Source organism: Anthonomus grandis, chromosome 1 (genome assembly GCF_022605725.1).
Source record: "Anthonomus grandis grandis chromosome 1, icAntGran1.3, whole genome shotgun sequence".
Taxonomy (NCBI): domain Eukaryota; kingdom Metazoa; phylum Arthropoda; class Insecta; order Coleoptera; family Curculionidae; genus Anthonomus; species Anthonomus grandis.
Genome location: NC_065546.1, coordinates 6733378 through 6799323, shown reverse-complemented (window position 1 = coordinate 6799323; position 65946 = coordinate 6733378). Strand labels below are relative to the sequence as shown.

The window sequence follows — 65946 nt, the reverse complement described above, 5'->3', positions numbered from 1 at the left end:
AAAAATGCAAGTAGCATGAAGCAAGCACATATACACATATTTAATTGTGATTGATTGAACATATTTAACCATCCTATATCCTTAAGCTTATGAGATATATGATTTCGGTGACGAATTCCAAAAATAAGACGAAGGCATGCATTTTGCACTTTTTGAATTCTACGAGAGTCGACTTGTTTTGGAATTTGGATTAAGTTTGGTCCATACACGATATCACAATGGTTGGAATTGGATAAGAATCACAAAGATGCTTTTTTAAGTCTTGACCTAAGACTTTTCTTTGGTTATAGATAAGTTTAAGTGCACTATATGCTTTCTTTAATTTATCAGTTATATGCTTATGAAATCGAAGATCAGAATCAATAATAAAACCTAAGGATTTCGAAGTATTAGTTATTATAATAAAGGTGTCATTTATTTTTATTTTGAGTTCCTCGCTTATTCTAAATCTGTGGCTTTTATGTCCTTCAAATAATGTAACTGACGATTTTATAGGGTTTATTTTTAAATGATGTTGTTTGAAAACTGTAATTAGATGTTGGAGGTCGGTATTAATATTTTGATTTGCAGATGTTATATTATTAGCGTTAAAGTGGAAATAAAGCTAAATATCGTCGGCGTACAAATGGTAATTACAAAATTTTAAAAAGTCTTTAAATCGGCAAGTATAAATTGTATAAAGACGTGGTCCTAATATACTTCCTTGAGGGACACCCACAAATAGAGGTATAGTATTAGATTTGGAACTTTTCAAAACTGTTTGCTGTCGACGATTACTCAATATCGATATAATGCAAGATAGACAAAAGAATTTCATGATTTGAAAAGCCCTTGTATAGTCTAGCAAAATAAGAGCACTAAATTTATCCTCATCCCACGCTTGAAAGATATCATCAGTTACGTCAGCCATAGCTGTAGCACAGCTGTATCCTTTTCGAAAGCCCGGCTGTTTTAATGGAAAAATCTTATTTTCATTTAAAAAAACACGAACCTGTATATCTACAATTTTTTCTAATACTTTAGAAAGTGTTGGAAGAATGCTTATTGAGCGCTGATCTTTCAATTCCTTATTGCGATATTTTAGGCAAAGGTGTGACATAAGCATGCTTCCACATATCTGGAAAATATAATAGTTATACATTCATTTGTTATATGAAGTAAAAAAGGAATTTTTGGATAAAATAATTCTCATTAACTCTTCCTCTGTCACAACCTTCAAACTAAAAATGTTTTGGGCATTATTTTTTAGATTATTTATATAAAAGTCAAGTAGACTTTGGTCTGGTTGTTGAGGATTAGTGCACGTCGATGAAAAAAAGTTATTTATTTCGTTAACATTAGATAGATGCGTTAGAATGCATCTTTGCTTATTTTTTGTAACATTAAGTTTATTTAGCTCAGCCCATGTTTCCTTACAAGATAAATTACCGTTAAATTTAGTTCTTAAAAAAGCCTTTTTTTCATTGCGAAGAGCTGCTGTTGTAAAATTTCGTAATTGTTTGTAATATGCGTGGTAATCTGGGTTTTTTGAAGTTTTAAATTTTTTTAAAGCTTTGTCTTAATTTTTGAAGATTTCTGATATTTTCCGTAATCCAGGGAGCATATTTATAGTTTCTATTTCGTTTAAATACCTTTAAGGGAGCGTGCCTATCAAAAAGTTGTTTTAGTCTAGTGTAAACAAATTTTACTTTGTCGTCTATATCATTCATAGTGTAAATATTATGCCGAGGTAATGATTCAAGATCGTTTTGAAAGTTGGTAAGATTTATGTTATTAAAATAACGAAAAGAGAAACATACTGGTCGTTGTTGTTCCACTTGAAATTTAATTTTTAAATATACCGGAAGATGGTCAGACAGGGACACGTTTTGGATCCCAGCGTCTTCAATATGCTCAAAATTTGTGAAAATAAGGTCAATAAGAGTTATCGAAGTAGAGGTTATATGAGTAGGTTCGTTAATTATTTGAGTAAGATTAAAAGTATCCATAAGTGATTATAAACGTTTAGTGGAATCGGTGGAATTTAGAAAATCTATATTAAAGTCGCCAGTGCATATTATATTTTTAAATACCGTGTATAGGTTGGCCAAAACATCTTCTACGTGTGAAAAAAAAATATCTAAATTACTATTTGCCGGCCTCGGCAGCGCGGTGGGTATATACCTGCCTAGCAGTCGTGTGGCCCTGGGTTCGAGTCCCAGACTTGGCATGGTCATTTGTGATGTCCGATTTCCTGATTTAGTTTAAGTACTAAAAAATTATATAGAGGTTTTTCGTGACTAAATGTGCTCAGCATAAGGTCAATAAATTAAAAAAAAAAATTACTATTTGGTGGTCTGTAGATATATTGCCTAAAGTAACCTTTATCCAAATATATTCAACAAAATCAAGCAATATTGTACATAAAACTTGAAATTTAATATTTGATTTTACGTAAAAAGCGACACCATCCCCTCGGCTGGTTTGCCTATCACACCTCGCAATATTATAATTAGTAATATTAATATAAGTACTATTAATACCTGAGTGTAACCAGGTTTCAGTTACTCCTAAAATATCTAGATTAAAATCAAGAACATAGTCTTTAAAATTTAAGAAATTTGCCACTAAAGATCGTATAATTGATATGGGAGATAATAAGCGACATTTAAGGGAAGGAAAAAGAATCTAAAGGAGTTGTGAAATTGAGGTAAATACAGAGATATGCTCGCCTCACGACCACTGTACTACAAATCTACGCCCTAGTAACTGCTCATATGGATAAATAATATATATTATAACTTTTAATTTACTGCAAAAACAAAAAACCCAAAATTAAACAATTGCCACCAAGCAGTAATATTTACAACAAATAAATAATGTATTAAACAATTAATCACAGTCCTAGCGCACCCAAAATTATGTTATACTGGCATGTTAGAATGATTATTGTTAAAGAAAAAAATGAAAATTGCAATAAATAAATAATAAGATAGGTACTAAAAAAAAAGATAGAAATCGTAAAATTGGAAATATTTAGCAGTATTAAATACACTATGTTTAGCCAGTATACCTAAATTCTTTAAAATTAACCTGATATAACTACACAGGGTTTATTCTTATTAATTTTAATTTTAATTACGAATGCTCGGCTGCAATTTATCTAAATCCTCTAGGCACTTTACTTTATGTACCATGTCGCCAGTTTTTACACAAATAACCCCGTTGTAAGACCATACGGACTTATAGGAAAACTTTTTTACTGCAGCGGATCATAAATTCACGCGGTACCGTGTTAAATCTTCTTTAATTACAGTATTTGCCGATTTAAGAAGATTTCTATTTTTAAATACCGATTTACAGACAGGGTCACTTGCAAACGGGATAAGTACTGACGGGGGTGCCGGTGGGATGCCTGGGAGAGATTCTAGTGCATTTTCCCATATCAGCATCGATGATATTTTTGACGTTGGTATGATCGAACATTTTGGTACGATCGTTCGTTTTGTGAGTAAGATACTCCAAATACCCTAATGTTAAGGTTCCTGGAACCCTGCTCTTGATTATCAAGGACGCGCCTTTGATTGGCGTCCTCAAGAGCTCCTTACCTAGGTCACTAATAATTTGATTCTGTTGTTGAAGACGCTCCTCAAATTTCTCTTGGACAAGAGTAAACACTCTATCGACTATAGATTTGAGGAATTGATCCGTAAATATTGACTTCATATTGTCAAGGTCGCCTCTTGATAACACCATTGTAAACAAATGTGCACCTTTATAGCCTCACTTAGGAACTTAGGCTTTTATCCACTACTAGGTAAAAAACTTCGTATTACTTCTACAGATTCTTGTAGATTAGGATAGCAACTTTTTTCGGGATTACTTATTTGTTTAATTTCCCCTGAACAGTAAATAAAATTACACAAATTTGTTATAGCTACGTAGAAGCGCGTGTTTGTTCAACGAGCGCCATCTTCGAATCCTATACATTTCGAATTTTATAAAAATCTAGATGATCTCCAAAAAGAGACTCCGTATATTATTTGTGAGCCTCTAATGATGCGATCTCTATAAGTGTTCTGATCACGCAACAAGCACTACTAATCTTGAACTGGAGCTGCTTGGTGTATGGCTCCCAATTTAAAATAGAGTCAGTGTGCACCTCCAGAAATTTGATGCTATTAACATTTGGAATAACGGATTTATTTACAAACAGGACATAAAAGAGACTCAGTGGAATTTTTACTTTTATTAAGTAATATTAGACCTGTCTTATCAATTTTGAAACATTATCAGAGCACAACTTGGTTATATTCTCTATTGTACGCGAGCACTCCAACGACAAGCCAGAAAGCATCAACCGAGGCAGCACAACTGAAATGTTTAAATAAAGGGAAACTGGCTGGTTTTGAGGATTAGGCTAAACAGATGACATAAGGGGTCACATAGAATAAATGCCCAATCTTTAGCTATGAAATTGAGACTTCCATCTGGGCCAGCTGTCATTTTGTTTTTTTTTATTATTTTACCTGCAACTGCAATTTTATCAGCAGAAATTGACGGAGAAACTTCGACATAATCCGAAGTACAAGAATATCTTTATTTGCAGCCTGAATAAAAATATGCAAATGCTCAGACAATATTCCATCTATCTTAATTTCTTCAAAAAGAATTGTAAACTGTTGCTCGCACCAAATACTGGCCTCTCATTGCCCTGATAGAGAACCAAAAGAGGAAGGATCGTCAGAGATTGCTTCCTCTAACAACATAGCTTTTAAAGGCTTCCTGACCTTCAGATTTTATTGTCTGAAGTAGAGTTACATCTGAGGCGATACCTATCAGTAGGATAACATTTAAAATCTCGTTTTTAGAAATGTTGTTCATTGTTTTTGGTAGACCCGCTGGAATGAAAAATGGTATAAGAATAAATAATTTATTATAATAATATAAGGTATTACCAAATTCGGTGCAAATATTTTAGAGACGTATTGTTGGAGTCAAAATAAGATTTTTTTCCAGGGCCGTCTCTAGCGCCGTCTCTAGCGCCCAGCCTGCTTCTTAGGGGCGGAAAAATGCTTGACAAGAATTTCGAGATGTTTGCAGTTGCTAAATAATAAATGAAAAAAATCGTTCTCAATCAATCAAAATTCCTTTTTCCCTATTATTTCTGTAGTAATTATAATTTGATATTTTTTCTTTGCGGCCGAATTGCCACATAGTAATGCCTCCTGATATTGCCGCTCCATGACCGTGCGCTTCGCATCCCGGCCGGCCATAGAGAAATGAATATTAAATGGCAATTTTCTTCAGGGTATTGAGATGATTTCCAAATTTGACAACGTTATGGCAGAGCACCTTAGACGCATCCAGAGCAATAAAAACTTGAAACGGTTTTCCCACTATTTGGGCCCAATTATTCAAAATGATATAATTTTGCTAATTTCGGCAGAAATCAATAAAATTATTTTATCTGACATACGAAAAAATACGTATTTTTCAATCATACTGGATGGTACCCTGATGTTGCGCATAAAGAACAATTATCAATCATAATTAGATTTGTGGATGTAATGAATAACTTAAAGAAGATAAGAATAAGAGAAAATTTTTTAGGATTCTGCCAGATTACTGACGTAACAGGCGAAGGGGTATCAAATTTTGTGACCGAAAAATTAAAGGAATTAAATTTGGATATTGATAAATTGCGAGGATAAAGCTATGATAACGCAGCCAATATGAAAGGCAAAAATAAAGGAGTGCAGCGCCAAATTTTAAATATAAATCCTCGAGCTTTTTATGTGCCCTGCACTGCACATTCTTTAAACCTTTTGGTAAACGATGCTGCTCGATCGACTTTTGAAACAACAAACTTTTTTGATTTAGTCCAAGATCTATATGTATTTTTCTCTTCTTCCACCAACCGTTGGAATATTTCTAAAAAACATTGTAAAGGACTGACACTAAAAGATTTGTCAGATACTAGGTGGTCAAGTAGAATAGATGCCTTAAAACCACTCAGGCACTGTTTTGAAGATGTGTGTAACGCTTTGGAAGATTTGAGAGATGATGCAAGTAAGGATATGTCTGCAAGGAATCAAGCAAAAAATATTTTAGAAAAAATAATAAGTTACAAATTTATATGGTCGCTGGTAATGTGGTATAAAATACTTGAAAGGGTCAACGTTGTCAGTAAGATTTTGCAAGATCCAGAACAAAATTTTTCCCAGAACTTTTGGAATTTTTACAAAGTAACAGATGAAAAATTCAACGATCTATTAGATGAAGCAAAGAAAATTGCCCAAGATGTTGAAGCGGAAACAGAATTTCCTGTAACCCGAATTCGAAGGAAACGTCAACCATTTAGTTACGAAGTTACGTACGCAGACGAAAATGTCGTCGATCCAACAGACAATTTCAAAATTAATTTATATTTTTATATGCTAGACGTTTCCATTAATTTAATCAAAGACAGATTCGATTTGATGAACAAAGATAAATGTTTGGTAGTTGACGGCTTGGCTTCAAAATTTCCAAACCTGACCATAGCTCTCAGAATATATTTAACGTTACCAGTGTCAGTGGCAGGAGGAGAGAGATCCTTCAGCAAACTTAAGTTGATAAAGAACTATCTGAGATCCACGATGTCAAGTGAGAGACTAAATAATTTATCAAGAATTAATTTGTCGTCAAAAGTCTTAATTAAGTCGTTAATTAAGACTTTTTCCGAAGCGAAAGCCAGAAAATATATTTAGTTGCAATAATTTTACAGTTCCCCTTGTTATGTAAAGGTGTAATTTATTAATATTTATTATAACTTGTTACTTGCTACTTTTGTGTTTTTCTTTTTACTGGCCATAGACTTTATGTTTTGCGTATATTTCTAATGACGTTGTTAAGTAACTTTTTATTATATTATATAAAAAAAAAATGTTTTTTTAAGCAGGGGTGGGGAGGAGGTAGTAAAGCGCGGGGGGGGGGAGGCCCAATCCACCTTTGTCAGGGGCGGTATGGACACTACTTGCCCCAGGGCGCCTCATACCTTATAGACGGCACTGTATACTATACAAATAGATTCAGCAATGTGGTAAAAATTCAAATGCGACTTCATCCACACCGGCAAAGTGCAACCTAGTAGGCAGTGCCTTAGAACACTGAAAGGCTTTTAATATTCTAATGGCAGTGCTATAATAATTCGGAAAATTTTAGGAAAAGTATGAAGATTTATTATAATTATATTGATTTTTCGAGAAGTAGTGTTTTGTCTTAGTCTTTAAAAATATCCACAGTGATAGTCATGACACAATGACCTTCACCATAATGTTGTTAAAGATAGGGTTAGACTCATTCATCACATCTTCGCAGTTTTCCAGGCATACGTTTGGAATTTTACTAAATTTCTTTTCAGTAAACACTGGTTTATACATTTTTACTTTGCATATTGAAAGACTACCCTTAGCCTATAATAAGTGATTTGAGGTATCAGACCAAACCATCTAATTTTATTTAAAGGGTTATTGCCAGTAATATTAAGTATTAGTTGAGAAACATGATGATTACTCACTCGAGTAGGTCTCATTTCAAAAGCAGGAACGAAAAACTCTCAAAATCTACAGCATCTATATAATTTAAATAACGGTTACATATGTTTCACCCGGTTAGGGCATCATCAGACCTTAAAAAATTATTAATTTAAAATAAAATTACAATAAAAAATAAGGTTTTCCCTTACCAAAAATAGGACGATACACATACATACACGTAAACGAACTCTAATTGTTCTATAGTTGGTATTGAATTGTATGATGTTTGATGTTGTCTGTCGTACTGGTTTTTCTGAAAATTTCAACTCAAGAATTGTTGTTCCTTTTCAATATCTCTTTTTTACTTTAAATAGTTTTCTTCATATTATTGAGTTCTCATCTTTAGATAGGAATTTTCGCGATGGTGTGGAGACTTTCGGTAATAAGAGTTTTAGTAGACTTTGTAATAAATTACGTAACCTAAAATTTAAACAAAGAACAGGAAGTTGGAGTTAGTTTAACGAATTATAACCTGCCTAGCTACACCAATCACGATTTTAATAATAGATTTCTTAACTTTACTAATGTACTATTTTCCCCTTAAGAATTGAATTTACTAAACAAAAATTTGAAATTTAATTTCCATAAACAGATAAGCACAGAGGATAAAGAAACCCTTGCAATAGAAGCTGAAAACATCTTACAATCAACAGACATATCTGATAAAAATATTCAAAGGGCAAAGATTATAACACTATTGCACACTAATTTTTCCAATAATCCCAATAACTCTTCGTGAAAAACTTTAAGTTCTATTAAAAGAAAAATTAAGACTAACGATTTAATTTTTACAAAAGCAGACAAGGGTTCGTGTTTGGTTGCTATGAACAGGGCACATTATGTTGATAAAGTCAATGATTTTTTTGAATTCGGGTGACTTCGAACCTTTAAACAGGAATCCAACATCCCTATTTTTTGAAAAAATTAAAAAAACCTTAGACCATTGTCTCACTACAATAGAATTCTTTAAATGTTCAAAATCAAGGTTATATCCAATGAACCCAAGGACTCCTTTGCTTTATGGATTTCCAAAGGTCCATAAACCTAACATACCAATATTATTGAATGGCATATTTGCCGCACACATTCCTCTTAAGCAGCAACGTAAAAGAAGATTTCCAAATTATTATTCTCGAGAATTGATTAGGAACATTTATAGGAAAGAAAAGGCTTTCAAGGACTTTGAAATGTACAATTCTCCATTCTTTCAAAATAAATTCCATTCTCTTAGACGCCTTATCAAACTACAAATACGCAATGAATATAAGTTGTATATATCAAACACCGAAAGGAATATTTCTTTGGACCCATCTAGCTTTTGGAATTTTATTGGTTCTAAGAAGGCTGGCACCAGGATTCCTGGTATGATCAGGCTACCCGATGACGTGGTAATTAAAGACCCACAAGACATAGTTGATGCTTTTGCACTGTTCTTTGGTGAGGCATTTATACAATCAAATTTCATTAACCATTCGTCGACGTCTGATAATGTGCCCCACTTTGACATTGCCAACGTTGATGCTTCCCAGATTATTTTGGCCAGTAAAAAACTCAAAAATAAGTTAACATCTGATGTAGACGGTGTGCCTAGCTTCTTGGTTAAAGATTGCATTGGTGTAATGGCAGATCCGCTGACCTACATTTTCAACTTAATACTGTCAACAGAACAAATCCCTGAAATTTGGAAGACTGCCAAAATAATACCTATTTTAAAAGCTGGGGACTCTGATTTAATCGTGAACTACAGGCCAATCTCATTACTCTGTAACTTCTCAAAACTTTTCGAAATTATCCTGAATCGGTCGCTATTTAGTCACGCAAAAGAACTCATCTCTGTAGACCAGCATGGATTTTTTAGCGGGCGATCTTGTGTTACTAACTTATCCTGTCTGTCTAGTCACATCTGTGAATCACTTGATGTTAATACTCAAGTCGATGTTATTTATACCGACTTCCAAAAAGCCTTTGATCAATTAGATCACTATATTTTGCTGCAAAAAGCTATATTTAAATGTATATGGTTTGGAGGATTGTGTTTTTCTTCAGAACTGTCTAAATACATTGGAGGTATGGTGCGCTGTTAACAGGTTAGGCTTGAATGCGGCTAAGTGTAGTGTGGTCAGTTACTCTAGATCAAAAACACCCTTAAATTTTAATTACTTTATTAATGATACTATTTTGAGTAGATTAGAGCAAATTACTGATCTTGGTATAACCTTTGACTCTGAATTTACATTCGTTCCACACTTCAATAACATAGTCAAGTCAGCCCTGAGAAGGCTTGGGTTCATAATTAGAAGTTCTCAGAGTTTTACTTTGGAGTCTACATTAAAACTGCTTTTCTGTTGCTTTGCGAGATCAAAACTGGAGTTTGGCTGCATTATATGGAACCCGCTCTATCAGAATGATGTTGGTCTCCTTGAATCTGTTCAGCGTAGATTTGCTAAGTTTTTGGCCTTCAGGCAGGATGGCATATATCCGGTAAGAGGGTTTGATCATCGGCAACTATTGGAACGCTTCAATCTACATCCATTACAACTCAGAAGAATGATCTTCTCTGTAAAATTCCTGCATGGGTTACTGAATGGATTTATTGATAGTCCTGTACTTCTTTCCGGTGTACGTTTCATGGTGCCTAGGCTTAATGCTAGACATCCCCTAACATTCTTTCTGCCAAGGCCTCATACTAACATCCTGTTGAAATCGCCACTATATACAATATGCGCTATATTTAATCGGATCTGTCATATGTGCGATATAAATTTCTCTCCGGTTCATGTGATTGTCGATATCTTGGTGGATCATTACTCTTGGGATTAAGACCCATGTGTTTAAGTTATAGTTAGTAGGTATATTGCAGTTAATTTAATTTAATTTAATTTTGTTGAATATGTGATTATCTTGTTAAACTTTTATAATTGGGTTTTTATATCATATTAATAGTTATTTGTTCTAATTCTTTGGATAACTTTTGAGAATGTGACTTTACTTTACTCTTTTTCTTTTCTTTTCATTCTTTTAGGTTTGTTTGTGTGTGTTTTTTTTTTAACTATATTTTTCATTGTTTTGCAACTGTTTCCTGTTATTGGGCAAGTTGCCTGTTGGAAATAAAGGCTTATTATTATTATTATTATTATTATTATTATTATTATTATTATTATTATTATTATTATTATTATTATTATTATTATTATTATTATTATTATTATTATTATTATTATTATTATTATTATTATTATTAAGACCGGTCGTGTCGTTTGTAGGATCACCATGCTACAAGTAATCAGCATGGCTAAATAATATTTTGAGGGAGGTTACTCGGTTCAGGGCTCCTTGTTCTTGTGTTAAACTCAGTGGAATTTTGTAAATCAATTAAAAATATACAAGTTCCTCCTTCGGCGCAATTAATTTCACTAGATGTCAAAAACTTATTCCCGAGTATACCACCGAATGATTGTCTGTTGCTGGTGGTTAAACTATTATGGGGTAAATTTCCAACACTGGTCATTGAACACTGAATGGCCTCCACCCTAAAATAGAATTCACAGTTGAACATGAAAACAATCAGTGCTTGCCTTTCTTGGATCTCCTCTTGAAAAGGAACAACAATTCTATTGAGTTTGAAATTTTCAGAAAAACCTGTACGACAGACAACATCATACAATTCCATTCAAATTCACCTACAACCCACAAATTTGCTAGCTTTAATTCTATGTTTTATAGATTATTCAACATCCCACTTTCCAGGGATGCCTTTAATAAAGAACTTAATATTATCAAACAAATTGCCTTAAACAATTCTTTTCCGTTAAAATCTATTCATAATTTATACAATAAATTTGTTAATAAATGTAAGCTTTCATTCAATTTTATTCAAACAAATATTAAAGCTAATGTTACCTACAGATCTTTGACATATTTTGGTACAATCTCTGATATCTTGGGCCGTTTTTTCCAAAAATATAATGTTTACCTCATTTAAAACTAGTAACACACTTAAAAGTCATATTGTCAAGGTTAAGGATAAGGTGGACCCGCTCACTTCATCGGGGATATATGAAATTAAATGCGTTGAATGCCCCGCAGTGTACATTGGACAATCTGGCAGGAAAGTAGCAACGCGTATTAAAGAACATAAATCCCAGTTTGATAAACATATTAACACCGATATTGTATAAAGCAAGTCAGCTTTTGCCAACCACTTATTAGAAAATAGACACACTTTCCCGCCCGAAGAAAATATCAGAATTCTACATAAATGTGATAAAGGTAGAAAGCTCGATCTCTTAGAGACGATGGAGATTAATAAAGCCATAAAAAGTCCCGATTTTGTATGTGTGAACGACAAAATTACGGGACAGAATCATTTTATTTTTAACAATATTAACTGTACATCTCCATCGCCTACAACGAGTACCATTGCTACAGACGCGGCGCCATCCAATAACCAACTATAGAACTCGTCAGAATATAAAAATTTGCAACTAACTTAACTTCACTCTAGTAAATTAATGTGTTTTATTGTAGATGTCACAATGTGTATTAATTATAAAATTTTTAATTTGTACCTATTTGGAATGTTTTGTTTGTATACAATTAGAGTTCGTTTACGTGTATGTATGTGTATCGTCCTATTTTTGGTAAGGGAAAACCTTATTTTTTATTGTAATTTTATTTTAAATTAATAATTTTTTAAAGTTTGAAGATGCCCTAACCGGGTGAAACATATGTAACCGTTATTTAAATTATATAGATGCTGTAGATTTTGAGAGTTTTTCGTTCCTACCTGAACAGAGAAAATGGATGACTTTTTTAATTTAAGTCTCATTTCATGAGAAATCAAACCATAATATGAAAGAAATTCTTGGGAGATATGAAATGACTGTCAAATGTGAAACGTCTCTGCATACATCGCTTTGACCTCAAATATATATAATCACTCTAAGACATTTTTTTCTGCCTGTGGTGACCAAATTGTCAAAAAAAGCGACATTATTGAATGTCACGATGACCTTAGCGTACAAATGTTACGGATCAATTGACGTCGGCAAAATACGTCAATTATATCTTTCAGACGATCTTATTTTAGGTCTTAAGACGTCCTTCGTCCAAAAAGCAAGTAAACTGTTATTTCCTGATTATTTAAATTAAATAAACTAAAAAAATAATTGTTATAAAGTTTGTTTATTCGAATATAATTACATTTATTTATGAAATGCATAATATTTATTTTTTAGTATGGTACAGTGCGTCCAACCTGGATAGAAATGAGCTGCTTCAATGGAAATTTTCAATTTTCACAATTGTGTTATTAATCACTAATTTCCTGCAGATAAATAAATTAAAAATGCCCATATAATGTTCATTTTTTACACACTGTAGATGAATAATAATCTATCCTATATAATACTTTTTGGATTCGAATACAAAATTTACAGGGGGTCCCAAAAATAAAGATAAAGTTTTACACCTTCAATTTAAAAAACGGACTATTTAGTAAATTTATAGAAATCTAATCCTAATATTTGAAACTCATCTAGGCCTTCCAGCCTAAAATATTATTTTCTATTGTATTTTGATAAAAATAATTCAAAAAGAGATTTTACTGGGAAGTCTATTTTATATCCTAGGTGTTCACATATTCTTACTTTTGTGACTAAATATTGTTTATTCCATAGGGGTTCGCCACTAACTTACCAAAACGATTTTTGGCCTTTGATAATACATTTTAATTAAATTTCATTTCTTATGAACAATCAATTATCAGTTATTAAAAACAATAATCTTAATATACCCTTGAACCCTTGTGGAAAAAACAGTCCATATATAATTTGCCTTAATACAGATATGCACAGATCTTAGCTAAAGCTATAAGAAAATATAAAAATATTATTTATTTTATATAGCTATAGTAATTAGGATTTCTAGCTGAAATTGTGAAAAAGCATAAAATTCCAAAAAATGTTAACACTAGTTTTTCATTTGACAGCTATAACGAGAAATCAATTTCTATTTAGGGTATAACGAATACGTACGTCAATCCGTTAACCTTGTGTTCTTTTATTAAATTATTATTATCTATGTGATATGTGATATTTTCTTTTTAATGTACAGGGACTCAAAATCAAATCTATTTCGATTTTTCTTTGTTTTCCTAATTAGTTAGCAAGAAATCATAACAAGAGTAACAAATCAAGTCTAGAAACAACAGAAAATGTTTAATATAAATAATTAATTAAATGATTCTGTTTTTAAACCAGAAAGGTCAATATTTTAAGAAATTTATAGTTTTTCTAATTGAAACTCGTGCCAGACAAGTAGAGCAATAAGTTCAGAATTTTGCGGTGAATTGCCGTCAGTCAGTCACGCGGACTGGGGGAGAGGCAAAATTTCGAATACACAGAAAAAAACGATTACTCTTAACAAGTAAATAAATTTTCTCATTTTTTCAAGAACAATACATTCTTAATTGAAATAAATAGGCTTAAATTGCGGAAATAGAGTTCTTTAGAAATAGGAAACAAAATATTTAAAATACAGATTTAAAAAGAGAATACTTTTTTAATCAAAATATTTCATAGATTTAGTTGTATTAAATGTATTCTCAAATAAAAACAAGTGAAATGTCCTATTTGAATAATAAAGGTATCAATTCAAGTCATTATAATCTTGAATTTAGTAAATGTTATGTTCAATTTAAGCTTTTCAAGTTAATTAATTTAAATAAATCAGTTTATTGTTTAGAAAGATATAATTATTGCTTTAAAGCCCGCATATATAGTTTAAAATATTCTATTAATCAAGTGAAAACTATACCCGGTTTGTTTGAAGAAAATAAATTGTTGCTTTGAATATTTATTTTCTTACAATAAAATCAATGTATTCAATTGAATTTATATATTCTCAAATGAAATTTTTGTTCATCTCAAAAATGGCAACGCCGGCGTACCACGCCACGCGTACCCTACTTGCCTCTTGTACTCTTGTTAGTCATCACAGAAAACAAAAGGAGGACCTTTTCTTTTTCTTTTTTTTCTCCCTTTGTTTTCTGTGTTAGTCATAGACGCGTTGAGTGGTGTGTGGCGTGCAACCTGTGTTGTTCCTCTGAAAAATGGAAAATCAGCGCGTGGAAAGTGTTTTGCGAGAATGGAATCTACCAGAGGAAGTTATCGAAGTGTTTAAAAGTAAGTTTAGTTTAATGTTAGTACGTATAATTAAGTAAATTTATGATTTTATGTGATTCGCACGTTTGACCTAACCTACCGGCGACGTATAGTAAACGTTTTCGTTTACTATACGTCGCCTTCCTTCCTCTTTCCTAGATTTTTTTTTTGGCTACAAAGTCACAAGGTAGAAAAAATACTGTATGATACTCGTTTATAAGTCATTTTGTGACACTCACTCCCTTTAAGGCACTCCTCGCTGGTTTAGTTTCCGTTTTTCTTTTTAGTTACGTTTAGTCTTTATTGAAACCCGCCATTTTAAAGACAATAAAAAGCTTCCGCCATTGTTACGAGTAACTTTTTATATTTATTTTTTAATCTGTATATACGTTTGATAAAGTTTTAAACAGATTATATGACTTTTTTGCTTGATACTATCGAAAGAACATTCAAACAAAGACTTCTAAAATTTTTATTTAAAAATCATTTTTATTACAATTTCGTTATTTTTAAGATTTGGAAAGGGGCTTGCTTTTTTCATAACTTTTTATATCAATTTTACCAAAAAACTTGCCTTTGTTGATACATTTTAACAACTGTGTCACAGATGCTTCTTAATATTCTTCTTGATATACTCTCGACTCTTTATATAAATCCCTTTAGAATATAACACCATTATTTTCCAGTATTATGCTTGAATTTAAATCCCCCTTCAGCATTTTCTTTATTTTTATCGCATAATTGCATTTAACTTTGCAATGCAGACATCACAAAACAAACAATCTAATAAACACATTTGCACATTATTATCACATTATTTTTCTCAATGTCAACCATTCAATTTACACAATTAAATAAATAAACTTTTAGTTTTCTTTTCTGTTTAACATTTTCTGTTTTTTAGTTTTCTTCCTCACTGTTAGTGTCACAAAATGTCTTTTAAACAGCTTATATTTTTTCTAGCAAATCAAATTAATGAGGATCAATTAATAAATCTTAATGAAGAGGTTTTGAAGGAATTAGTGCCTCTTGTGGGGCCCAGACTTAAAATTCTTGATAAAATTAAAGAAATGGTAATTATTTTATTTTAAATAAAAATCAACTGTTTAAAACGATATACATTTTTAGAAAGAAACATCAGCAACCACTGTATCAGTCAGTGAGATTGAACAATCATTACCATCTGAGGCGAACTCCTCAAATTTTTCTGACGTAGTGAATGTTATAACAGAAGATTGTGCAGTTTCTTGTTGTAGTATGTAGTGGTTTTTTTTATCATAATTTAAAAGAAGATTCTTTTAAAGTTTTATTTTTTGAAATATGTACTACATAATAATATTATTACCATTTTTTTTGTAAGTATTTAGTAGGATTGTTTAAAATTTTTTTGGAAATAAACTTGTTCACATTTTTATTTTCTATGAGTACCTACTTTGTACTTTGTGATGAATATGTACCTATATGTAAAAAACATACACAAAATGTGTGTTTCTTTTGGTTTACTGTTGTTGTTGCAATGTAAAATGATATTTTTGTTCCTATATAATGTATGTATAAGTTTTTGTTTTTGGATAATATTTGTTCACATTTTCATTTTGTATGAGTACTTTATGACAAAATTGTACCTATATTTAAAAAACATACACAGAATGTGTTTTTTTTGTTTACTGTTTTTGTTACAATTATTTAAAGTAATATTTGTTCCTATATAATGTATGTAGGTTTTTGTTTTTGGATAATAAACTTATGTTTGCGTAGAACCTGTTATAGTAATTTATTGCAATACCTAAATCATAAAATAATAAAACGGTTGAATGTTTTATACGTTATAGCAATTCTTACACTTAGTTGAAATAATAATTGACAGTTTTATGTTATTTAGTGTTGTGGTAATTTATAGGGTTCTTTTGCTATCAAAATAAAACTACCAGAAAGTGTGTGCCTTTTGGTATTTTTATTTTAATTCAAAAAGAACCCAATAAATACCACAGCACTAAATACTATACAAATTATTAATTTATTTCAACTGAGTGTAAATATTACTCATTTCAAATATTTAACCTATTTAAATCGAATAAAAAAATATTAATACAAGCCATAAACATTTTAATTTAATACTATTTAATATTCAATTTAATTTGCCAGGCGGTTTAAAGCAATTCTTCACATCTTTAAGTTGAATTTATAACTCATTGTAGCTAGTCTTAAATATTTTTGGTTTAATGAAGCAATTCGTCAAAACGATATGTTCATATATTTATTGTTAACAGTAGAATTACTTAAATTAAGAATATGACCATTTCAATACAAATTACCAAAATGGTTCAATGTAAGAAAAAATAAATTTGAATTAAATAATTAAATTTCATTGCTTTAAAGAAAAAAATATTCCTTGCAAGAATATGATATTCTCAAATGAAATTTCAATATATTCTCACAATAAGTTATTTGTCGACTTAAACCAATTCTATAAACATCTTGAAATTGAAAATATAATATTCTTAAATTAAACTTTTATCTTCTTGCGGATATATAATCCTTAGATTTTCTCAAATAAAGTGTCTAATTCTCATTTTAAGTATCCTTTTTTTCTGTGTAGGAAAATCAGAAAACAGCAACAACAAAATATGAAACTCTGGATTGCGTTTTATACGATTAGAATTATAAGACCTGAAGAGCAATTAGATAGAGTAATCGAGGCACTCGTAAATATAAAATGAGAGGTCCGGGGCTTAAGGGCACTTATTATATGGTAACAACACAGTAATAAACGATCACGAAGGCGGATTTAAAACACCAAGTAGGGGAGAATGTTCCACAATCAGACAAAGCATGTAATTTTGAAATTCCCGCCGCAAGTTTGACGTTTTTCGTTCGGATAGTGCGGTTATAGACGCCGATGTGGTAAACAAATTTTGAACGCTGTTATCTTGGTTTTGTGCATTTTTTAATAAAATATCGTTTTTCAAGGTAAGTTTTTTCTATCGTTGATAGGATATTATAATATGCTCTAATTTTTCTTCTGAAACTAGTATTACAAAAACAACCTTTGTCGACCCTATTTTGTCGTCATTTTATAAGCAAGTTTACTTTTGTAGGTTATGTATGAAGGTCACAGTTAAATTTAATTTTGTATTGTAGGTTGTGTTCCACCTTCAGACAGCATGTTTGTTCCACAATCAGACACTGTCTGATTGTCGAACACAACGCTTGTTTGGAGTGTTGTTGAAAAAGTAATCGGTTTTGTAAAAATTTAATCTATATTTCAGGAAAAATGGCTCGAGGGCGTCAGCGAAAAAGCGATAAAGAGCAATTTGATGAACAATCCATGAGAGCTGCTGTTAGAGCAGTCACCGAAGAGAAGATATCTTTAAGACAAGCAGCTGAAAGATACAATTTAAAATTTCAAACGGTTTATGAATATGTAAAAAGGCAAAAACAGAATCCCACCAAAGAGATTAAAATGGCTCCAAATTATGCTTGTAGAAAAGTTTTTTCTGAAAATCATGAAAAAGCCCTAGCCGATTACGTATTAACTTGCGCAAAAATGTGTTACGGACAAACGGTCATTAATATCAGAAAACTGGCTTATGAAATGGCAACTATTAATAATTGTAAAATTTCGGAAAATTGGCAAACAAAGAAGGAAGCTGGACGCGAATGGTTTCTTGGATTTATGTCCAGACATGCAGAATTAAGTCTTCGCCAGCCGGAAGGATGAAGCCTCTGCAGAGCGACATCATTCAACAAACAAACAAACACAATGTTGGACTTTTTTTCAAAAATGTGGAAAAAGTGTTTCAGAACCATGGAAATTTTTACAGCGGTACAAGAATTTATAACTTAGATGAAACTGCCACCACAACCGTCCAAAAACCGAAAAAGATTGTTGCTCAGAGAGGGATCAAGCAGATCTCTTCCTGCACGAGCGCCGAACGAGGTTTACTGGTCACCCCAGAAGAGATGGTGCGAGGATATCCAGAGGGCCTTGGAAGAGGACTATATTCGGGAGTGGATGAATAAAGTCTTAAAACTGAAATCCAAAGTATTAAAATCGGGCGGACGAGATGGCCAGTGAAACTGAAATTTTATCCCCCCCGCGAATCCATTGATAACTATTACCTTTAAAAATATATTTAAAGTCTTTTTGTTGGGCATATTTTTCGTACAGGTTGATAATTTTTATGTACTTTTTTTGTTGACTTTACTACAAATTCATTATCTCACAAGGAAGCCTCAGATCAATATTATACAAGATAGTCTAACATAACATTTACATAAATTTATACAGAACGTAAAAAAAGTTAAATAAATTTCAAATTTCAATAAGATAAGGAAGGAAAGTATATTTTGATACAAAAATTATATGGTTAACGGATGTGATGACCTATTAGTTTATAACACCCTGTATAATAATCAAGGCGATTTGTTTACTTTATATGAACCTTGCTAAAGGAAACTCTTTTCGAAACTACGAAGGTCTTAAAGGGAAAATAAATATTTTATAAAACTATTATAATGTTTCTAGGTAGAATTTTAAATATACGATATTCAAATGTTAACATAATAAATAATATAATATATTTTACTTAAATCCTAACAAATGATTGCATCTTATTTAGTTTACTTGGGTCCTGTAAATAAAGAGAGGTAGCTTAATTTCCCTGAAATAAAGGAAGAGTACGTAATAACAACCGAGTTGAATTGTTATTTTAGAAATGTAAACCCTAGCACTTTAAAAACTGAATTAAAATAAATTTATATAAAAATAGATATTCAAGCTGATCAATAAAAATATGTAGAAAGAAAGTCCAATAGATATTAATAAGTGATTATCTTGGTCAACTATAGCTATCTACAATTTTTAAATAGTAATTTACATTTAGCTATGCTTAACCATAACAAAAAATCTATCTCCCGAAAATCCCATCCCCGTTCCTTCCCAAATACTGCGGCCACGTCTGTAATCGTTTCGGTAAAAATTTTGCACACTTTTCCTTTATTTTCTTGTCGAAAGTGCTGTCACAATCGCACTGGATTCTTATTCTATAAACTGTCATTTGCCCAAATCGCAGAGAAGCCAGTTGATTAAAATATATAAAATCTCCTCTTAAATTATCTTGCTCTTCTTGACATTGTTTTTCATATAATACTTTCTGGTCATGTGTAAGGACTGTTGAGGGTTTTGCTGCAAAACAAGAAAATACAGTGGATATAGGCATTATTTTTTTAAATCTTACCAAATTGTTGTATCTTTTCCTGAACACATTCTTCGATATCTCTCGCCATTATGGTCTCTAGTGATATTTCAGATGGGTGCCAATATTTTACAAATAATACATCTATCGTGTCTGAAGTATTGCTGACATTAAATGATTCCAATACTGCACCTAAAATATAAAACATACATTTGATGTTGTATACAGAATAGTGAAATAGGTAAACAGAAAAAAGGGAGATAGGTACACAGTGTATATACAAAATAGGTTGCACAGTATATACAAAATATTTCAAATTGTGATAATAAAATATTTTTTATAATAATAAATTTAATTTTAGCGATTATTCTTTCCAGTTATACACAGTTGATAATGTAAGTAAAGCACTTCAAAGCATTAAAATGAATGCCTGTGGGACTGATGGTGTAATAGCCAATATGATTAAACAGTGTAGCCCTTTCAGATCCTTTTATTACAAATATTGTAAATTGTTGCATTGAACAGAGTTATTTTCCGACTTTTTGGAATAATAGTGTAGGTTTGCCTTTACTTTAATTTAAATGCGATTATCCCAGACCTCCAAAATGGTTTTCGAAAAGCACACTCGACGGTTGGAGCTTTGGCAGTTGTTACACATGATATTATTCAAGCTTATAATGAAGGTTTAGAGAGCGTTCTAATACTTTTGGACTACCGTGAAATGGGGTGAATTTGATTTCGCGGGGCGACTTTGATCACCATATCAAAATATTTTACATTTAAATTTCCCGCGCATGTGCCGATTTTTTCCGTTCGGTAAAAAATCGTATTCAGTAATGGTGTAGCTAGTGATTCATGTGCATGTTTTTTGTCAGTTAAACGTTTTTTTTGGAGTTTGCGGCTCTCAAACATGTAAGTAATATTTAGACAAAAATATAACCTTTCAAAATTTGGCTGTTTTTTAAAAATACATGCAAATTGTGGATATGTGCGTGATATATTTAGTATCCTGAATAACTTGTATTTTTATAACCTCAAAATGAAGTTTGCGGCGTTGCCGGATTTTGTCAACTTTTAAGATTTATTGGATGGGGTGAAATTGATCAGCACATTGTAAAGCTTATATAATTTTAAGGGTATAGTACTACTAGTAATAATAATATTTTTGGTTTTAGAATATTGACATAATGCCGAGAGTTTATAAGAGAAAAGTTGGGGCCCGAAGGTACAAAGACTACGGTCAAGAGTCCATAGAAAAAGCGTTAGAAAAAAGGTCATAAATGAAGGGTGGAGTTTACGCGAAGCTTCAAAATGGTTCAAGATTTTTTACGGGACCTTAAATAATACGTACCATGGGCGTCATGTTAAAAGTAACGGCGGGCAAACCGTTTTTAGCTCCAATGAAGAGCAATCAATTCTTAAATGTGTTGCTATTTGTGGCGAATAGGGTTTTCTTCTTAATTTAACAGATTTAAGGCATATGGCAAAAAACCTGCTAGATACCCAAGGTCGTTCAGTGGCAAAATTTAAGGACAATTTACCCGGTACCGATTGGGTATTTTCGCTGTTAAAAAGACATAACAATGTAATAACTCAAAGGCTTGCAGCTAATATTAAAAGGGCTCGTGCTAATATTTCCAGGCAAACATTAACTGAATATTTTGAAAACCTTAAAACAACTTTAAATGGTATTCCGTCGTGCAACGTATACAATTATGATGAAACTAATTTGCTTGACGACCCTGGGCGCAAAAAACTAATATATTCCCGTGGAGTAAAATACCCTGAACGAGTGTGCAATTTTACTAAATCTGCAACCTCAGTGATGATGTGTGGTTCTGCAGCAGGAGTTCTTTTGCCACCATATGTAATTAGTCGAGCAGAAAAAATGTGGGCGCAGTGGACTGAACAACGACCAAAATTAGAACCCTGTTGCATATATAGATGCTGCGCAGTTGGATCACGATACAACCGAACGTCACATGGGTGGATGAACGCCGAAACTTTTAATGGCTGGTTTAAGTCTGCGTTTCTTCCACATGCCAAAAGACAGCAAGGGCGAAAAATTCTAATATGCGATAACTTAGCCTCACATTTCACAGAAGAAGTTATTAGACTGTGTGAAGAACATAACATTGGATTTGTATGCCTGCCAAAGAACGCGACACATTTATGTCAGCCGTTAGACGTAGGGTTTTTCAGGCCATTTAAAATGGCCTGGAGAGAAGTCTTGCTAGAATGGAAAAATACGTATCCGACCAAACCGAGTTAAATCCAAACCGAGTATTAGACAAGCTGCCTAGAGAAGATTTAATCAAGACCAAGCGCGGAACGTGTTGGTAAATTACTTACAGCAACAGAGATTTTTAAATGCTCCAACAAGACGAAATAAGAAGAGAACAAAACTTGATGTTCAGCCAGGGAAAAGTGTGACAGCCCAAAATGATTCCAACAGTTCAGACAGCGACATTGAAGAGCCTATAACAAATGATAATTCCGACGATGACATGACCGCCGACGATCTATTTATCCAGTTGTAGGAAAACGCAGAAATTGAATATTTGGAAGTGAGTCAAAGTGAGATCAAAATTGGGACATTTTTATTGGTTAAAGTGTTGGGGGGCATGCGAAAAAGTGTTAGCTATCGTTACATAGCTACAGTACAAAATTTCAATGAAAACGAATTCGAAGTTCTGGAACTAAAATCTGTCGATGGAAGAAAAACTGTTTTTAAACCACAAGAAGGCGACGAGTTTTCCATAGAGTTGGCAGATATAATTGCTATTTTGCCAGAACTTGTCGCTGAATGCGTCAAAGGTCAAATCATTTATCGATTCAAAAAAGCAGTAGATATTAAGGAGATGTAAATCCTTACTATACGTATTACTGCTTCTATCTATTAATTGAAAATTTGTTTCTTTACTCTTTAAATGTCTTTTATAAGTTATGTATTTTTAAACAAGCGTTTTTAATAAAGTATTAAAAACCTGCAATGTTTTTTTTTTAATTTACCTAAAAAATAACCAATTAGTGGAATTTTATGACTGATCAATTTCACCCCAAAACCTAGAATTATCTGTAACTTTTAAACGGATTGAACTTAAGCGGGGGTTAAATTGTTCATAATGCATTTTAAGGCATTGCAAGAAGAATACAATTATATGGCACTGATCAAAGTCAACCCCCTTTTGGTATGAAATTGATCACACCTTATTTTGGCATTTTTTTAAACAACTTTAAATTTAGAGCAGATACGATTGCAAAATCCTTTTACGGCATCCATACTTAACGTGCTTCACAGAAAAAATCAAAACCAATGACAGTGTACACTCTAAAAATACTAGGAATAAAACAAAGTTCGTGAATCCTAAATACAAAACAGCATTTTTTCAAAAAAGTTCTTTGTATACCTCTGTTCATCTTTATAATTCTTTGTCCGATTATATGAAAGTATTTACACCAAAAAAAATTAAATCTATGTTAAAGTCTATAATAATGAGTAAGCAAGTACAGGAGTATAATTTGACCCACCGCTAGTCTGTCGCCTGCTGCCCGGAGCGTGAAATTCTCTCATTAAAGTGACTATTTCTTCTTAATCTTATTGTTTATTTATTTATTTTTTGTTGGGTATATTACGGAAAAAAAAATTCAGGTTCCTTTGTATTTCCTTTTTTGTAAATTTTTTTTCTTTAATTACTGTTAACTATAAGTTAAGATTACATTATTTAAAGTGCGTTTCAAGTGCATAATTATTTGGCACATGTGTGTTATTTAGCTTTTAATTAAATCTGTTGGGGGGTTGAGTTTGAATAGCCCTAGGCTAGACTTCGCCAAATGATAGGTTAATAAACATATTATAATAAAAATATTATGTAATGAATTTTTGCAAATAAAAGTCGATTATTATTATTATTAGGTACAGAAATAAGGCAGATATTTAAGAAATTTAAAAATGACAGCAAAGTATACTAGTTGCGGTCGTACTAATTTTGAAGCAATATTAAAAGAAAATTCACAGATATAGCAATTCCTTTAGTATCAACTAGAAGAAAATCAAGCCAAGCAAAAAATAAAATAAATACAGGACCTAAAATGAATAAAACCGGATAAAAATATTCAATTTTTAGTATTAATCTATGTGAACTAAGACCACTATCGTATTACATGAAACATAAAGCTCTTTACTTAGAATCTATTATAAGATATTTTATATATTATTTAAAAAAAGCAAAATGACCTGGATGCGAGAAATGATCGTAAATTACTCATAAAAGTTCTTCATATAAATTTAAACTAAATTATGTTTATTATAACAATAATTATAATTTACATTGAATACTGTATATGGTAATTACATATACAGTGCAATACACATTTATGTTAGTGTTAATTATTGTCATTTTTTTTTATTAAATTATTAAACAGCTTATTATCAAAAAAAGCTTCATAATATTATTATTTTTCCGTCATATCAGAAACATTCACTACTAGTAAAAGATGTGTTGAGTTTATACTGGCTGTAGTTCATATAGACTCTTCAGAGAATTACCAATATATGTACTTTAATCAGGTCTTTCACTCATTATTTTGTTAATAAATAATGAGTGAATAAATATTTTTGATTGATTTCTTATTTATTCCATGGCTACTTTGTTATGCATGCCTGGCAAATTTCTTTCTTGTGTTTCGAAATGCCCATGAGTTAACATGCAACAGATATTCATAGGTAAACCGCTAACAGAGCCCCAAGAAGATTCACAATTTGCGCTTGCCTCTGAAAGTGGAAATACAATCCGCTGCTCGTGCCTGCGTTTAATTTGAGCCGGATGACTACCGTAGAGGGAAGTAAGAAACACGCTATCGGTCCTCTGTTTAACTTTTAATTTAAACTTAAAGTTTAAATTAAAAGTCTTCATAATTAAATTTCTTCATTTTCATGACCTGAATTGGCCGGGCGTGTATATATTATATGCCTACTAAAAATTGCTAGGTAAAATATCTTATTATTAGAGATACATTAAGAAAAGGACTATCTTTTTACTCCAAATATATAATTGGATATATTATATATTCTTTACGCTTTACCCTTGGAAAAAATGAGACCTAAAGCAATTTTTTGGGAAATAATTACCTAAAAATATCCTTAAATTATCTAAAGATGAGAAAACGGGATATCTGGTCCTAATTTCTATATGAACTACTGTTTACTCTTACTCAATTACTACTCTTAATAAGTGTTGTCACTACCGTAAAACGGGGTTACTTTGCACCATTTTTTTTAGTTTTATTTTATTAGTTGGGATGTAACGTCACTCGAAAGAAGATCTGAACTTTTTATTATAAATATCAATTGAGCAGGTTGTAATATAACTCTGATTATAGCTATTTGTTACGCATATTGCCTAATCAAGAGAACAAATTAGTTTTATTAGTGGTGCAAAGTATACTCCAAAAAAGTCATACTTTGCAACAATTAAATGCGAAAAAATGTTCGTGGGCCAAGTTTTGTGAATTTAAATCTACCTACCTACATATATTTATGAAACAAGCATAAAAGTAAAGAAAATTGCTACAATTTAAATGAACAAACTTTATTTTTAACATTATAATAGTAAAAATACAACGTTTGAAACTAATCCCACCGCAATTTGTCACATTCTGGGACAATGTACAATCCTCGTTTGGACATTTTCTTGGGAGGGCTAATGACGCCAATTACGTTGTCCCACGAATACCATATTTCGTCACGTCTTTCTGGCCATTCCCAAAACTTTATCGATCTGGCCATAGCATTGATCATCGCTCCATCGTTTTCTATTGCTGTTATCACTCCAGGATAAACATGATCTTCATAGGAAAATAAAACGTACTCACCAACAACTTTTTTAACATCATCTAATCCAGAGTTTTTGACTTTTTCGACAATATTTGTTCCAAGAGAACCTGAGACGAGTTTTTCATTAAATTCTTTTTCTTCTTCCATCTCTTGCATCTCATTTATTTCATCATCTGATGAATCCCTGCCCAGTGGAAAGTGGTCGTCCAAAACAATGTTCTCCTCTGAATCATCTACGATTTCTGGTTCAACAGCTTGAAGAGGTGTGGATGTAGATGCTCCAGTTAGATCTGTTAAACTAATTTCAGAATGGGCAAAACTGTATCCTGCTGAAACCGTTATTTTCTTCTTCCTACGTGGCTTCCTGTCTTTTATCTTCTAAATACTTAATGAAAGTGTTTTCGATATCCGACGAACTTGATTTATTTGTGTCACTAGCAGTTGTCATATTAGATTGCTTTTGAAGTTGTTGTTAACCGCTCCAAGAGCGGTGTTACATCGCAAGGGACTATACCGCATTTCCTAAATCCCGACTTTAATATCTCAGCGCTATTCTTTTGAATTTTTTCCATTAATGATCGTAAAGGCATTGGAAAATGCTGTTTCTCAAGTACATTTGATCTACTCCCTACATGAGTTTCCTTATATTGAGATAAAATGTCTCTCCAGGCTCTTTTCATGGGGGCAAATAATGCGACATCTAGCGGTTGTGTAACGTGGGTGCTGTTCGGAGGCAAACATACAAAATCAACGTCGTGTCTTCGACATAAATCGAGGCCTTCATCATTAACATGAGAAGACAAATTGTCTCCTAAAACGACCTTCTTTCCCTGAATTTTTTTAAGCCTGGGCAATAGGAGAGTGCTGAACCAATTTGCAAATGTCTGTGATTCGAACCAACTAGATGCAGTATTTGCCTAACGCGTACCAGGGGGACTATTCTCAGTCCAGGTATCCCACAAATGCTTGGATTTGTACACCACATAAGAAGGTAGAAGCTCACCAGCTGCATTTCCACAAATCATAAGAGAAATGCTACTCTTTGAGGAATTACAAATTCGTTCGGGATACTTAACACCACGTTTAGTTAATATCTTCTTTTGACCGGGGTCATCGGTTAAGTTTGTCTCGTCATAATTAAAAATAGCATGCGGCTCTACACCAGTTAATGTTTGTTTTAGATTTTCTATGTATTCATTTCATTCATTCATTGGTTTGCATTGAGTGCTGCTCTACTTCTTTTTATGTTCAAGGCTATCCTTGCAGTAAGGTCCTTATGACGAGTTAAAAATTATTTGACCCAATCGATACCTAGAGTATTATCCCTAAAACGAGTTATTTTTTTTCCTTTGCGATTTAAATAGCTCTTGATTATTTGTCGCAATTCCATTCCAGTAACAGGAAAACCAGAATCACTAAGGCTATGAATGCATTGTATGAAACATCTTTCCTCTTCATAAGAGAATATTGATATGTATCCAGGTTTTCTAGCGTGTGTTCCTTTTAATTTGTAAAAAATAGTTCTCCTTGGAATGTTAAAGGATTCAGCGGCAACTCTTGTGCTCATGCCATCTTGTATTGCTGACAAACATGCCTTCAAATCTTCTTCTGAGTAGTCTGCATATCTGCGAGATCCCAGTTTCCTTTTATAACGCCTGGGCATTTTCTGAAAACCATTTACCTATTTAACTTTTACTCTTGCGAATGAAAATAGTTTGGACGTGACAAGTAGGGGATACTTTGGACCAGTTGAGCAGTGCAAAGTATACCCAATTCCACGTGATAAGTGCACATGTAAACAATACTTTTTTTTATTGCTATCCTTGTTTAAACCCGTTATTTTAACAACTACAAATCGCAATCGGTTATAGTATAAGCCTTTAGACGTGTACTCACCAATTTTTGTACTCTGGGACTTTTGTACTCTACACAGTATGATTTTGCAAAGCCAGAAAATCATAGAATTTCTAAGTTAATATTCGGACGGTTGCTGATAAACAACTGGCGACCAGGAGGATATTCGCGCGCGTGTTGGTGACGTATTGCGATGTTGCCTATGTGTTCTAGAGGTAGTAGAAATATCTGAACAAAATTATGAGGAGGATTACAGAAAATATAATTTTACATGTTCGGTGCAAAGTTTCCCTGCTCAGTGCAAAGTAACCCCGTTTTACGGTACTGAATTCAGCAACTCAAATAGGAAAAAATTATCTGAAATCTGAGACCTTTCTTTTTTTAATTTTTTAGGAATTTAGGAATAAAACATACAACCGACAAATGACACATAATTAAAATGATTACTAAGAACATATCTAAGCCTCTATACCCACAATATACAAAAGACCTTTCCAAGAATCTTATGATCAAAGATATCCGCAGCTCGTTATTTTGGCCTTTAAGTTAAAAAATCAAATAATTGCTTACCAACAGATGTGACTTTATTAACACTCTCCCACACTTCTGTAGATAAATCTCGTTTCCTTCTTATGTAACCTCTATCCTCTCTTTCTACTAGTTCACTTTCAGTCTCTATGTCCCACAGAGTAGTCGAGTGATTTTGTAGCGCGTCCCTTTTCTGCTCATCTAAAATCATTTTTATATCTGAATCGTCCATTTCTCCTACCACATGCGAATTAACATCTCTCTGCTCAAGTTTGGTTTTCCTCAGTCTGTTTTCTTCATTTTTAAAGTAAGTTTCTTTTAAAATATCCGTTGGTAAACTTTCTTCGTCTCGCAACAGCCGGTTTTTCGCTAATCGGATATTGTGATATCCGTAAATCTTATCAGAGAGATTTTTCTTTTGAGATTTCGGATTTGGTGCGGGATCTTTTAAATTTAAAGTTCCCTTTTCTTTACTTCTGGGATCGCGATTTCCAGGATTGATTTTCGGAGCCACCTCATCGTAAAGCATTTGTTTTTGGTTGTAAGGGATGTTGTCGTCGCCTAAATTGTAATTCGAAAACTCCGGATCAATGTAATCTTGGCCGCCCATCCAGCTTTTGTAATCTGAGGGTGATTGCTCCGACATACGAACCTCCTAGAACAACATTAATAAATACATACATACAAAGATACTTTTACTTAAAAGGCAAATTTGTCACGGTAGAAAGTCATGGTTTTTCGATAGGGAGATCAGAGAAGTTGATTTGATAGTTAAGTACATATTAGTTATAAGATTTCTGTAACCTCTAATAATAATTTGTTCATTTATCTGAACAAATTACGGAAGTTACTGCAGACCCTCGGCTATTAATACTTAAATTCAATTTTCGCTTCTTGATTTTATTATAACAGACATTCAGATTTTTTTTAAGTTTTGCACATTTTAAACAATTATTCCAAGTATTTCGAGTCTTTTTATGTCTTAATATTTGTTCTGATCATATAACATCTAGTATACTGATCATCACACTAGCATATGTACATTTAGAGGGTACAATGCGCTCTTAAGAATTTGTGCCTTGTAGTAAGTGCAATGAAACGATTGCAATATGGAGTGATTAGGGGAGACCGGGGCACGTTGGACACTTTTTGATAAAAACTATTACAAGAAGAACAAAATTTGACTTGGAGCTTTCATTTTCAAGTACCAATAAAACTACATATTTGGACAATAAAGTTTTCGTAAAAACAAAACTGTTGAAAAAAGTGCCCCATACCGGGGCACTTTGAACACATCAAAGGGGTACCATGAACATGACACTAAATATGTAAGGCTTAACTTAAAAACACCTATAAATGTAACATTATATGCTTTATCCGATATTATAAGACTGCAAAACAATATTAAATCAATGTAAGCTATTTGCCCTTGCAGTTCCACCAATCTGAGCTGGAGAAGGAAGATGCAAAACAATATTATCAAAATCTATAGTAGACTGATCTTCTATAATAGGAAAAATAAAATTGTTACCATGCTTGAGTAAAAAATTACAGTTAACTCACATTGACCCGAATGAATCTCTGTAACTTATAATACATTAACGTTTTTTTTGTAACAAATTTAACCAACACAAAACTATTTGCTGAAATATCGGCAATGTCTAAAATAACTGGATCTGGTTCTGGTTCTAGGTACGAAGCATCCTCGTCACTATCTGCCAGAATAACATTTGTATCGCTGTCACTGTCACTAATTTCATTTAAGTCCTTTTTCTTGGTTTTACAATATTTTCCCGCTAGTTCTTTAGAGGTATCTTTTTTTACTGCTTTTACTTTAGGTTTCTGCTTAATTTTTTTCGAAGTCTCCTCTTCGTCTAATCTATTTATTTCTGGCGAATCCGTCAAAATTGTTGTTGTTTTCCGTTTACGCTTATTAAATGCCTTTAAGGGCTCCTTTTTTGCTTTCGGGTATGGGCGAATCATGTCGGGGGTTACGATCTGTTTTTCCGGAGTAGAGTTTCCATAAAAACTTGAGGTATGAATTAGGGTGTCTAAATTGAGTGTTGTGTCATTGTTAGAGGCGCTGATATGACCACAATTCATCAGAGAGTGACTAAGCTCAGTGATTCTTGAAGTCGATGGTAATTGCAAGCTTTCATCATCTTCACCTGTAACGTGCTGATCCATTGGAAGATCGGTTACTTCGGCTGAGAAAAAATCACTATCTTGAAATATATTTTTGTCAAACGGGAATATTCCTGTAGCGCGGAACCCGGATATTTCTCATGCTAAATGCGAGGCCTTTCCTAACAGTTCCGCTATGTCATATGGAGTTATCCTTTTCCCGGGATTTTCCATTAACCAAGATCTAGAGCAATGAAAAAAATATACCTAAATTAATAAAAAATATAAATAATAATATAAATTAATTTTAAAATTCTATAGCTGTTAAGTTAGGTATATAATCGTAACACCTTATCCAATAATTGCTTTACTAGAAATGACTTACCATAATATTTGCTAGCTAAATCATTGCAACATGCAACAAAAGTTTTTAACACCTACCTGCAAGCATCATTGTAGTAATGTTTGAACGGCCCATAAACAGTCTTATCAAGTGGCTGCAAACGGTGGCTAGTATGTGGAGGTAATGTTAATAGTTCAACGCCATTACTTTTCGCTAATTTTACTGCCCGGATGCTAATGTGAGCTTCATGATTGTCCATAATAAGTAATACTGGAGAAGCTATTGAGGCTTTTGAATATATGTTAACGTAATAAAATGTTCGAGCCACTTTATAAAAATATCTATATTTATCCATCTGGATTGACAAATCCAACAGTTGGTGCCCCTTTGATCATGTGCTGCTTGAAATGTACAAATGGAAATATCATAAATGGGGGTATTGAATTGCCATATGCATTACAACAAACTGTAATAGTTTTGCCGCTTTCAGCCGAAGTAACTTGACCAACCTGTTTACATCCCTTTTAAGCTAGAACTTTTACAGCATTTTGTGCAGTCGTTAACCTAGTTTCATCCTTGTTATATATACTGAGAGGTCCAAGGTTATATTTCTGATAAATCTGTTTAAGGTTACTAAAAAACTTAGCAACTATAGGTTTATTGAAGCCCATTGACCTTGCAAGAGAAGTGGCCTCAGGAGTTCTTATAGCGATATCTAGATTTCGCTTTAAAAAAAGATGTCAACCAGTCTTCTCCGGCTGACTTATTTTTATCCCAACTTTGAGGAATTTTTTCTTGTTTAGTTTTGCAAATTCAAATGCAAGTTGACATGTTGTCTTTGGAACATGTCAACTTGCATTTGAAGCATGCAATGGTGAAGCTGGACACATTTTATTAAATAATCTGCTTATAAAGCCTCTTCTCTTTTATCAAACACTTGCCACATAGCATAATTTGGAATCATAGGCGGTAAATTAGCAAGGGTTGCATTGTCTCAATTAATATCTATGTCCTTACATGGATGTATGTACCTTTTTGGTGTAATTCTAGGAATGCCATATGTAATTGATGCTCGTTTTATGGATAAACCTCCAATTTGTGTACTTTTAACAGCTTCAAGCATTAAATTTGGGTCCGTTTTTCCAATCTCGGTCTTTCTTTTTTTTATTGCGAACCATTTTACAGCTCTTAAACAAAACAAGCATGTATTACTATGGTTTATAAACAAACAATTTGATATGGGGTTCATTGGTCACTCCTTTTAAAAAACTTGGACGCACATGAACCGAATACATCGAATTATGGCAAGACGTCCATTCGAGTCGCTATTAATCAAGCCACCGCGCTCCGTAAGTTCGTTGGACGTCTAACCTATAGATGGCGTCACTAGAGTAAAGTAAATAAAATAGTTATAAGGAAGTGACCACTGTTCCCCGGTATCCAACGAGCCCCGGTCTCCCCTATTATAAAATTTGTTTTATAGAAACCAAAGAATTTCAATAAGTGCAGTTCCAAATTATCCATATATTAAAGGTAATTTTTGTTCCAATTTTCTAATTTTAAGTTATTTTTGATTTTATTCATGACGTTTGCAGGCATTTTTTATGTCTTTCAGAAACAAATATCATGTTGTACCTTATTCTAGGCATTTTATGACTATTTTTCTTTTTCTTTAAAAATCTTTAATTGTTGTTCATGTTTTACAAGGTTTTAGAGTATTTTTCTATATTTTCCAAGCACCTCTTCATTCGAAAAACATGATGCAGTAATAAATGTAGCCTCTTGTAAATTAACTTCTCGTTTATAAAAAAAAACTATTAAATATATTTTAAATAATATATTTAAAGGTATATTTTTGTTTTGATATTTAAGATTTAATTTTTCTTTTTTTTTCTTAAAGAAAACAAATTTTTTGGAATTTAGTGATGAGGTTGAGGAGGGTAGGAGGTTGGATGTAGTGTTGCGGATGACATGGGGCGGGCTGGCGAAGTTTTTGGTGATAGTGGTGGGCTTAATATTATACATTTTAATATCAGAAGCTTACAAAAGAATTTTGATGAATTGATAATTTATTTGAATGAATTGGATATCACAAAAATCGATATTGTAGTGTTGTCAGAAACATTTACAATTAGCAATGTTGACACATTCAGGCTTGCTAATTTTGATGTTTTTTTATAATTCTTTCTTTAATAAAAATGACGGTATTGTAATGTATATAAAAAATAATTTGCATGCAATATCTCAATTAGAGAACTAACTGAAACTAATCTCTTGCATTGTACTATGAAAATAAACGATATTTCTTTGGGTATTACCGGTGTATACAGACCACCTTCTACAAATTTAAACTTATTTTTAAACGATCTGGAAACACAAGGATTTATAGGAAAGCAAAATATGTGCAATATATTTATTGGGGATATTAACATTAATATTTTGGAGGAAACTGATATGAATGTAACTAATTATTTAAGTGTTATGTCGCAAAATGGATATATGTCGTGCATAAATCAAGCAACAAGAGAAACCCACAATTCTAAAACAGCACTCGATCATATATTTTTAAAAATAGATCAGTTTGATTTAAGAAAAAACTCTATCTTACCATTAATTTTTAAAACTAATCTAACTGACCATTATCCTATTGGACTATCTATTGAAAATGTAACAAAAAATATTGCCAAGTTTAATAGCATGCAACGGAAAGCAAATATAAATTACACAAATTTTGAAAATGATCTGGCTAAAGAAATATGGGAAGAAGTGTTTACAAACAACAATATAGAAGAGTCATATACTTGTTTTAAAAATAAAATTTTATATTCTCTAAGGAAACACACGTATATTATAACACTAAATAGCAAAACAAGAAAACGTAAGCCTTGGGTAACCCAGGGTATTATTAATTCTATAAAACAGAAAGATAGCATGAAAAAATCTTTAAACATAAACCATAATTTTGCCGATAAATTAAAATATAAAAAATTTAGGAATAATTTAACTAAGGTAATGAAATTGGCAAAAAATTATTATTATAAGCTAAAAATAGATGAATCCAAAAATTACTACAAAAAAACATGGAAATTTATTAATGAGATTACCAACCATCAAAAAAAAGCGCCTCAAAATAATTTTAAAATATAAGTAAATTATGACATAATAACAGATGAAGTAACAATTAGTAATACCTTTAATGAAATTTTTACAAATGTAGGTTCAAAAATTCAAAAAAATATCAATAAGAATTCATCGAGTTTTAAAGAAAAAATTAAAATTAATCCTAACTCCATGTTTCTTTTTCCAGTTAATACAAATGAACTTATAATGCACATTAAAACATAAAATAACTCAGCACCAGGGGAAGATAAAATTTCAACAAATTTAATTAAAAAAATACATGTTCATATTTTAAAACCTTTAGTTTACTTAATAAATTTGTCATTTTCAACGTTTAACTTACACTCTGATTGGAAAGGCTCTCTGGTATCTCCTATATATAAATCAGATAATCGTGATGAAACTACTAATTATAGACCCATTTCTCTCATAAATAACTTTGCTAAGATATTTGAAAAATGTTTAAAGGCTAGAATAATGAATTTCCTGGAAAAGAATAATCTTTTATATCAAAAGCAATATGGTTTACGAGATAAAAAAAATACGGAGAAAGCCGTATTTGATTTAGTTAATAATATTAACATTAATCTACAAAACAGAAAAAAAAGTTTAGCAGCTTTTATGGATCTTTCGAAAGCCTTCGATACTGTTTCACATGAAATTCTCTTTAACCGTCTAGAAAAAATTGGTATTCAAAACGGGCCTCTTAACTTATTAAAAAATTATTTATCAGATAGAAAACAATTTGTTAAGATTAATAACACAATGAGCTCTCCTGAATACATTAAAACCGGAGTTCTTGAAAAGAGAAATTGGCCTTAGTAAAATGTATGAGTGGCTCAACAATAGTCTTTTAAGTTTAAACTTTAATAAAACTTATTATATGAGTTTTTCCGCAACGTCAGTAGATCAACCACCGCCCACAGAAATTGTTATTCATAATAATGACTGCTTATCGCATAATCATGCATGTAATTGTATCAAAATAAAAAAAGTTGAAAAAATCAAATATCTGGGGGTTATACTGGATCAGTATCTTAAATGGTAGGAACATATTGCATTCGTTAATAAAAAAATTAGGAATATTTTCTATAAATTGTATCAGGTATGTGAAATCCTAAATGTAAAAATGTTAAAAACCTTATATAACGCACTAATAGAATCCAATTTAAGGTACTCTATTATTATATGGGGTTGCGCGTATAACAATACTATAAAGAAGTTGTTAATCACTCAGAATTCTGCACTAAAAATAATATTTAAAAGACCATACAGATTTTCAACTGGTGAACTATATAATAATCTAAATTTACTAAGTGTCAGAAATATTTATATCCATTCCACTTTAAACTATGTCCATACTACATTATCACCAATTAATAGTGATTCTATCAACTATCTCACAAGAGCAACAAAAGAGATAAATATGTTTATACCATTTAAACGTACAAATGTGACCCAAAGATTTGTAACCTATTATGGACCAGTTCTTTTTAACACACTGCCTGCTGAATTGAAAAAATAATATAATTATCCAAAAATTTTTAAAGCCAAAACCAAACAATTTTTATTAAAAAATCAAACGTTTTTTGAAACGTTGTTCTGAGTGTGTGGATATTGGGTTATTTTAGTGCATATTAGTCGTAATTTTTACTACCTTTTTGTTCTCTCGCCTGTTTTCCGCGAGATTCCTGCGATTTTGAGAAAATGATATATGTCCATAAGTCCAGGTCATGTTTATTTGCGTTCTTTATTGTATAATTTTCTGTTCACTTTAACCATAAGCTTTTTACTTATTGTCACAAAACGTATTTGAAGATGATCTTTATGAGAAAAAAATAGTACCTTGACGAAGCGTTGTTTTATTTATACTGTAGAAAACTATTTGTTTAAACCCCCTCCCACCACCTGATCAAATGGCTTTAATTATCTTTTTCAGAGATATTCTTTAATTTTTCTATTAAAAATGATAGACAAAAAAGTTAGCATGGAACGTTAAATGATAGGTTCGGAGACGCCAATAACCAAAATCAGGTGTCGGCATGTATAACCTTTTTTTTTTCTACTTACTCACTCACGAAGTATTCTAATTAGAAAAAAAGAAAAAATTATTTCAAATATCTGAAAGACACGAGACATGATAAGACTTTTTCTTACTTCACGCAAATGACGTATTTATTGTCGTTCATAGAATTTTCAACAAACAAAAGAAAATTTCCTATTTTCCAGATGTTTGAAGTATTTGCCTTTTCTTTCAGACATTTGAAGTAATGTTTTGCTTTTTACCAAGCATTAAAATTACTACTTTAAATGATAAATTTTTCTGCCGTATTATTACTGGAGGTACTACTTTTTGCAAAGACCAAAATATGATCCATATGAAAGTTGTTCATCAAACCTTGTTTATTTTTCGGGACATTCCTTAAAACATTACTAAATTTTTAATTTTTTCGATCAAATATAACAACCAACTTTTTAAAATTATTCTTCATATAGCCCCGTGATAGACTCTACTTTATATTTTAAATTTAAAGAGCCTTATTAGCATTTCTAATTGTAATTTCTTCTTTCCATTCCTTATTATTAGTGTAATACTAGAAAAACTTTTCAACACATTTAAAACTTTTTTTCAGACTAATACTAGTATGACCATAACTTAAACCAAACAATGTTCTTACCTCTGGAATTGGCGCTCGGTCGACGCCCATACCATTACTAGAAGCTTCGGGAACATCAAATTCCTTCAGAATTCCATTAGGTTTGTCTTTATGCCTAAAACTAGATTTCCCGTATTTCCTACTGATGTGACCATGAGGCGCATTGTAATTTTCATAAACTTCTGATTCGCCTTCCAGTTCTTTATAATTCAGGTTTGGATTGGGATGTGTCTGTAAATATTCCTTTAGGATTTTGGTAACGGATTTTATGTTCGAGTGTTCGAAGTCTGATTTGAACGCTAAAAATATATTTCATTGTATTGTTATGCCTAATAATATACAGGCTGTTTCAGAACTACGGGATCAAACTACTGGGAGTTGTTCAGTGCAACAGAAGAATCCATTTGAGTATAGGAACCCATGTCTGGAAATGCGTCACTACGCCACTACGGCCCTAAGACGCGTTAAAATTTATAAAAAACATTAATTACCTAAATAGGATCTGCTGCATTTATTTTTACCTTTTGTACATGATACCATAACAACAATTGTTTAAAATCAACGCTTATCAATGTCAATTCTCAATGTCATGTTTAAAAATTTTATAGCTTACAATTTTTAAACATTTATTGCTAATGGAAAACTTTACCAATCAAGAATTGGCAGATATGCATTTGGCATACGGAGCAACAAACTGCAATGCACGAGCAGCATCGCGGTTGTATCATGAACGTTATCCCGAACGACAGCATCCTGGATACAAAAAGTTTATTGCGGTTCATCGGCGGCTCGCTGAGACAGGCATGTTTAAGACCAAGATGCATGATACTGGTGTTGCTCGAACCGTAAAAACGGTCGAATTTGAAGAAGAGGTGCTTCAGCGAGTTGCCGATGAACCATCAAATAGCACACGTGACGTCGCTAAGAATATGAATACGAGTAACGCTTCTGTCTGGCGGGTACTACACGAGCAACAACTCCATCCTTACCACTTCCAGAAAGTGCAAGGTATGACTGCAGCCGATTATCATCCTAGAGTTCAATTTTGTCGATGGTTTCTGGATCACATCATTGCACAACCAAATTTTTTTCGATATGTTTTGTGGACCGATGAAGCCTCTTTCACAAGAGACGGTATTTTTAATAGTAGGAATAACCATGTTTGGGACGAAGAAAATCCTTATGCAATTTTTCCAAGAAAACATCAGAATCGTTGGTCTGTCAACGTATGGGCAGGCATTGTTGATGATTATTTAATTGGGCCATACCTTCTAGCGGAACGGTTAATAGGACCTATTTATCTGCGTTTCTTGGAAGAAGTTCTCCCAGAACTGCTTGAAAATGTTCCACTAAACGTTAGACAGCAAATGTGGTTTCAGCATGATGGAGCGCCGGCTCACTTTGCTGTACAAGTACGCGAGTATTTGGCTCAGCGGTTTGGTCACCGTTGGATTGCCAGAGGTGGAGCAGTTTCTTGGCCTCCTAGGTCACCCGATTTAACGTCGCTCGATTTTTTCTTGTGGGGACATGTAAAGTCTTTAGTCTACGAAACTCCAGTAGAATCAGAGCTAGACTTAATTGGACAAATAACAGCAGCATTTGAAATCATTCAAAACGAGGATCAAATTTTTAGTGTAGTCCGCCGAAATCATGTGCGGCAGATCATAAATGCATCAGATCCTATTTAGGTAATTAATATTTTTTCTAAATTTAAACGCGTCTTAGGGCCGTAGTGGCGTAGTGACACATTTCCGGACATGGGTTCCTATACTCAAATGGAGTCTACTGTTACACTAACAACCCCTAAAAGTTTGATCCCATAATTCGGAAACACCCTGTACAACGACAAACACCCACATTATGTATTTTTATGAACACACATTACTTAAAGAAAGATTCCAAAGTAAATTTATTCACTCAGCAATAATTAATATACCAATATAAAATCACACGTTTGTCTAATTTAACTAGATTCGAAATGTCAACTCTTGTCTGGATAAAGATTCCTTTGTTTCGATGTTTTTTAAAAGTGCGGACAGAACTGTAGCCTTTAAGAGTATTCGGTAACAGTTTGTAAATGTAAGGTCCTAAAAACCAACCCGATCTTTGACTATATGTTGTTGCAACCTTTAAACTCCTTGTTTTAATAGTATTTATCCTAAATGTATTTTTGTTTAAATTATTATTATGTATATTATTGTCTTTGATGGTTTTTTTCTTAAAAAGATCAACTCTTACTAACTTAACAACGTTTTGCCAATTTGTACATGAAGCTATTAATAATAAGTCACAAGTTGATGTAATATACACGGATATGGAAAAAGCCGTTGACAAAGTAAGACATTGTGTAATTCTAGAATCTCTAAAAAATCTAGATGTTCCGCCACATCTCATACTACTGATTCAATCATATTTGAGGTTTCAATATGTAGAGGTTAGAGGGTGTAGATCTGTTGTATACAGAGAAGTACTTTGGGAGTTCCACAGGGATCTAATCTTGGCCATCTTCTCTTCTTGGCTGCCATAAATGGGATAGTTTCTAATCTTAGGCACGCCAAGGGTGTAGTTTTTGCAGATGATTTCAAATGTTATTATTTGATTAATTTGACTGAAGACCCTTCAGAATGATTTTTTTAACGTAGCGACCTGGTGTGAGGCAAATTCTTTTAATTTAAATCTATGCAAATGTACCTGTATGCCTTTCTCTCTGAATAAGAACCTATTTCAATATGACTACACTTATAACAACAACAAAATAAAGAGGGTTGAGGAACAAAGGAATTTGGGTGTGACTTTTGATAAAAATCTATCCTTTGACAGTCACACTCTCGCTAAAATTGAGAGTGCTCAAAGGATTGCAGGTTTTGTGACAAGAAATAGAAAAAACTTTGACATTGAATTGTCTCTGCATCTTTTTGACAGTTTGGTGTTGCCAATATTGAAATATGCATCAGTCATCTGGTCTCCTCAGCACGACATTTGGATTTCTGTGATCGAAAGAGTGCAAAAGAAAATTCTTGAAGTGTCTTTATTTCAGAAAATATGGTGTTTACCCACAACGTGGATGCAATCATAACTATTTGTTAGGTGTTTTTCATAGACCATCAGTTGAAAAGAGAAGGGAAAAAGTACTTCTCTGCACTATGTTTAAGTTGCTCAAGGGGTATGTAAACTGTGCTGATATTCTCTGCCAATTTCCTTTGGGATAACTGTCAGGTATACAACGAACCAGAAATTGTGTAGCACCAACTAAATATTTTGTAAAACTACCTATAGACTATAGACCTAAGTTTATATTTTTAATGTATTATTGTATATAGCTCGTTCGTATATGTTTCCTATTATTTAGACAGATGTCTGTAATTGGCATTAGATGTTGATATCTTTATGAATAAATCAATAAATAAATGTATATAATTGTTGAATATCAATAACCTGAAAGTCATTATATTTCTAATCGCTCGACAAGCAGCATTCTTATCATATATTGTTTTTTCAAAATATTTTCTGAATTTTTTCTAGTCGTTTTAAATGTTGGTAGTATGTGCCTTCCCAGCAATTTATTCCTTATGGAATATGCGAACAAGCTAGAGCGTAATAGATACACATAAGATGAAGAACCTCTTTTTAGTTTTACATCTTAACTTTTTAACGAGTACTTTTATGTAAATACCCCAGCTTTAATATTTGTCAATTGAAATACATCGATACCTTATCTGATCAACCCTTTAATTGAAACAACTTGAGTTTAATATTATTGTATGTAGGTATATTTCCGCTGCTGTGACTAAAAGCTTTAAATTTGGTTTTGTAAAAATTTATTGTTAGCGATTGCATCAGACCAGTTTTACCTTTTTTGCAATTTTTCTAGCGTCTTTCCATGATCCACCTTCCAATCAGATCACAATAGTATCATCCGCAAAAGCAGACACTTCACCTCCATATTCTACTCCGATAACCCGTTATCTCTCGTATATAAAGAGTAAATACAACGCGCTCTGGGTATACATATACAAATTTATCCACGACGCAACGGGAGATCATTTTTCTGAGCACTGAGTAAACCTAACTGACCAGAATGCGTTGTGGGTAAATTAAGTTACGTTAAGTTATATTAAGTTTACTTAGAGGTTACTGAAGCTACCTATCACATAAAAAAATAGGTCAAACATAACTAAAAAAATATTTATTTTAACAAGGAGTGCTCTTATGGGATTAAGTATTAAATAATATATTTAATTTTACATATGCACATGACTTATTTCCGCATCCCTTAAAACAGTTACATTTAACAAATCCTTGTTTATAGCCAGCAGAAAAGATCGCTTCTTGCCGTACATTAATAGTGGAATAATTGGTTCCCAGAATGTATAAACCTTGATTAGGTTTTTCCACAACTAGGGCTAAAACATTTCTAGGAGTTAAGTGTTTCATAAGACAATCGTTTTGTGACTGGTCTTTTTATCAGCTTGTTGTTCAAGCCCCCTTTTGCAACCTTTTTTCGAGAGAAGGTCAACTAATTCCGAGGTATTAGTTGCTCTTTTATTACCACAAAGCAAGTACAATGGTAAATCTAAATCAGTTGCATACTACATTCGAATTGATTCATTGCATTCAATGCAACTATTACGTGGGAGATACACACAATCACAAACACAACAATTGGTCAAAATATGTTCATTTTCGATTTCCAGTCATCGTTTTGATCGAAATGCTTTACTCTCCACTAAAAGATCCACTTCAAAAATGGACTTGTACTTACAAATTAAGGACACCTGTTAATTTGTAAATTATATAAATTCGATCTGTTTTTTTCTCTAACATTAAGTTAAAATTCAGCTTTCATTTTAGAATATTCGCAAAAAAAACACAATAAATAACAAGGCATAAATGAAGTAGGCGGTGCACACACTTGCCGCAGACTGATACCTTTAAGCGCGTTCTGGGTAAAGGCTAATAGTCACAACGCGATGTGGGTAAAATAAATGATTTACAAAAAAAATAAAATAAAAAGCGAGCCAACGCTTCCTTTGCGATGTGAGCACAGCAATTTACCCACAACGCGTTCTAACCATTTAGGTTTACGCGACGTTCAAAAAAAGTCTCTTATCGCATCGTGGGTAATTTTTAATACTCACAACGCGTTGTAGTTACAAATTTCAGGCAGTGGCCGATTTCGGCGATTGCGGATAATATATATAAAGAGTGCGATCCTAGTACTATGCCTGGTGGAAAACCATATCTGACAGGTCTTGTAGTACTTCTACAGTTATTTATCTCTACGGATTGTTTACTATAAAAAAAGTTTTAAAAAGATTTAAAGCAGAACGCTTAATCCCATGGTTATTCAAAAGATTAATTAAGATTGAATGGTTGACCGTATCGGCACAACCGTATCTAGAAACAAACAAATAGTTCTACAATTTTTGCAATGGAAGATAGTCCGTACCGATAAGAAACTAAAAATAATCTGAGAAAAAACCTTATACAAGTCATAAACAACTTAAAAGTACATAAAATCATGAACTTCGCAAAAAAGTCGCAAGAAACCAGCGTGAGCGAGTTAAGCTTTCTACATACTGTCCATCGCTGTTAAAGCCCTTGTAAAGAAACTTACAAACATATTTGGTACTTCGGTACTATTGGCGGATTTGAGCAATAACCCTGGCAGTAAAGATTGAGAGGTTGAAGGTTACGCAAGTAAAAGGACGTTGTGTAAAATTTAAAGAATAATAGTAGAAGGTATTCGAAGCCTTGTTGGCAAATAAAGTGTCCGATTCAAATAGTTTACTTTTATGTTTGTATAACAAGACAAGCTTGCATTTGTTAAAGTTCCGAGGAGTCAAGTTATTAAGTACATATCTCAAAATATCGATCTTGTTAAAAAATGATTTTAGTTGCGTAACTCAGGTATATCTAGAGTCCGTTGATGACTCAGAAAACCGGAGCAATAGTACAAAATAAATTTTGGATATTATCCATGGAGAGGAATCTATAAAGAAAATTAAGCGAAGCTTAAAAATTGTAAGCGCAATATGTGTAGTACCTGCTTTAAGCCTTAGGAGTGCACTTAAGGTGGTCCGTGGTAAAAGCAAAAGGCTTATTGATTGGATTTTTTTTAGAATTTCGGTATATCTGAGGCCACTCGCCGGTAGCCAGGATGATGTATTTAAAACTATTGAAATAAATAAGGGATCTTTGAAGACGACGAAATGCTTTTACTATTGGTTAGAAGCGACATTATAGAATTTAAGGCCTATTGTCATTTTATCACAGCTTGCTCTGCCATACCTCGGAAAAGTGCAGAAAATAAAAAACTTAAGCCAGGATATGAATAGGTGGACACAACCTCAATTTTTTCGACACCATTGTATTTAATTGTCGTTGCAAGTCGATTTCGGAGTCACTCAAAATAACTAAGTCATCATCAGGGTGCAGCAAAAGTGATACAGACTGTATTCCATCGACCTTAATACCACGTGCACCTGCAGCTTTGAAAAATTCTTTAATGTTCAATAAAAAAAAGGGAGAAGAGTTCGGGACTGAGTGATTCGCCCTCAAGCACTTCTAGTGAGATTGCACAGTTCGTTGTCATTCCGTCCTAAGCTCTAACCCTGTGGCGTTAACTTTACAGTGTTACTATTTTGCCAAGAGTTTGCAGACGGTAGCTCAGAATTATTGGAGGCTTGGGATTGTTCGAAGGTTTACTTATGACTGGCTATTAAAGAACCTAAACTCGATTATAACTATTAAATAAGAGGGCGCCACTTAGTTTTTTTTTATAAATGAAAGAAAACTAAGAAAAAGACTTGGTATATAGGTTTCAATTAACAATTAAATGACCCTGGATAAAGTAGATTCAAAAAAGCAAAAAAAAAATATCTTAACAATACAACCAAATTATATTTACATCAAAGATATGTACACACCTTATGTTCTAATCTGATAAATGTTGATAATTTGCTATGAATTAAAATATGAATAATGTTGATATGATTAAAATAAGTTTGACAAAAGTAACATTTAAATTATGATTTCGCTACTAGGTAGATTTCAGCACTTGAAAAATAAATTACAATTATTAAAGTTTTTAGTATATATTTGTATTACGCAGGGGAAAGTTCATGAACCTTTTTACCTAAGGCATATCAGCCTTAACTGTGTTATATCTACTTAACTACCAAAAAGGGTACTGAAAAATACTGAACAAAACCAACAACAGAAACAACAAAACTAATATTATAGATAAGAAAAAAAATGACGTATTAAATTATGACATTGATTAAATATTTGTAACGTTAAATTTAAATAAAAGGTATATTAATAAAAATTTAAATAGGTGAGACAAATCTATGGTTAGTAATATTTAAATAAATGGAATAAATTGGCCTGTATATTCCTCCAAGAAATGAACGGCTAGCCTTCAAAACCGAGTCTGTGAATGTATGCCATTTGTAGCTCAGCTATCCGGACTGGGAATCTCTAATACTAGCTCTAACTCTGGCTCCAGCTCCACCGCTTTCAGCAATTTCCCGGGGAAATCAAAAGCCTGCAGCCATCAACAATTGAAGAAGAATAAAGAGGAAAACGGAAAAGCAAAACCCTTGCTAAGTTTCATTCTCTATCCATCAAAATCTTGGGCATCCTGCACCAGAATTATGAATTAAACGGTTCCCTAAAGGAACAACATTAAGGACTATAAATTACAAACCATATCGGCCACTTCCTGCTTCACAAACTTCGGAAATAAAAAACTGGCCTTTTACGTGCGCTCCTACCTGCAACACGGGAACAAGTCCTCGAAAAATGGACGCAGCACCGACTAAATCAGTAACAACCCCACCTCTCGCCTGAGCTGTCAATATCAGCCAATCAGAGAAATCATTAATTAAGACCAATCAGAAAAGTGACGGACCGTCAACAGAAAGCATGGATAATTAAACCAGGAGAGTGATGCGTTACAGTAGTAATGTGTCATTGACAGTGTGAATTCAAAGAAATATGAATAAAAGAAGTTGACTGAAATTATTAATGTAATTATTTAAATTAATGAAATATCAATGGAGCGTTAGTGAACATAAGGAGTAGAAAAATAAAACGCTACAACCCTCATAGAAGCCTTGCTATAAAGTCTTTGTAGTACTACAATAAATTTAGCACTCTCTCCCGATTTGTATAACAACACAATGTACAACTTTTTTTCGTGTGATACGGAATCGAAGGCGCATTTAGAATCTATAAAATTCACGGAGATTTCACGACGTTTAAGCCTTACCTGAAGATTTATAAGCGACATTAAAGCAAAATCTACATAATTTCAATTTTGAAATATATAGGCTTTGGTTAATGTAAAAATGTTAATAATCTTTGTTTCCCGGTGCAGTTGGTTAAGGCAATTGGTCTGATGTTATTGAGATTATTCGGGTCTTTTTTTTTGAGCATTTGAAAAGGGACCTTTTGTGTTTATAGTATTTTATTGAAAAGGGTAGTCAAGTAAAGTAATTTTTTGGTTATGTTTGCTCATAAATAATTTGATAATTGCCTGAAGTTTGATAAAGTTGCATTGCTATAGCAAGAATTGGATCGCATGGGCCATTAAAACTGAGATTAATTTTTAAGCTAAATTTTCATTTCTTTAGTAAGAGCCTTTTGTTGCTTAGTAACTTGTTTTTAATATCCTCGTGACTTTTAACTATGCCTTCTATCAATTTTAATTATTTTTAATTTTTCACGATTTTCATGTAAAATAAAATGAAATCCGCCGGGTTTATGGTATTATTTATAGCAAACCATACATACCCTCACTCGGTATTTCATCGGGAATTGGAATGTTAGCAAATTCTCGATAAGATAAGATAAGAATATTTAAATTAAACTATGTTGATTGCTTCTTTATTTATTTCCCAATAATTCTCTTAGAAAATTACTTTACGATGTTATAAATATGTACGTACGATTTAGTAAGTCCTAATTTTGGTATCTACACTTTTTCGCTACATTTTCTTGCGCTTCTTTTTATTATTTTCAACGATTTTTGTCGGAGTACTTAGTATGGTAGTTACTTTTTTAAAGGCGACCACGCACTTTTTTATTATTAAAACTAAAATGTAAGAGATCACGTACCTGAATTATAAATGGTTATTCCAGGAGGCTGATGATACTCATTTAAGCCGTTCAGTTTTAATATTGTAGATGTGTTGAACTGTTTCTTACATTCGTCATATACTTTTGGTTGGTCTTCTGTAAGAAAATACCTTTATTTATTTTTTAATTAAAAAAACCATTTAAGAGAATCGCAAACAAAATATTAATTTTTTTGATGATATTTTTAGAAACATTGATTTTTGCAATTGATTTAGATAACAAGCGAAAATTTTCAGTTTTGAATAGTCAAGGCACTTAGTTTGATAGATTAATTTTTTTAAGAGCTGACCATAATTCTAGAATTGTGTCAGCTTATCTAAATGGAAAAAAAGTAATGGACCCGTTAAGTGGCCAGCAAGATCACTTGACCTAATACCACTAGACTTTTTCCACTGGGGTTATATCATAACATGCGATATAAAATCAAGACTACATGGGGTAGGTAGGACTAACAACTAGGTCGGATATTTCTTTGCAAATAATACAAACGTAAAACAGTAGAGAGAAGGTACTCTCAAACACTTAGACCGTTGAATATACTTCTGACAGTGTCGAAGGATTTTAAAAGATTAATATACAGCAGCTGTTGGGTCGAATTGAATTTTATAACACAAAATTAATATTTTGGTTGACTATCAATATGCATTTATATCAGAAAGGTCAACTCAAATAGCAATGTATTATGTACAATTACGAAATTAGATCAAAGTTAGAAGGTATTTTTATCTTTCAAAGCCTTTCGACATCATCAAGCCTAAGATACTGTTAGGTAGACTTGATTAGACAATTAGAACTTAGGCAGAGAGTAAAGTTTATATCACTTTCCGTATATGACTGGATTAATATACAGGGTGATTTTCAACCTATACGCAAAAACTTGGAAAATGATAGCTGATGAGTAATAATGAAAAAAAAATGTAGTAAAATATTTTTAGTTTTGGAGATATCCACATTTTTTTAAATAAAAAACGTGTACTTTTTAACGTGTTTAATTTAAACTAATTTAAAGCAACTGTTCGACGTTGTTTCCATTATTTTCGATACAGACATGAGCTCGTCGAATCCATGAAGACGTACATGCACGGGCCAAACCAGGCTGTAGGCGAATTGCGTCACTGGCAGCGTTTATGCGATGTCATAACTCTTGCTCAGTATCAACTTCGTTTACATACACCATTGTTTTCATATGACCCCACAAATAAAAGTCTAATGGATTAAGGTCAGGCGAGCGAGGGGGCCACCCAACTGGACCATCACGGCCTATCCATTGTCCGGGACACACGATCTAAATGTTGTCGCACTGGTCGTGAAAATGTGGTGGAGCACCATCATGAAGAAACCACATGTTCTGCCTAACGTTGGGATTCACATTTTTAAGGAGCACTGGTAAATTGTTGCGCAAAAATTCTAAATACCGAGCACCAGTCAAACGATTTTCCATAATAAAAGGTCCGATGAGCATCCCGTTCAGAATTCCAGCCCATACATTTACAGAAAAACGTTGTTGAAAGTATGTTCTCCGTGTAATATGCGGATTTTCCAAAGCCCAGTAATGAGTGTTATGAAAGTTGAAAATTCCATTGCGCGTAAAATTTGCCTCATTCGTAACTAAAATGTTCATGGTAAAGTTTGGGCTTAACTGGTGGTGATGTAACAACCACTCACAAAAGTGTACTCGAAGCGGCAAATCTCTTGGAAGTAGGGCTTGTACCCTCTGCACATGAAACGGGTACAGCAACTCGTGCCTTAAAATTTGCCAACTTGTAGATTGCGATATTCCAAATCGCGCTGCAATTGTCCTAGTGCTAATTCCAGGTTGTTCTTCGATAACTTCTAAAATATCCTTCTCCAGATTTAGAATGTGCCTAAGTCTAATAGGTCCTCCATCTTGTCCAGGCCGCGGCCGCAAATTGCCAGTTTCTCTACCCCGGTGAATAACACGTAAGAAAGCCCCACGTCTCGGGTGATATCTTCGGGGAAATTTTTGGGCATACAGATCAGCTGCTGCCACTGCATTCTGATGCGTTTCTCCGTAAACCAAAACCATGTCGACAAGTTCTTCGTTTGTAAAAATGTGCGCCATTACATTTGACGCTTTTATTTTGTTCGTGTGAAAATAACGATCGAAAACGATCACAGCCACCAACAAACTAAGTACTGCTAAAGATTCCCAACAACAAATTCTAAACATTATGACTTGTTTACTATCAGTTATTAATAAACAAAATAAGTTCGTCCGATACACGTTCTGTTTAACTTTATTTCGGAAACCAAAAATATTTTACTACATTTTTTTCTCATTATTACTCATTATTGATCTTCATCTACCATTTCCCAAGTTTATGCGCATAGGTTGAAAATCACCCTGTATACATCTTTCATAAATAAATTCATTCTGAACATATACACTTAGATTTGCTTAATGTAATTTGTAATTTCTATCATTGACAGCACGTTTTAGGATTTTTTTTTGAATTTTCATTTTTTATTATTCTTCATATTATTCTCTCATTTGTAAATCATTCTACTAACCTGATTGTTTTTTATTAGAATTTGAATTGCTGCTTTGGTCCATGTGGGCACATTCGCTCGTCCAAAGTAGATAAATATCATGGCCTTCACCCTCCATACTTAGGGTTAAACCGTTCATTTGTGTTATAATGCCTCCATTTATAGGTGGGTAAATGGGTTTCCCAGTCAATCCGTCAATTATTAGGGTCTAAAAAAAGTCGAAAAATCAGTTTTCTTTCAGTATCAATATTCTCAAACTTCTAAGACACCATTTTTTGAATAACTCAAATAATGTTCAATTATAGGGCCAGGGATTTACATATGTACAAACTATGCGCCTGAAATTTTATAATTTTAAGTTAAAAAATCGAGGAATGTAGTTCAAAAAACGTTTTCAAAAAAAGATCAATAATCAGCCTCAAGAAACTAGTCCAACTTAAACACCACAAAACAAAAAATACCAAAACTATATAAATTTTCTCCAATATAAAACTCTAGTTTCAACAAAATAGGTCATTCAGACACAGCATTTAATTCCGCCAAATGTTTTTTTAATTTTTTTTATAAACACACTAGTTTTTTTTATATTCACAATAAATGGTGGAAGTTCGTTATAGCACCTTATTGACTGGCTAATTACACCGTTTCTTCGCTTGTCAGTCCTTGATCTTGTTAGATAAACACATTGTCTTGCCCTCGTTAAATAATTGTGAAAGTCACTACTCTTATTTAAAGTTACCTTAGTTTTAAGTGCATTATTTATATTTTTTTTTAATAACTTACATCGCTCCAAACTTATTATCTGTTCAACTTTTAAAAATTGGTATGTTTTATATAATTGAGCAGTAGGAAACAACCTAGGTAAATTATAAAGGTATTTTATAGCCCGATTTTGTAGTCTTTAAAGCTTCTTTACCAGATTTTTCGTTGTTGATCCCCAAATAGTACCCATGTATTGCAGATGTGATTTAAACAACGCATTATACACCGCTCTTTTCATTTCATCAGACAAATAACTCGCACATCTTTTGATAGCACCACAAGCACTGGACAGTTTCTTCTGTACATGACAGACGTGATTTTGTAATTTAATTCTTCATCAATTTACAGTCCAAGGTATTTGTAGCAGACAACTTTTTTAATTAGATTATTGTTTATTTTAATGTCTGTTTCACTTATTTTTTTATTTTTATTCCTAAACACCATATATACAGTTTTGTTTACATTTATTTTTAAATTATTTCTTAATAACCATTTGTGATATCTGGCTAGACACACATTTGTTTCCTTATCCACATTTGTTATCTACAGTTAAGGGTGGCTTTTGACAGACTGTGCACGTAAATAAGGTAGAGCAGCGGACCTAGGACAGATCCCTGTAGTACACCCATGATAGTCTCTTTGGTTTTACTTTCTTTGTTGTTCACACTTGTATACTGTTTACGTTTCACCAGATAAGATTCTATTAATTTATAGGCAACGCCTTTAAAGCCCATTGACAACAGTTTCTTAAGCAGTATCTTAATATTAACCGTGTCGAAAGCTTTTTGAAGATCAATGAACACTGCTAACACATGACATTTCTCATCCAGAGCTTTTGTTATATGATCCTGTAGTTCAATCACTGCCGCCTCCGTATTGCTAGATTTCTGGAATCCATTTTGTTGTGGATCAAATTTAAAAGTTTTTTCTATAAATGTTATTATCCTTCTTTTGATTAGTTTCTCGGCAATTTTAGATAATGCTGAAATAAGAGCTATAGGCCTTTTATTTGTTGGTTCATATTGATTTCCTGCTTTATGAATGGGTATGATTTTTGTTACCTTTAAACACTCTGGATAACATCCATTACTAAGCATCTCATTCGACAAGCGAACCAGGATAGGTATTACTAAGGTCTTTACATTTATTATATCAGAGGTTGTAATTTCATCACTCCCAGGAGCTGCATTTTTTTTTAGTTCATTTATAATTTCATTGATTTCTTCATCTGTACATGGTGTTAAAAAGATAGTTTTGTCTTGAGTCTCCTCCTCAAATATAGTGTCCAATCCTACCGCCATTCTTTCTTGTTCAACTTTTTCCCTATTGCATTTCCAACGTTTAGAAAGTAATCATTTAAGGTATCAGCAATTTCCTGGCTATCATATATTTTTTCATTGTTTATTTGTATGTATTTAATATCATTGTTCTCACTTCTCTTATATTTATTGTGTATAGTATTATTTATGACTTGCCATGTTTTTCTTTTATCTCCACTTGCCTGTTCAATCTGGCCAGTTACAAATTTATTTTTTAATTTTTTTCTGAGGGATTCACACTGATTTTTCAAGTTTCTAAATTCCTCCCTTATATTTATGTTGTTAGGATTTCTTTGTGCTTGTACGTATATTTTATCTCTCTGCTTAACTAATCGTAGAAATTCTTCATTGATCCAACATTTATTTCTATCCTTTATTGTTTTTATTACAGTTGATTCTTTTTTGGCTTCTTGTATTATTTTAATTAATGTTTTAAAATTATTTATTTCACTATTTTCTATTTTTTCTGCTAATAATATTTTAAAACGCTCAGACTTTACATGTTTAATTTAATTTTTTTGCTTTTGCGTATTATTTGTTGCTGCATGTCAAGCTCTATTTTTTGTATTTTGTGATCCGTCATGGTATGCATGAAGTATTCGACATTGCTATTTAAATTTAATATGTTGGTTATAGTGTGATCAATGAGTGTTGCAGTATTTACAGTTTCTCTTGTTGCTTCTGTACGGTTGATAAACTCAAAAGCATTGCCAATTACCATGGCCTCATAATCCTTTTTTAAGTCACTGTCACCAAAAAGGTTAATGTTCATATCACCCACTATTATTGTGTTCTCTTTAACATCATTCATCATTTGGTCCAGATCATTAATGAACAATCTACCGTCGGATGAGGGGGGCCGATATACCTTCACCCCTTTTTTCTCTACAATTATGTTCTGGTTTATATCCATTAAGGTTGTAAAAGTGAACTTCATTTTCATAAATTCAGTTCTCGGTGAATACTAATACATCTGATTAAATATGTAATTTGACTAATGCTTCTATCTCCTCAAGTTTATTTCTAAGGCTTCTGATGTTTACATAAAGAATTTTTAAACCAACTTCTGTAGACCAAGTAATTACATCTTTCTTATATTATATACATACATAGTACTTTTGTACGTAAAAAAATCTATTTACATATTTAAGTCCTCTTTACAAAATATTCTTATTGGTTTGTCGTCTGACCCTAGCAGGACCTTAATGAATGACCCTTAATGAATATCATATGAATTAATGCGAAAATATTATTTATGGAGTAACTCAAAAAACCGTTACTGTTTTATTCCTACAAAATGCCATTTTCGTATATAAACCCCCCACACTCCCCACCCAACCCCACATAAAATTGAATATGCCTTACCTCAGTGTAATTGTAATTAAATATGTTATCATATTTCTGATAAACCACTAAAAAATCAGTAATATTATCAGAATTAAATAGTGCCGGAGTGGGACTCATATCTGTCACAGCATTTTCCACCGTGTAATTCCAAATAGTCTTAAACGTTTTTCCATTTATTGCTATTATAGTCGAATTATAGACGGAAGATACTATATCAAGTATTTCATCACCAGTTATATCAACTAGCACTGACTGGGTTAATATCCCTTTAGATTTATCTTCATAAATGGTCCTTGATGTATTTTCCTTTAAAAAAAGCCAATGAATACTTATTAGCTATTTTAAAACATAAATATTTACCAAATTGGACAGCTGGCTTAATTGCACGTAACTCAAATTTCCGGGAGTGTTAGGAGTGCCGCTGCCAAATAAAAGAATCGTCGAATTTTCATTTTGTTTATAAACTTGAGGCATAAAGAAGGTCTTTGATTTATTTGGTATGTTTGCTCTTTTTAGTTCTTGGCCTGTTTTGCCAGAAAGCAGCATAATGTGACCACTAGTTTTATCTAAAATAAAGTTTAATATTAGTAGTAAGAAAGTAACACTTTTGTAAACAAACCGATTCTTTTAATCAATTTCTTCACACTTTTAAGAAGACCTGCAGCAATTATTTTCCTGACCTATTTGTAGATATTCCTATTAACATTATCAAAATTATGGAAAAGGGAACTTAGCCGAATAATAATTTGTCTACAATTTAATCTTGGGTAGGTAATAGGAATATTAATGAACACATTCCAGGTAGTTAATTCGGATATTTAGGAAGATAATTCTATTATAATAATAGTGCTATAAAATTATTGAATCTAATGCAGTTAATGAATATATTTACCTACATTTCACACAGCTTGTATGTGAAAAATATTCTATGAACGTTCTGAAAATGTAAGGAATGAATTGTGTCATCAATTTCAGTATTATTGGAATATTTTAGTTTTGTTGCCTGCATGTTTTATGTTAGATCAGATTAGATTATTAGTTGCATGTTCAGGTTTATTGCATGTTAAGACCTGATATAGTTCACGCTCTTTTTTTCAATTTATGATTAATAAATATTCAATTTGTCAAACTACTGAAAATTATGATTATAGAAAATGTTTTCCTATGTAATTTATTGTCCTCGTTATTAAAATTAGCAAAAGATGAACCAACCTATACCACTCTCAGTAATATAAATATTTGACTTATGACCACGTTTTTAGCATTAAACTCATTCTCAGGAATCTCTCTATTTTGGCGCACAATAAATGAGAAAATATTTAAATTTATGTGCGATTATATTTTATAATTATAAAAAAACTTTGATATTCCAGTATATGTTCCAAGGCTTCCAATTTGGTAGCTCTTGGGCCTTGGTTGACAAAATTAGCTTTAAGTTCCTCTAACCATGAAAGTTCTTGAGATATAAGAGACATTGTTATATTAAAAAAATCTTTCTTTTAACCCTAAGAATCTAAAATGTTTTATTAGTTTTTTGGTAAATATTCCAAAGAAAAAAATATATTCCATAAAAAAATATGAAATAGTTTCAATTGAGTCTTGAGTTTTGCCCAAAAATCTCCACTAAAATTTAAAAAGTTCCAAAAATGTATATTTCAGTTTTCCACTTTTTCCAAGATATTTCATTATTGATCCGGATTTAAGCCATCTAATGTAATGTTATAATTAATTAAAAAAAAAAAAATTTGGGGCTTAATTTACCTAGAGAAAAAATAATAATTTTTTTCCCATCAATATGCGTTCCCAGATTCATCTCTTACAAGCTACAACCGGCGTAAAGTACGCAAAAAAATTGTAAATTTTGAATTTTAGCCATCGGCTACATTTATGCGTTAAATAGTTAAATATTCTGAACATTATTTATACCGGGTGGCGCATCGAAAACGAAACAGAGCCAATTACGGGCAGTCCATTAACTTTTTAAAAAAACGCTCGGACCCGTCGATTTTATTTTCGAGGGGGACACTTAATAATCACAAAATCACTTTCCCACCTACAACCCCCTAAGCGGAGGTGGCACTACCCCTAAAATCTTAAATGGGAAGGGGGGTCGAGTGATACCTCATTGGAAAGGTCTTTTAATTCTCTTTACTTGGTTTGACGCAATTTAAGTAAGTACTTTTTAAAATTTTCGCATTTAAACCTTAAAAGGTAATTTTTAATATTTTTACTTTATCATAAACTACTAAAGGTACTTTAGTAGTTTATGAAATATTTGTAAAATTTTCTTGTTGACCAAAACTAAAAATTGAATTATTCTCAATTTATTCTAAATGTAGTACGCTGTTAAAAAGGTGATTTATAGTGTGGGACTTTGTTTTTTTAGGTAATACCTATTTTTTAAAATAAAAATGGTGCATACAACGGCAGAAAGAGTTGAAATAATTGAATTATTTTTTTGAAATAATCAATGTGCTAATAGAACGGCGGAATTATTTAATGAGCGACATGAAAACAGCAAGGTGCAGCGAAAGTATGTATTGGAGCTTGTTTCCAAATTTCGAGAAACTGGATCAGTGGCGAATCGCAAACGCAATATTGAAAATCCCGTAAGGAATGAAGGTATGGAAGTGGCTGTACTAGGGCATATTATTCTAGATCCTACATGAAGTACCCGTCAATTGTAAACTGTCACAGGTATTAGTCGACGTAGTATCCAAAGAACTCTAAAAGCTCATAAGTTTCATCCGTACAAAATACATCTTGTGCAAGAGCTGAATGAAGATGATTTCGATCGGCGATCACAATTTAGTGAAATTATGAGTGAACGAATTATTAATGACCCATATTTTTTGTTTAATACGTGTTTCTCTGATGAAAGCTCTTTTTTCCTGAATGGCTTGGTCAATCGTCATAACTGCCGATATTGGTTCTACAATAATCGTAGAGTGTATCGTGAGGTACACACCCAATACCCACAAAAGTTAAATGTCTGGGCTGGTACCTTTGGTGATAATTTAGTTGGTCCATTTTTTTTACCTGGAAATCTAACAGGTGAAATGTACTTAGAGCTATTACAACAGGCCATTGATCCAGCATTGACAGCTATAACTGAAACTCAAAATGACAGATACGATGAGGATTGATGTTTCAGCAGGATGGTGCCCCACCACATTATACGTTATTCGTGCGAGAATATTTGAATCGGACGTTTCCAGGACGATGGATTGGAAGAAGAGGTGCTATTGAATGGCCTCCACGATCGCCGGATTCATCACCTCTAGACTTTTTTCTTTGGGGTCACTTAAAAAGCAAAGTTTATGAGACTGAACCCACTTCGTTAGAAGATTTACAAGGCAGAATTGTAAATGAGTGTCTTCAAATCACGCCTGAAGTATTACAGAACGTGCGACAACGCTTTGAGGAAAATGTTTTTTATTGTATGGAGAATGGAGGTGGCCATTTTGAACATTTATTATAAGCTAACACTTAAGCAAATTCTTTTTAAATCTATTTTTGCGATAATTTTTTGAATGACTAGACTTTAAGTCAAAATATTCTGTAATATGATAGAGCTATCTCATTTTTTGTCTCATAATTTCATAATACTTGATGGTTTTGTCCTACTGCAAAGACTTCTGTCCTACCTGGCATTGTTTTTCTTAAAAGTACCTTTAGTAGTCTATGATAAAGTAAAAATATTGAAAATTACCTTTTAATGTTTAAATGCGGAAATTTTAAAAAGTACTTACTTAAATTGCGTCAAACCAAGTAAAGAGAATGAAAAGACCTTTCCAATGAGGTATCACTCGACCCCCCCTTCCCATTTAAGATTTTAGGGATAGTGCCACCTCCGCTTAGGGGGTTGTAGGTGGGAAAGTGATTTTGTGATTATTAAGTGTCCCCCTCGAAAATAAAATCGACGGGTCCGAGCGTTTTTTTAAAAAGTTAATGGACTGCCCGTAATTGGCTCTGTTTCGTTTTCGATGCGCCACCCGGTATATTACTTACAGTATTTAATTTTTTACTTAAAAAATAAGTTAACTCTGGTGCAAGCGAGTAAATGAGAAAAATAGAACAAACCTTAACAGAAAAACTGCCACTGATTTACTCTCTTGAATTAGAGTTAATAAAAGTAAAAAGTAATTAAAAAAAATTACGAAATGTAATCCAACCAATGTCATATCAAAAATCTCTTAGTCTCAAAAGTCTTAAGAGCCTCTATATAAATACTGGTAAAAGTATAATACCTTCTAACGATGAATGTGAAGTAATCACATCAGAAATATTATCCCCATCTTGGTCGTGTATAAAATTAGCCACAAAAACGTTCGTTTTCCCCGTGTTAAGTTTCCATATTTGATTTCCGGTTTTAGAATCGAACACTCCCAAAGTCTAAAAGAATATTTTTATTTTCCTAATATTCTTTTATCAGTATTCTTACCCCATCGACGCCAATAGCTAAACAGTCTTCAGTACCATCAAGATTTACATCGGCGGTACAGTGTAGACTGAAAATCGTGTCGTTTAACCAAAGTTGCCAAAGTATTGTACCATCTTTACCATTCATGGCTAAAATACCACCGGCGCATGGGGGTAACACTCCCAAATATATTGAACAGAATATGTCTGGAGGAAAAATGTTGTAATTCTCCCCTATAAAACAATTTAATAAATAATGAATTTTCTTCTAATCCAGCAGACGAATCTTACCAACTCCATAACCAAATACAACATCTTCAATTCCATCTTTGTTAATATCCAGGGTCCGGACTGGAGAATCGGTGGTAAGTCCGGGAAAATTTACGGCCCACACATCCGTCACTCTTAAATTTGTGCAAGGTAAGTAACGATCGGACTTATCTACCTTTTTTTCTTTGGATATTATCCAATCCCTTAATTTATCCAGTGGTAATGGATATATTGACACTAGCACTACCACAAGAATAATTAAACCTGTAAATATAACTTGGTAACTCTATGACAAAATATCAAAAAAAATATCTTTATAATTTCTACCAATGGGGTATTGCAAGTGTAATTCTGAATATGAGATATAGGCTTATAAGAAAAATATTAAGAACGTTAGCATTAATTTTCCCAATATACAGGATGTTTCCTAACTACGGTACGAAACTATACAGGGTGAATCGTTAGGTAAGTATCTTTAACTCATTCTAAAAATTATCCATGGACGACAACATGAAATAAAAACCAATTAATAAACGATAAACAATTTCGACCTTAAAGCAAATGAGCAAAATGCCCACCTTCTGATAAAATACACGACTGCAAACGATTAGTCATTGAGTGTCTGACACGCTCAAAAATACCTGGAGTATCCCTTATGATATTGCAATTGACAATTATCCGGTTCCTCAAGTCATTCACATCTAGAACAGGAGTTTTATAAACAAGAGCCTTCAGATGGCCCCATAAATAGTAATCCAGGGGATTCATATCAGGACTGCGAGCCGGCCAATTTTGAGGTCCTGCACGTCCAATCCAGCAATTAGGGTAGATGACGTCGAGATGCTGACGAGCAAGAACACTGAAATGAGCTGGAGCCCCGTCGTGCATAAACCACATGTTGACTCTTACTTGTAGGGGTACCTCTTTTAATAAAGTGGGTAAATGGTGTTGCAAGAAATCCGTGTAGGATTCACCTGTTAATCTTGCCGGTAAAAAAAAAGAGCCAATTAGGTAGTCACCAATAATTCTTATCCAAACGTTCAGCGAAAATTGTTGCTGAAAATGAGTTTCTCTAATAACGTGGGGATTTTCGTCGGCCCAAAAATGATCATTGTGGAAGTTCATAATAGCATCTCTTGAAAAATTTGCCTCGTCCGTAAATAAAATATTTGGTAGGAAATTATTATTGTGTGCCATAGTATGAATCAACCACCTGCAAAACATTAATCTTGGATGAAAATCCCGAGGCAGTAGAGCTTGTACACGCTGTATGTGATATGGATGCAGGAGGTTTCTTTTTAGAACTTTCCAAACGGTTTTTGAACTGACTTCAAGCTGCAGTGCAATCTTCCTGATACTATTGGAAGGATCTTCTTCTATTGCATCAAGTATAGCTTCTTCCAGTTCAGGCGTTGTTATAGTTTCTGGTCTTCCACCACCCATATTTTTATTAAAACTCCCAGTTTTACATAATCTTGCATGTAGTTTTCTAAATGTTTTTGCACATGGAATTACTCTGTTAGGATATCTGTCCTGGTAAATTCTTCGTGCTTCTTCCGCATTTCCATTTGCTAATCCATAAATAAAGTGCATGTCGGTCATTTCATGGTTGGTTAGTAAAATTATTCATGATGGAGTAATGAATCACTGCTAATTGACAGCTGAATTTTACTTATAGCAATTCTATCACTGTCAGCTGGTCTCCAAAGCAGGTTGGTACAAAGGAGGTACTTCAATGGACTTGCCAATTATTTGTCATAAGAAGCAATGTATTTGTTATTTTGTTGTATTTCAAAAATCTGATAATAAAAATCGTAGAAGTTGAATGTTTATTATCAGAGTAAACAAGACACAAGAGACCAAAAAGTCGTGCATTGGAGGGTGGACATTTTGCTCATGTACTTTAAGGTCGAAATTGTTTATCGAATTAATTGGTTTTTATTTCATGTTGTCGTCCATGGATAATTTTTAGAATGCTTTAAATTTTTTTTCTCGAAAACAAAGCCAGATATGAAGATAATATAAGATACGAAAAAGTTGTATTTTTAGTTGCTTAAATACAAAAATAAATAAAAAGCTGCAAAACAATTATTGGCCTTGTTTTCTTCTCAACAATAAGCATGTGGTGCCCACTGACACGCCACTGGACCTAATAATTTCAATTTAGTTACAGCTAAATAAGCGTCTTATAACTTCAAATAACTGCACCAAATTTCAACCAAATCGGTTTAAGGATAGTTATAGTATTTTTAAAATACCGTTATTTTTTTGAACCTTCATCGCCCTGTATCTCAGAAACAAAGCAGCTCCCGACATACGTTCATAGGAACTTTTTTTCATAAAACGACCTAACGATTCACCCTGTATAGTTTCGTACCGTAGTTAGGAAACACCCTGTATAGGCTAACGGATATTGTCACCGAAACTCAATTATCATGAAAACCGACGATTTTAGACCATTTTGAAACCTGGATTGGATATGGATACCTGTATGTTTATAGAATTTTTCCATTTTAAATAAATTATATGCTACTGATATGTATATGTTATCACAATTTGTTTCCACAAAGAACTAGAAACGTTAATTATACTTGATTTACTATGATTAGATTAATTAAGGTGTCCCAAAATTAGTGGACGAAACGCGAACCCTGTATTCTTTGGTCAAAAATAACCTCACTTTTTCCTATAAACATATATCGGCAAACGCCCCCCAAGGGAGCTACGCCCCTTTTAAAGGGGGCACCTGAAAATGGTTTTTTCCACTTATTTTCGAAACGGGTAAATATAAAAATTTTAAATTTTGGTATTCTCCCAATTTTGATATGCTGAATTTAGTTGTCATTTCATAATTTTCATTATTTAGTCAGGTGCGTATCATTTAGGGGGTGAGCCTAAAAAAATACCTAAAAAAAATTTTTTTTGCAAAGTTTTTGTTTTTTTTTCTTTAAATTTTAAAAATTTAAAGCTTTTTACGTAAAAAAGCACCTCTTGGTCAATAACGCTAAGAATTACCATTTTCGAGAAAAACGCATTTAAAAATAACGCTGCATAGTATCATTAATAACAATTTTTATTAAAACTCAATAGCACGCTTCAAAAGTAAATTCACAAATAAAATTGCAAACAGATAAAAATACTAATTTATTTGAGGCAAATGTTCAAACAAGTTTCCGTTTTCCTGAATGCATAACCTGGATCTTTTTTGAATGTTTTGGGTCGATCTAAGAATTTCAAATCGGTTTTCTCTTATTTGGCCTGCAGCTGCGAGAATTCGCCTCTGAAGCTCTTCTGGAGTATCAATTTCGGTGGCATAAGTAATATTGCACATATTACCCCAAAGATAATAATCCAGAGGATTAAGGTCGGGCGATCGTGCAGGCTAGTTTATTGGACCACTTCGGCCTATCCATCTGCCTGTAAAATTATTGTCCAGCCAGTTTCTCACCTGTCGGCTGTAGTGAGCTGGTGCCCCATCATGCTGAAAACTCATTTCCAGCCGAGTTTCTATGGGAACATCGTCCAGTAAATCGCTGAGATTGTTTTGAAGAAAATTTAAATAATGACGACCAGTGAACCTGTGTGACAAAATAATTGGGCCTATCAATTTATCTCCTATCAAACCCGCCCATACGTTAAAGGAAAATCTATGCTGAAAGTTAGTTCGTCGAACTACTCTCGGATTCTCGATGCTCCAAAAATGAGTATTAGGGCTGTTAAAGCCCTTACTCCTAGAAAAAGTTGCCTCATCTGACCACAAAATTTTTTGAGGAAGATTTGGGTGATTTAAAATCCAATGACAAAAGTCTACTCGAGCTGGAAAATCTTCTTCTAACTCCTGAACCCTTTTATAGTGGAAAGGATGGTATCCTAACATCTTAGTCATTCTTCCAATCTGAAATTATTTTTAAATATTTTGAATTGCATAGGAAATAAGCCTAAACCTTAGTAAGCCACTAAACATTCCAGTTAGTCCTCAAAAGGATTTGTTTTGGGGTGTTTGATGTTTGTGATAAGACTTATCCAAGTAAATAAAGTAAATAATAATAATAGTAATTAGAGTATTTTGAAATGAATTTAATGCGATCCGACGATAATAATTAATAACAACACTATTTATACCAATCTCAATTTTCAGTTATAAGTACTTTAAATTTAATTTTTTGGATAACAAATTAGGTACTTAATTATTTATTTATCATATTTAATTTTACTTACATTTGACTTTGGGATATTGGTAATCTCTTCTAAGGTTCTCAATGATATTTGAGGGTTTTCTTCGTTTTCTTTAGTTAACCATCATTTGCAATTGGTCTTCCTTGCCCTCGAGCACTTTCGAAGGATCCATATTCAAGTAAATTTCTATGAATTCTAACAAAAACTTTCCAATGTGGAAGCCTTCTTGCAGGAAACCTCCGCCGATACTCTCGTGCAGCGGCATGTGCGTTTCCATTGCAAAACCCATACATAAAATGAATATCTACTTTTTCACGGGTCGAAAAGTCTTCCATAGTTAAAAAGATATTAACAATTTGAATGCAAAATCAAATGTTAATGTCATTATGCAGTGTGTCAATTTTTTCCAAAGCCTGCTACTAAGTTTTCATAAAAATTGGTAGTGAAAATAATATTATGCGGCGTTATTTTTAAATGCGTTTTTCTCGAAAATGGTAACTCGTAGAGTTATTGACCAAGAGGTACTTTTTTACGTAAAAAGCTTCAAATTTTTAAAATTTAAAGAAAAAAAAACAAAAACTTTGCACACAATTTTTTTTTAGGCTCACCCCCTAAATGATACGCACCTGACTAAATAATGAAAATTATGAAATGACAACTAAATTCAGCATATCAAAATTGGGAGAATACCAAAATTTAAAATTTTTATATTTACCCGTTTCGAAAATAAGTGGAAAAAACCATCTTCAGGTGCCGCCTTTAAAAGGGGCGTAGCTCCCTTGGGGGGCGTTTGCCGATATATGTTTATAGGAAAAAGTGAGGTTATTTTTGACCAAAGAATACAGGGTTCGCGTTTCGTCCACTAATTTTTTTTTGGGTCTAAAATTACTAGTGACTTACCAATTAAGATACTTAGGGCAATTAAAACATAACAACAAGGCTTACACCAAGCCCTACAAGGCGGTCTAGGTTTTAATCTTGTTCCTAAATCGTGCTTGCCATGTTTTCTCCTGGGAGCCATTAAAGGTCTTTTAACATTTAATTCCTCGGCAAACTAAAAAAAAAAATAGTTCTTAAAAATTTCATAAAACTTTCTATAAAACTTATTAAATGATCCTTAAAAATCACTATAAAGTTGCCATATTGTTTTACATTAAATCTAAGCTTTTGTATTTTCGATCGGAAAATATCGATAAATGAGTTTGGAAATACACAAATTACATAAGCCAGTATCAATAATTTTAGAAACAATATTGGATAAGTACCTTAAGAAAAAATTGTCAATTCTTCAAAAATATAGTAAATATTAAATAATATCGTTTTAGAAAGCACTGAATATTCTATATCTATAAATTAAAATTTACAGATAAAAGAAAATATCTTGAAAAAATATTTAATGATTTAACTAAAGCGTTTGACAGAGTGTTCACTATTTTTGAAACTGAACCATATCGTTGTTATACATGTATAACATGTATATGGAGGATCTTTTAAGTTATCTAGCAAATCTAAACAAAAAAATGTTATAAAGCAATATTAGGGAAATTGTCTTCTACATATTAATAAAGACAAATTCCTTGAGAGTTTTGGTGTGATATTTTCATTTTTTAAAATTTTTTTAATATATTAAATACCTTATAACCATTTTTGCCGTCTCTTATAAAAACTTCATCTTCAACGTCACTGATATCGTCCTCATCCAGGGATATACTTTCCCTTATTTCGCCCTTTAAATTCATCCCCGTATAAGTAGTTGACTTTATAACCATCTGAAAGTTTTTTTTTTATTACTACGGAAATAAAGACTTATATACATACATACCTTATTTCTTTCATGTATGTAATTTACAATATTTACATGCAGTTAATAAATATAGAACAGATTGTTGTGACGATATGCTTGCACTGCGTCACTTACGATTCTATTTGTAAAAGTAATTGAAGTGTAAACTTCCACTAACGAATTGCCATCACACGTGATTGTGTCTTATTTTTTTAAGCGGGGAAGCAAACACCTTTTTTTAAAATTGAGAATGATACTTCCCAGCTCGCAATTTAAAATCACGAAACATATGTTTATGGTTAGTAAGGAAGGTATATCGAGCGGTTTTTCCGCATTGCTCAAACGCCGTTTTATTGATTTTCCGCGGTTTACTCCATGTATTTTTACTACGGATGGAAATATAGAGAGAATAAATTTAATATTCCGATAGGCACTACTTCAGTTTTAGATTTTCGAGCGTCATATAATAGACATGCTAATTAATTGGATATTTTGATAACCTTTTTCGCACCTGAATGATATACGAGGACATTCAAATAGATTATTTATAAATTGATTTTCAGTAGGTATAACAAATACTCGGAATATTAAATTCTCGAATGCGCTGTAATGCCTATGGATTCACTAAAGGCATTTGACATCATTATCGGCTAATAAAAAAAAATATTATCATGCTTCGTCTATAGTTTTCCTATTATAGGCCATGTAATATAATTTGCAAAGAATATTAAAAAAATCCACTTTCCATTGGATTCAAATTTTCCATCTTGAACTTATTAACAGTTAACAGCAATCTCTGGGTATTAAAAACACTATTCATTGCTCATTCATTCAGAGATTAATCTTAGCTTCTACCAACTCCCAATAATAACTTTAGTCTAATGTAAATATTAATAGGTCGACAAATACTATTAGTTTTCGAGATATTGCTTTTTTTTCACGATATGAAGACTTGAAATAAATAATGTGCTAAGTGCCAACATTATCATTTCGACATAAACAATGTTTTTTATACTACAATCAATGTATAAGAAAAAACTCCCTGAAAATTAAACATAGGTTTATTCAAGTAAGTATTTTTCTGTGTGCATAATATTTTCGAAAATTTTTTGTAAAAAATGACAAGTTACAAGTTCATAGAATGTGCTAAGTGCCATTACAAAAATATAAATATTTTGGTAAGTAAATAACGAAAAAACACAAAAAATGTAGCTTCTAATTAATGTTAGGATTCAATAGATCCTCATAAAATTGTTTGATTTCTTCCTTCAAATAAGGAATCATTGACAGCACTTTTGTTTTTTCTCTTCAGAAGTTCTACTCTGGCAGGTTAGGTTTGACAGAGTCATTTCTGCGATAGCTCCAATTGTAACATTTTTCTTCAAAACCTTCGTTGCCTTCCAAGACTCTATTTCCTTCAGAGTTTCTCGGATTCTGACAAATCCTGGATTTTCTCGGCTAATATTAATCCATTGAGCTTTTGAAATTTGAAGCTTAGATGTATTGATTGTACTTTCAGAAGCAACTTTAAAATCGAAAGTCCTCACGGTTCATTATTGTAACCAGAAATGGGTTTTTTTTCACTGCTGCTATCATCATTTTCACTAAATCCATAGGTACCTCACATTTTTCTTGTCTTTTGCGCTTTTGAATTTGAGCGAAATCCCTGTCACAGCTCATAAACGAATGACCCGACACTAGATACTTTTGATTGATCTCATTGAAATGCCCCTTGGCAACTAAATAAATCCATAAAAACAATAACATTTTGTTTTTATTTTGTCCAGCGCAGTTGTCACTCCAGATTGTTAACTTCGAGATCTTAACGCTTCTGTGTGGGTATATTAGTGAAAGCTTTCAGTACACACGACGCAATTTCGTTCCCTCCACGTCCTGTTATACCTTCGTGCCACAAAAACATGAAGCCAGTGTTATTGTCCCCTAGGTGAACACAAAGGTTGTAGTGGGAGAGCTGTCGCATGTAATACATCTGACTATGAGATAAAGTTGGCAATGATAAGACCTGCTCTAAGTCCATTGAGACTGTCATGCTGTCACTGGTGGGTTGCTGGTAGTTTTGATGGTCTTTTCTCATTGCTTCTACAGCTGCTTCAGCTTTCCTGCGGTGGAGTTCTAATTTAATTTTAGCATCTGCCTTTGTGGGATCTTTTGTTTGCATGTGCAGTAAATCACAGATAGCACAGGTATCAGTTCTAGGCTTGCAAAAACTTGGGAAAATTCTTTTTGAAAATTTGAAATAAAAACGATAACTCACTGTTGAATCAGGATCAGCAATCTTAAACGCGGAGTAAAGTCTATTTATATTAAGATCGGAGCTCAGATACTGCTTCTCGCTTTTTGAACGGTTGTAATGTCCTAAGTCTCTGGGAAATTCGTTTATATGACCAATAACCAGTGCTTTATCTTCCCGTTTATTACCTCTCCTTTCCTTGTAAACTGAATCTCCCCGTTTTTTCAACTTAGCCAAGGTTTCAATTTGGCTCGGAGTTAATCCAAACACCGCGCAAAAAGTTCTCCTACACACCTGTAAAGTGTTGCCCTCTCCATTGGGCAAGGTAAAGGAAAATGTAGCCTGTCTCCTACCTGCTTCTGGGCGCTCATAGTTTCCATGCCTTCTTCTTTTGATAGCACATACGTGTATAAGACTCACTGAATACGTATTTTGCTTTACGTTGTCATTCAGACCGTAAAATTCATGAAAAAGCTTCAATTTTTGTTCATGCGATATCTTTTGACAGTTTAACTTGCATTTGCACAATATCTAAAACAAAGTAAATAAAATTGCAAAATCACTGTCAAAAAACAAAAACAATACTTGACTAACCTTGTTGTCAGGAGGCTGCTTAGCAGCAACTTTCTTATTATTTTTTCTTGCAAAATTTTCTTCTCCAGCACTTCTTTTTTTCTGTCGTTGCTTTTGCTTACTGCCCTGTCTAGTAGTAGTATCAGTATTAGTATTCATTCTTGTATTATCGTGAAACTATACAGAACGAGAACGGTAAAAAAATAACAAACACACCACCAAAAAAGCGTAGAGACTGCCGCCTGCAACACCGAAAACAAGATTATATTTATTATTGGCACTTAGCTCATTTTTTACCGGCGGCGTTTCGGCGTTTGACAACGACACACTCTGTTGGGATTTTTTAAAGTACAAGTTAATACTCACACTTAGTGCTTTTTATATGTTGTTGTTTGTTTATGGCACCTAGAACATTTTACAAGTATAAAATGGAAAACTGATTTTTTGGCACTTAGCACATTATTTATTTCAAGTCTTCATATGTCTTCTTGTTCTTTCTTCGCCATTTTAGGTGAAGTCGCCTATTCTAAATTTGTCACCAGTCTACTTTGCTTTCAGGTCGTGTTTTAGCCGTGTAAGTCATTATGGACCTGATTGTTAGCCTTAGAGACTTGGGTCCGCCAGCTTGCCCTTTAACGGGGTTTTCGATGTTTCGAATACAAAATGCATGATATTTTGTTTTTACTGCCTATATTAAGTGATTTTCGATTTTTCTGTTTGGTTAAATACTTGCAATAGCTTTTGCGCATTATCTTCACTCTCTGCTATCAGGATTATGTCGTTAGCGCAGCACAATATTTTAATCTCGCCCATTTTGTAGACTCTAAACTTCAGCTCCTTTTTGATTATTTTGTCCAGAACGATGATAAAAAGACTTGAACTTAGCAAATCGCCCTGTCTAATGTCCTTCTCGATCGGTATTGGCTCGGTGTATTCATTATTAACCTTAGATTAACCGGACTATGCCGAAGATACTTTTTCAATGGTTGAAAAACTGCGTCGGTAC

General features: G+C 32.7%; 1 protein-coding gene across 1 annotated transcript; it reads right to left on the bottom strand.

The window, feature by feature from the left end:
- Positions 1 to 17099: 17099 nt before the first annotated feature.
- On the bottom strand, positions 17100 to 62478 carry LOC126738245 (uncharacterized). Its single transcript, XM_050443520.1, has 14 exons — positions 62156 to 62478; positions 61968 to 62102; positions 61234 to 61387; positions 56179 to 56421; positions 55910 to 56121; positions 55716 to 55860; positions 51826 to 52031; positions 51484 to 51771; positions 48059 to 48245; positions 45506 to 45622; positions 36404 to 36681; positions 28181 to 28793; positions 19963 to 20112; positions 17100 to 19910 (listed from the first exon to the last, which is right to left on the bottom strand). Exons 2-14 carry the CDS (start codon positions 62100 to 62102, stop codon positions 19633 to 19635), a joined length of 3006 nt encoding a protein of 1001 aa, XP_050299477.1. The 5' UTR covers positions 62156 to 62478; the 3' UTR covers positions 17100 to 19632.
- Positions 62479 to 65946: the final 3468 nt, after the last annotated feature.

Coding starts and splice junctions, on each gene's coding strand:
- LOC126738245 (XM_050443520.1), bottom strand. CDS start 62,102: ATGGTTATAAAGTCAACTACTTATACGGGGATGAATTTAAAGGGCGAA. Junction 61,388..61,967: donor ACGGCAAAAATGGTTATAAG/GTATTTAATATA, acceptor TTTTTTTTTTAG/TTTGCCGAGGAATTAAATGT. Junction 48,246..51,483: donor TTAATTACAATTACACTGAG/GTAAGGCATATT, acceptor GACTTTTTTTAG/ACCCTAATAATTGACGGATT.